Genomic DNA, 72,089 nt, shown 5'->3' with positions numbered 1-72,089 from the left:
TGATAACCGTGGGCACTTGGTAACTAACTTAACGTTTATACCCCCTGAAATTACACTTGGCAAGTGCGTATGTTTACGAAGTATTAAACACTCGTTAAATGCTAGCGCGACTAGCCCGAGTGGGGATGTCAAACCCTATGGATCCATATCTAAGATTCGCGTTCACCGGTTCAAAAACCAATGACTAAACGTTACCGAGCTAAAGGGAATGTTTCTGCCGTTATATAACCCACACATATATAAAGTTTAAGTACTCGTGCCTAGTATATAAAACATAAAATCCGCATGTATTCTCAGTTCCCAAAATAAGTTAAAGTAAAAAGGGAATGCTATAACTCACAATGATAAAGTAGCGGTAAAAGTCGAGTCGGGAAAAGTATGCAAGTAATCGGTCCGAAAGGTCCACGAGTCCTCAACCTAAGTCAAATAGTACTAAGTCAGTAAATCATCCGAATAGGTTTAAAAGTATGTAAATAAGGTCTTAAGGGTCATCATCATTCATCATCAAACAAAAGGCGTAAAGTAAGTTTCGTTTATGAAAGTAGTTTAAAACAAAGACTGACTTTGATCAGTCACCACGGCCTCTACCCTTACTGAATTAAGGTGAGACCAGTGGTTATGGCTCCGTATATGAGTCCTTTAAGTGTGGTAAATTTACAGAAGCAAACTCGTCTTCGTTTGACCGTGGCGACGGTCTAAGTGCGAGTAGGTCAGAAATTTCTGCACAACGTTAAAAGGACATAGTGACGATCGGAGGGCCATAAATCCTAAACCGTAACTCGGATTAAGATGAGTCCTATATGAAAAGTTATCTACTCGAAAAGATCTATATGAAAATCAAGGTCTCAGTAGCCCAGGTCTACTGGTATGTTACAGAAACAGTAGGACAGAGGGCTGTAAACAGAAAACAGGAAGTTAAAAGTGAGTTCCGGTGGTCTTGGTGCTTGATGTTCATCATGGTTCTCATCCTTGATGCATATAGCTTCAAGTGTACAACTCTTTGATGTGTTTACATCATCTTTACCAAGTTTTGACCATCATAACCCAAGTGCAAGTCTAAGACATGAAGCACAACTCACTTAAGTGTTGCAAGTGTTTTGATGAACCAAAGTTTCATCAAAGTCCTAGATTTAGCACATACATGAACTATAAAAGTAATACTAACTAAGTTTTGACAATTATGACACAAGTGTGAGTCTAAGACATGTAGATCAACTCACTTAAGAGTTGTATGAAGTTGATGAACCAAGGTTACATCAAGGTCTTAGATCTAACACTTACATGAACTTTAAAAGTAAAAACAAGTTACAAACTTGAAGTAAACTTATGAAATCAAAATCTTAAGTAGTAGAACATAGTTCTTAGTTAGATCTTGAAGATCCAAGACTCCAAAGCCTAGATCAAGCATAAGTGTACAAAGTTATAGTTAAAGAAAGCTTATCTATGTGTTCTTGAACTTTCAAGTTAACTTTTAGTTCAAGATTAATGAGATCAAGTCTAACTTGTAGTACTTGACCATTTAACTAACAAACATGAAATTAAAGTGCATGATATGATGAGATAACTAAGTAAATAAGTAAAAGGTTCATGGTTGTTCATACTTTTAAAGATTCAACCAAAGTTTGATCTTTAAGTAAAGTAAACTTTAAGTTTACTTCAAGAACTACAAGTATGATTTCAACACATGAACTTACAATCTTTGAAACAATAAAAGTAGAATCATAAACTAGTAAGTTTATGTTCTTGTGTTCTTGATAAGTACAAGATATTATGAAGAATCAAACTAGTAAGTTTGATCTTGTAACTAGTAAAGAACAACTAACAATTACATGTAACAAACTAACAACAACAAGTAATCAAACTACAAGTAACAAAAGATGATGATGATTGTGGGTTGTTGGTTCGGTTTTTTTAACAAGAAAAGAATAAGAGAAAGAGCTTCAAGTTTACTTACAATTTTAGAGAGAAAAAGAGAAAAAGAAAGCTAGTAAGTTTTGTGTTTTGAAAATGAGAGAAACAAGCAAATGAAGTGATGAGAAAATGAAACAAAAATCCCTCCCCATGCCCTATAGGGTCACGGTTCTGCAGCAACAAAAAAGGAAGAGAGTTGTTTAATGGTTACTAGTATGTAAAGATGTTAAAAGGTGGTTAAAAGAGGTGGTTACATGGGAATTAAGAGCAAACAAGATTCCAATTGATCTAACCAACTAGTTACATATTCTAAGTAATACTTACAAGGAAGAGTGGGCTAACTAAGTCCACTAATAATGTAGGGTGGGCTTATAAGCCCAAGGTCATAAGTCCATAACACTAATAAAGCCCAAGTTCACTTAATTAACAAATAAACCCAATTAAAGCCCAAGTAATTAACTAGTAACTTTAGTTAATTAAAATGATTAATAAAATAAATCATGAATGTAAATAATACTTGAAAATATTATTCGTGAAGTTTCGTGTGTCACAAAGATGTTTCGGGCAATTAAAGTTAAGTACGGTGTATCATGGCAACAAGTAAATGTAATAACATACATTCGTTTTATCACAAGTATTAATAATAACAATTATTAATAAATAAACGTTGGAAATTCCAGGATCGTTACATCCAGCAAGTCAACTTCGACGTTTCATTCAAAATAACCCTATTATAACCTTGATATATATGCGTGCTCTTTTATTATTACCGGGAAACCTTTTATATTCCACCATATTACCAGCAGACGTACCAGCAACCTCGCTACTTCATGACTTAAATGTCTCTGATAAATCATTATATTCATTCACTGAAACTCTATCATATACTCATCCACATCTTGTAACAAGAACTGACATACCAATTACCGGGAATCAGCAATCAGTACTTTGAAAACTCACAGCTTATCTACATCAACAGTTATATGTATAACATTCATCTCTTAGAATTATGATCTTTCATTCTGAAATTCTGAAAAGCACTCAGTCTACAAATCAATACTCTGAATGTTGAAAAAGCTGAATGAAGCAGCAGAAACCGTAGACAACCGTAAATGACCTTAATCATCGGAAGTTTGATGATAAAGAATAGTATGTTGGAAAAGCTCAGAAAAGTTGGAACTGGAAAACAGATTGAGCTAACCATGAAGGAGACTAAGGACAAATACAAGGACTATACCCTATATACAAATAATCCAGGTAATTCCGGATCCGTTGAAATCTTTAGCGAATACCTTGCTTCCGAATCTAAACCCTTACGGATAAATCTTCTTCACCATCCATCGATATTAGAAATTCCAAGATATCATCGTATCTTTCATTATAAATATCCTCCATATTTCTGAAGATATTTTCATAACTGTTCTTATCTGAAATCATTAATCTCTTCGTGCTATCAGTGTTACATCAAATAGAAACTGTTAGTTTCTATATTCTGTAAACTTTCGAGCTTAAAATATGAATGTTATTGAAGTAATGTTGAGAACTGATGCATGAGTTAGTATAATATAATGACACTTGATCAACATGATTATATTACAGTAAGTCATGCTGAGTTCTAATGAAACGTGATGATTCACAGACTCTAACGCCATCATGTGCCATGTTACACGACTCTTGTATTCTATTTAAACCTCTAAAATATCAAGAAAATATTCCTTGATGATTCGGTCTTTTCCAGGGTATTCTGGTAATTTAACAAATCAAGATCGTGCCATTACCATTCCCTTCATAGAACATTTCCAGTGTTTATTCTAAAACTTATATCTGCAAATTCTGGACCATTACAAGAGATGCCTAAACGCAAGAAGAAGAAATGAATGGACAAAGCTCCGAAATAGAAATTGGAGTATAAATCGCAGCAAATAGGAGGGGGTATTAACTGTGGATGACAATGATGATAGGAAACAGAAATAGGGACATTGAAAAAATAAGGGGAGATACAAAGCCCGATAACAACGTATAAACTACAAACCGTGGATATTAATAGGAATAGCAATATAAAGACACGGTGGAATTAAGAATAGTATCACCCCAAGGTAATAGTAGGAGTAAACAGATTCTTCTGGTGGAAGAATGAAAAGAAGGAGGACAGAAATGATAATTAAGAAAACATCAAGGATTAGAACGAGATTAAGCATTTCACAATCTTTTGGATGTATGGACTAAGAAAGAAAGTATAGGAATGATGAGAATAATGGAACGGAAGAAGTTCATTTATAGTGGAGATACCAGACAGAGCAATCGAGGCAAATGATCGCATTTAATTATAGAGATCTTAATTTCCATAAATCCCGAAGAATCAGATCTTATAGATTTCCAAGATTTCTTTTAAATCCCTTGAATTCCAGAATTCAAACGTGACCACGTCAAAGGTTAAGACGCACCTTATTTTCTAAATTCAACCATGACTAGTCAAAAGTTATGATGAAACTTGTCTTTCTCATTTCACTCTTTTGGTGATAGCCTCATTCGTACCCTTCGAGTAATCGAATTGTTTTAGCTGTATTACTCAATGATGATAAAACTCTAATTATCAACTCATATTCGTCATGAAAACATTTTTATAGTTATTTATGACGACCTCACTCAAATTTCGGGACGAAACTTCTTTAACGGGTAGGTACTGTGATGATCCGGGAATTTCTGACCAAATTTAAACTTGAATCTTATTTGATTTCGATACGATAACCAAAGTCTGTAATGTTAATGTTTCAAAAACTTTAAACTGTGTTCATGTAATCAATTACCCTTCGACTATTCCCAACGATTCACGAACAACTATATAAATAGATGCATATAGATATTATTGAAATAATATATGATTAAACTGTTAGAATTAAATATGTAAAATAATATGCGATGTAATGAAAACTATATTTATAAATACATAGATATATATAATTATGTATATAAATATTACTTATAAATATATAAAATAATATTAAATCAATTTGTTTAAAAATATATAATATATATTTATGTGATAAAACTTGTTATTTAAAACTGATTATATTTAGAGAGAGAGAGTAAATGGAAAATGAATGATTTCGAGCTTAATTAGTAGACGTCAGTAACACTCGGTTGATGTTTTGTTAGTTTTAAAATAGATATTGTACATGTTCATGAAGGATTGAAATAAAAGTTGGACTGTAAATTGATTACGAAGATTTTAGATTTGTCAAAAATATTTTTACCTTTTTAAGATTTAATATTAGCACTCCGTACATATAAATTGGAACAAAAAATAAATAATTATTGAACCTTTTTGATCAGGTTTCAAACAATTAATGAGTGAAATAATTAAATATATTTAATCTAAAAATTTGGGATTTTTAGGAACACTTTTATACGTAAACTGTTTAGCAATGGACACGAGATAGCCATCCGGGATAAACTGTCGGTAGATTAAAAATAAATTGATGGCTGCTAGTTTTAATTCACACGTTTATTAATTATTATTATATTCTATACCTTCCTTTTCTCTTTTGGACCAACCTATGTCCTTGAATTGATTGGAATTGATTGAAGACAGTATACTGTGACTTACTGTTTCTTTTTGGTTTCTTTTGAGCATCATAATTTAACTATCATTTCTCTAATTCTATATATATACTTTATATACGTGCATTATAATGCATAAACCACAATCAAAAACAACTTGCCAACTTCTTCTTAACTATCACTTTAATATTATTATTATTATTTTTTTTTTTTTTTTGGCCTTCGATCTTTCCTTCGCAGACAAGCATACATAGCCATTTTTCCATTTGCTATTCGGTCAAATTTATTTTACTTATTGCTAGTAACCGGCCACCATCACCCTTCACCAACACCTATGATCATCAACCGGCCACACCATCTTCAACCCATCACCACCTCTCTCTCTACATCTCTCTATCTAAATCTCTCTCTCTCCTATCTCCTGTCTTCATTTTTAACCACCACAACCATCGATCTTCAACCACCATGAACCCACAACTACAATCATCTAATGTTTCTGTTTCGATCACAACAAGACCATCACCATGACTTGAACCACCAACAAAACCCATTTAAAAACACCATCACTTTTTACTCCTGTTTTGGTTCGAATCATCACCACCGATCATCATACCCTCTTCTTGGTTATTAGTCGAGAACAACAACCACGAATCAACCTGCAACCTTCTACTGCTAATCTCCCTTTCTGTTTACTCGTGACCAACTTGCAACAAACCGAAAGCCAACCCAAAAACCATCGACTGTTTCTGTGTTAGGTTCAATCAAACTCACAACCTTCCATCTTTCTTCTCTCTCTTCTACTTCGATAACTAGCATCCTTACTTCCTTGTTCGAACACCATCAATCACCACTAACGAGTCACCATCACCCTATTCTTTCTTCTTGTTTCAGTTTCTGTGACGAGTGAATGATCACCACAACACCACCATGGAGAAAAGCTGCTGCTACTGCAGCTGTATCATTCATTCGACAGCCTTGTCGATACTACCACTGCGTTCTATTCTTTTCATGTTCTAAACAACGAATTGATGATAGTGATGATTTAAGATGTTATATTAAATATTACATGTGAAATGAGTTACAAGTTAGTGGCTGACAAACAATCCCCATATATACAACTTGTGATTTTTTTTCTTTTCCTTAACTGCCGATCGAAGTTACTCCTAGGCTGTAATGCAATTTGGGCCTACAGGCCAACTAACTTGCTAAGTGGGCTTCAAATCTAACCGGACCTTAAACTAAGAGGTGATTAGTGAACTTGTTATATGAGTCTTACTTGTTATTGGATTGCAAATGAGTTGGGCTCAAAAATTGAAATCCCTTTTGTTTTAGTACGATGACAATGATGATTAGAAGTTGTTGATAAAATTTGATGATTATAAATTAATGATGATGATCGTATGATGTGGAAGTAATAATACATGATATGTGATTTAAAGTGAGGATGATGATATGGACCGTGAATAATGGTTATGATAATATTGATGAGATGATAAAAGATATGATCAGGTTAATGACTATGTTGTTAATCGTGATATTGTGAAAATGGTAAACGATGATATATTAGATGATGGGGTTATGATGTATATTATGATGATGAAGTTGTAAATGGGTCTTATTTTTAAGAAGAAATGGAAGTGTAGCGTAATGGTTAAGGATGTTATCGAGTTAGTGGAACGTCGCGGGTTCAAACCCGGACTTGGACAATTTTTTTAGGACCACTTCTTTGAGGTAGTTTACTTATTTCTAATTATTATTATTATTATTATTAATTATTATTATTATTACTATTATTATCATTATTATTATAACAAATAAATATTTTGTAAATAAAAATATACTTATACTATAATTATATTAATATTATCTATAATTATATATTAAAAATATTAACATTTCTATTATATATATACACAAAATAAATAAACATACAGCATAAGATATATAAATATAAATAAAATATATATTAGAATTTAGTACAAATTATAAATAAACTACAACACTAAATATATAAATACTATATAATTAATAGATGGAATTATTTGAATTACGATTATATGTGTTAATATATATAACTGGTATAGGTTCGTGAATCCGAGGCCAACCCTGCATTGTTCAATGACGATATATGTATTTTTACTACAAAATACAGTATTGTGAGTTTCATTTGCCCTTTTTACTCATTACATTTTTGGGACTGAGAATACATGCAAATACTTTATTAAATGTTTTACAATATTTATATGCGTGAGTTTCATTTAATCCCTTTTTACTCATTTCATTTTTGGGCTGAGAATACATGCAAATGCTTTATTAACTGTTTTACGGTATTTATATGCGTGAGTTTCATTTGCCTTTTTACCCTTTATATTTTTGGGCTGAGAATACATGCGCAATTTTTATAAATGTTTTACGAAATGGACACAAGTAATTGAAACTACATTATATGGTTGAATGATCGAAATCGAATATGCCCCTTTTTATTAAGTCTGGTAATCTAAGAATTAGGGAACAGACACCCTAATCGACGCGAATCCTAAAGATAGATCTATCGGGCCCAACAAGCCCCATCCAAAGTACCGGATGCTTTAGTACTTCGAAATTTATATCATGTCCGAAGGAGGATCCCGGAATGATGGGGATATTCTTATATGCATATTGTGAATGTCGGTTACCAGGTGTTCAGTCCATACGAATGATATTTTTGTCTCTATGTATGGGACGTATGTTTATGAGAAATGGAAATATGAAATCTTGTGGTCTATTAAATTTATGAAATGATTATTTATGTTAAACTAATGAACTCACCAACCTTTTGGTTGACACTTTAAAGCATGTTTATTCTCAGGTGTTAAAGAAATCTTCCGCTGTGCATTAGCTCATTCTAGAGATCTTAATTGAAGTCATTCATGGCATATTTCGAAAGACGTTACATTCGAGTCGTCGAGTTCATAAAGATCATTATTAAGTCAATTATAGTTGGATGTATTATGAAATGGTATGCATGTCGTCAACTTTCAATGAAATGAGAGTTTGTCTTTTCAAAATGAATGCAATGTTTGTAAAATGTATCATATAGAGGTCAAGTACCTCACGATGTAATCAACTGTTGTGAATTGTTTATAATCGATATGGACTTCGTCCGGATGGATTAGGACGGGGCGTTTCATCGGAAGTGCATAATCATCACCGAAGTGCTAAGGTGAGTGGAATAATTATATGCGTGCATATATGACGTATTTATTTGTGTAGTTGAGTTGTGAAGTGTCGATGTGTTAAGACACCACTTCTTACGTGGCGAGTGAAGTGTCGAAGTGTTAAGACACCACTTGGGAGTGAAGTATCGATGTGTTAAGATGCCAACTTCGAGAGATGTAACGAGTGAAGTGTCAATATGCTAAGACACCACTCGGGGTGAAGTATCGAAGTGTTAAGGCACCACCCGGGGTGAAGTATCGAGGTGTTAAGATGCCACCCGTGGGGTTAGTGTACGAAGTGTTAAGTGCACTAATGGTTGTTATGAACTCCGACGGTCTTTAAACACCGTTCCCTCGTTCGTTTGGTTAACCATGGTTGTGTGTGTGGATTGTAGCATATTATATTGTTTAAACTATATGCTATTGTTATGCTAGCTTGTATGGTGGAAGGTTTAGTGTTATACTTGTGATGGTATGATTACTTATAATGCTAGCATGTATGTGGTAAATGCGTAAGTGATTGCAAGTAAGTAGGTTGTATATGTAAACGTATAATTGTTGCACTCACTAAGCATTAGCTTACCCCTCTCGTTGTTTATCTTTTTAGATGCAGGCGTGGACAAGGGCAAGGGGGTTGTTGGGCACTAGGTGTCCCTTGATGATGTTATGTTGAAGCTTTTGGAAGTTGACCTACGTTTTGGGTAGTTTAGTCCCAAACCATGCTCAAGGGGTCGTTTGAATTATAAACTATCATTTGTAGTTGGTCAAACTTGTATCACATTCGTTAATGGCCTTTGTGCCTTTTTATAAACATTAAACTCGTAGTATGTTTTTAATGAAACGTGTGGAATGGTTTACATATTTAATTGGCGCGTAAATGTGTATCATTTAAAAAAAAAATTATCGTACGGAGTACGGGTTGGGTTGTTTCAGGTTGACATCACAGTCCAATTATTTATTACACAACGCAGTTTTATTTTGAATGCAATAAACTTTGTACAAAGCATGAGAGACTCCATGCAGGCAACAAGCACATCACAGCGGAAGCAGTCTAAGGACCTGAGAATAAAACATGATAAAAAGGTCAACACGAATGTTGGTGAGTTATAGGTTTAATTGCTCGAGTCATAAATATATAAAGATAGACCACAAGATTTCATCAAAAGTTTATCAATAGATTCTACGTAACAGAGCACCCTGGTAACTAAACTTAACGCTATAAGGATAATTACCCCATTCGTTTTAATACACGCAAACCAACGTGTCATAAACTCAAATAACATACGTCCGTTAAAAGGCTAGCGCTCTAGCTCGGACGGGGATATCAAGCCCTATGGATCCATATACAATTATTCGCGCCCACCAGTCCATATCCTATGTACTGGAAGCTACTAGTTACCAAAGCTAAGGGATTTTCGGTTTAACTCAGTGTAGAATTTAGTATGTACTTGTGTCTTATTGCGTTTAAAATAAATTGCATGTATTCTCAGCCTAAAAATATTTAAAGTATTTAAAAAGGGAGACTATAACTCACGGTTCAATATTGAGACTCAATATTGTAGGCAAATTGCGTAGACGTAATGTTGGTAGACGACTGTATGGTTGACCTTGGATTCAAGAACAATACCCCGAACAATACCCAATATTTCCTTAGTTTAAAACGGTTTGAAACCCGAATTAAAACACCCTCGTATAATACTTTATTATCTCTTTATATTACAATAACAAATAGTGTGTTACTGTAGCAAATAGTGTTTACTGTAGCAAGTCGTTTTCACTGTAGCGCTGTAGGAAAGTACGGTTTCACTGTAGCAAATAGTGTTTAACTGTAACAAATAGTGTTTTACTGTAGCAAGTCATTTTTACTGTAGCAAATAGTATTTTACTGTAGGAAAGTCGTTTTTACTTGTACATATATATATATATATATATATATATACATACATATAATTGTTCATGAATTGTCGAGAGTAGTCAAAGGTAATTGTATATATGAAACAGTTCTAAAATTTTGAGACTCAATCTAACAGACTTTGTTTAACGTGTCAAAATAAAAATCGTATAGAGAATTGGTTTAAATAAGTCGAAATTTTTAGGGTCATCACAATCCATTTCAATTTGTCTTCTTTGCTTCTATTTTTTCTTCATTTTCTCAATCGAGTTTAGAAAACGTTCCCCCGTCGTAACACGAAGGCACCCAACTCGTTAGAACTAAAAGAGATATTATGTAAATTAGTATGTAGTCGAGTAGAAAATTCAGGGTTTATAATTTTGGAATAATGAGGATGAAGGTAAGATGATTAAGTTCAGTGACGAATTCGGGATTAAAATTTAATGAGGTTCTCAAAAAGTTACAAAGCTAATTATAAAAGATACTTTAATACAATAGTTATTTACCTCTAAAAAACCTTTAATTTTAGAAATATATGATGTCATATAGTTAAATTTAATGGTGTCTATAGAATTTAAATTTCTATAAAATGAGGTCCTTGAACCACACTACAATACGCATACAATCGCCCTTGATTAAGCTAAAGGTGAAAATGACGAGTTAAATCAAATAGTTAGAAAAAGCAAAAAGTCATTTAAATAATCTTGCGTGCTAGTATGTGACTGGATTTAACAAAATTCTTTAGCTACTGGTGGTGCCAGGACTATCTCAGTACCATTTGCATACCATGGTAACTATATCCACATAAAAAAACTTAGGGGGCTAAACTAGCAACTTTATGCAAATTATATGGACTATCTCTGTAATTTTGTTAAAAAAAAATGTACTCCATATTAAGGAAGATCAAAAACGTAAGTGGAGTTTAAATGTGTAATTTAATTAACTGTGTGCATGACACATGAAAAACTAAAAAACACGAGGACCGGTGAAATGTCTCGTTCTTATTGATTAAAAACGTTCCATATTAATTGATTTCGTTGCGAGGTTTTGACCTCTATATGAGACGTTTTTCAAAGACTGCATTCATTTTAAAACAAACCATAACCTTTATTTCATCAATAAAGGTTTAAAAAGCTTTACGTAGATTATCAAATAATGATAATCTAAAATATCCTGTTTACACGCGACCATTACATAATGGTTTACAATACAAATATGTTACAACGAAATAATTTTTTTTGAATGCAGTTTTTACACAATATCATACAAGCATGGACTCCAAATCTCGTCCTTATTTTAGTATGTAACAGCGGAAGCTGTTAGTATTCACCTGAGAATAAGCATGCTTTAAACGTCAACAAAAATGTTGGTGAGTTATAGGTTTAACCTATATATATCAAATCGTAACAATAGACCACAAGATTTCATATTTCAATACACATCCCATACATAGAGATAAAAATCATTCATATGGTGAACACCTGGTAATCGACATTAACAAGATGCATATATAAGAATATCCCCATCATTCCGGGACACCCTTCGGATATGATATAAATTTCGAAGTACTAAAGCATCCGGTACTTTGGATGGGGTTTGTTAGGCCCAATAGATCTATCTTTAGGATTCGCGTCAATTAGGGTGTCTGTTCCCTAATTCTTAGATTGTCAGACTTAATAAAAAGGGGCATATTCGATTTCGATAATTCAACCATAGAATGTAGTTTCACGTACTTGTGTCTATTTTGTAAATCATTTATAAAACCTGCATGTATTCTCATCCCAAAAATATTAGATTTTAAAAGTGGGACTATAACTCACTTTCACAGATTTTTACTTCGTCGGGAAGTAAGACTTGGCCACTGGTTGATTCACGAACCTATAACAATATATACATATATATCAAAGTATGTTCAAAATATATTTACAATACTTTTAATATATTTTGATGTTTTAAGTTTATTAAGTCGGCTGTCCTCGTTAGTAACCTACAACTAGTTGTCCACAGTTAGATGTACAGAAATAAATCGATAAATATTATCTTGAATCAATCCACGACCCAGTGTATACGTATCTCAGTATTGATCACAACTCAAACTATATATATTTTGGAATCAACCTCAACCCTGTATAGCTAACTCCAACATTCACATATAGAGTGTCTATGGTTGTTCCAAAATATATATAGATGTGTCGACATGATAGGTCGAAACATTGTATACGTGTCTATGGTATCTCAAGATTACATAATATACAATACAAGTTGATTAAGTTATGGTTGGAATAGATTTGTTACCAATTTTCACGTAGCTAAAATGAGAAAAATTATCCAATCTTGTTTTACCCATAACTTCTTCATTTTAAATCCGTTTTGAGTGAATCAAATTGCTATGGTTTCATATTGAACTCTATTTTATGAATCTAAACAGAAAAAGTATAGGTTTATAGTCGGAAAAATAAGTTACAAGTCGTTTTTGTAAAGGTAGTCATTTCAGTCGAAAGAACGACGTCTAGATGACCATTTTAGAAAACATACTTCCACTTTGAGTTTAACCATAATTTTTGGATATAGTTTCATGTTCATAATAAAAATCATTTTCTCAGAATAACAACTTTTAAATCAAAGTTTATCATAGTTTTTAATTAACTAACCCAAAACAGCCCGCGGTGTTACTACGACGGCGTAAATCCGGTTTTATGGTGTTTTTCGTGTTTCCAGGTTTTAAATCATTAAGTTAGCATATCATATATATATATAGAACATGTGTTTAGTTGATTTTAAAAGTCAAGTTAGAAGGATTAACTTTTATTTGCGAACAAGTTTAGAATTAACTAAACTATGTTCTAGTGATTACAAGTTTAAACCTTCGAATAAGATAGCTTTATATGTATGGATCGAATGATGTTATGAACATCATTACTATCTCAAGTTCCTTGGATAAACCTACTGGAAATGAGAAAAATAGATCTAGCTTCAAAGGATCCTTGGATGGCTTGAAAGTTCTTGAAGCAGAATCATGACACGAAAACAATTTCAAGTAAGATTTCCACTCGAAATAAGATTGTTATAGTTATAGAAATTGAATTAAAGTTTGAATATGATTATTACCTTGTATTAGAAAGATAACCTACTGTAAGTAACAAAGGTTTCTTGATCTTGGATGATTACTTGGAATGGATTTAGAAAACTTGGAAGTAAACTTGCAATCTTGGAAGTATTCTTGATTTTATGAAACTAGAACTTTTGGAATTTATGAAGAACACTTAGAACTTGAAGATAGAAATTGAGAGAGATCAATTAGATGAAGAAAATTGAAGAATGAAAGTGTTTGTAGGTGTTTTTGGTCGTTGGTGTATGGATTAGATATAAAGGATATGTAATTTTGTTTTCATGTAAATAAGTCATGAATGATTACTCATATTTTTGTAATTTTATGAGATATTTCATGCTAGTTGCCAAATGATGGTTCCTACATGTGTTAGGTAACTCACATGGGCTGCTAAGAGCTGATCATTGGAGTGTATATACTAATAGTACATACATCTAAAAGCTGTGTATTGTACGAGTACGAATACGGGTGCATACGAGTAGAATTGTTGATGAAACTGAACGAGGATGTAATTGTAAGCATTTTTGTTAAGTAGAAGTATTTTGATAAGTGTCTTGAAGTCTTTCAAAAGTGTATAAATACATATTAAAACACTACATGTATATACATTTTAACTGAGTCGTTAAGTCATCGTTAGTCGTTACATGTAAATGTTGTTTTGAAACCTTTAGGTTAACGATCTTGTTGAATGTTGTTAACCCATTGTTTATTATAACAAATGAGATGTTAAATTGTTATATTATCATGATATTATGATATATAATATATCTTAGTATGATATATATACAGTTAAATATCGTTACAACGATAATCGTTACATATATGTCTCGTTTCGAAATCATTAAGTTAGTAGTCTTATTTTTACATATGTATTTCATTGTTAATACACTTAATAATATATTTACTTATCATTTAACATAATTAACCAAGTGTATCAATATCTTAATATGATTCATATGTACCTAGTAAGACGTTGTTATAACGATAATCGTTATATATATCGTTTTCGAGTTTCTTAAATTAATAGTCTCATTTTTATGTATATAACTCATTGTTAAAATACCTAATGAGATACATACTTATAATAAAATCATGTTAACTATATATATAACCATATATATGTCATCGTATAGTTTTTACAAGTTTTAACGTTCGTGAATCACCGGTCAACTTGGGTGGTCAATTGTCTATATGAAACCTATTTCAATTAATCAAGTCTTAACAAGTTTGATTGTTTAACATGTTGGAAACACTTAATCATGTAGATAACAATTTCATTTAATATATATATAAACATGGAAAAGTTCGGGTCACTACAACCGGAACCGAGCACACCCAAAGAGTTTCGTTATGGTACATGGTCCTTAATTTTCATATTTTTCGATCTTTGGAACGGGACCGGCCGAACATAAAATAAAGTAAAAACGAACCGGACCAAAATATTTACATTCTATAGATCTAACTTATTCAGTTTATCTTGCACTACTTTAATAATCAATGTGTAGATATTTATGCCTATTAATATTTAACTTAAATAACCAACGAATCTTTTCGTTTATTCTTGTTCATAACTTTTAAATAACCAATGTGTATAATTTTGTTTACATCTCTTTTAAAAGACCCGTTTGTTCGTTTTATAAGCAAAATTTGATTGCATAATTTTCTTGTGTAGTAGCTTATATTAGTGATGTGTACATAAACCATTTCGTCCACAAATGGAGTATGAACTCTCGACCATTTCTCCTGAAGTGGCTTATATAATAATGAACAATATGTCTTTCAATAAACACATAATGTGTATGGAATAATTTATGATAAACCTCGAACCTTTGTTGAAAAAGTGTTTGTTTTCAGAACCATATAAATCCTCATTTATGTCAAGATCTATACAAATAGCCAAGATTAAAGAGAGTACTATGATTATAACTTACACAGAAATTTGAACCACATCACAAAAAATGAGTAAACTTGTACAAAAAACGGATGAAATACACAAGATAACAATCGATCATGCTAACGACTAAGGTAAAAATTAGAAGCTATAGACCTGTTTTAGTTTTTGGAATAATCATCTACCGAGTATATATTATATGACTATGAAACAGGACTATTCATTTTTCAGATCCGAATCTAATTTTCTGGAACCGAACCGATATTATATGGTCCAGTCCTCAGTCTGACTTTTTTCTATAAAATGGGATTGGGGACGGAACGGGACCGAATTAGTTTGGTCCGGTCCCGTACCATGCACAACCCTAAATTTTAATCATAGTAGAAAACACTCGTCACACTTTGTTTACGAGCACATATATGCGGAATTAATTACGTTATGGCTTTTAGCACATATATGATCGAGTTAATTTGTTTGAACATGATTTGATTTTCACTCTAGAGCTCAACTGGTTTTTAACATTCCCTGGAGCATATCTATATCTATATCTATATATAGATTAATAAGGCCATTCAAAAACTCAAATAGCGAAAAAAAATGATACATATTTAGAGCTCAACAGATGGGTGTCTTTTTTAAAATAAATTGTAACATGGAAGAAGTTAAAAATACGGGTGTTCGTTCGGTCAGTTTTTGGTTTAATTGGTTTAAACAGTTTGAGTTAATCGGTTTTTCAAAATAATTTATGAAAACTAATAACCAAACCAAATTTATCCAAACCAAACCAATCCAACCAAGTTCGAAATCGGTTATTTTGGATCGGTTATCCAATTAAACCAAATTATATAATAGTTGATACCAAGAATCTAAAAACACGCGTAGCTAACAATGTGAATTTAGACCAACAATTAAGCTATCAGTTATTTAGCAAAAAAATATATTCATTGTATACGCTGTTACTAGAAAACTTAGAGACAAATATTAAAATAATATCGTAACCAACAAAAACACCAAGTTCTAAACAAGATGGTTTCTGTATATTGTTCCTACTTTAAATAAATATATTAGTTACAAAATATATAACACGTATGTTTCAAATTTAATCGGGTATTCGGTTAGTAACCATGTTTTTTATTTCTAAATCCAAAATCAATCCACAGACCATTTTGTAATTCGGGTTTCAGCCAAAAACCGAACCATATCCGAATTAGCCAAATCCGTTTCACCCAAAAACATTCGGTTTTGTCGGTTATTTGGTTAAAACCATTTAATGAACACCCCTAGTTAAAAAGATACTGCAAACAGATCTTCAAACATGACATTTCAGGTTTAAAAACGTACTTGAACCGATCATAATCCTAAAAAGTATATATGGTAACCAAGTTCAATAGATCAAACTCGATTTATGCTTGCCCGAATCCAAAAAGCAAGTTAAGAATTTAAGTCGAACTTTTTACAAGAACACGACTGGTCATATTGACAACTTGCTATTTCCTTCCAAAATTGATAAAACATAATGTGAAACCAACTTATAGAAATTCAACTAGCTAGTTTGCAGTTTTAACTTACATCATACATACAATGGAATGATTTTAAACAAGATAAAATATTAGAGGTTGATAAGGTATAAAAACTAACAGTTTACTCCATAACACAATAGCAGAACAACAAACTTTGTATACATACCCGTTTAACTCATAATCGGGGTCTCTGTTTGTATGACCGAACCAATATGATTCTAAAGTGACATTTAGGGCCCGTTTGGCTCACGGAATCCAATGGGATTTCGTCAGAATTGGAATTGAATTTAGACATGACGCGTGTCTAAATTCAATTCCAATTCCGCCGTAATCCTATTGGATTCCGTGAGCCAAACAGGGCATTAAGGTTTTGACCCATACTGACTTTAACAGGTCTAAAGCCTTAGTAAACCAACTTGGATCAGGTTTTGGACATTAGGGAATAGGTTTATGAACGACGGAACGTTAACCTATCCAAATGACTAATAATAGTATTAGAATCGTTGACTTTTTACTAGGGGTTTGACTCATTATCAGACTGTTAAAACTCCAGCAACTGTTTCTGTATCTACACAGATAAATATATTTGTTTGTATAGATTAGTAAGCAAACAAGAATCCTCTATGACATAACCTCCAGGGCCTCTCTTGTTTGACCAATTACGTTGAATACAGTTGCGGCTATATGTGATGGAGTCAGCCCGGCGTCGGCTAATTGGTCAGCTGGTGCACCATGGTCAATGTAACGGTCAGGCAGTACCAATGGTCTCCACTGCAAAAACAAACACCAACGTTCATAACTTAAAGTAGGGCTGTAAGAGCCAAACTACTTGTGAGAAGTCGCCAAACTACTTGTGAGAAGTCGAGTTCGGCTCGTTAAAAGCTTGGTTCAAGCCAAGCCCAAACGAGTTCGAGCAGAGCTCGAGCTTAGGGCAGGGCTTGTTTAATAAACGAGCTCGAGCTTTGCTTAACGAGCCAAGCTATTTTATTTTATTTTATTTTTGTTTGATAAATAACGAGCTTATCACGAGCCGAACTCGAGCTTAAGGTAGGGCTCGTTTAATAAAGAGCTCAAGCTTTGCTTAACAAGCCAAGCTAACTTTAAAAAAAAAAAAAAAAAAAAAAAAAAAAAAAAAAAAAACCAGTTTATCACAATCTGAGCTCAAGCTTTTAAGATATATCACAAGCCGAGCTCGAGCTAAAAAACTGAGGCTCGATTCGAGCTCGAGCTTTCTTAAAATCAAATGAGCTGAGCTTGAACACTACCAAGCTCAGGCTCGGCTCGTTACACCCATACTTAAAATTTCATATTTTCTCAAAAACACGATTTTTGATCTATGCGAAACGAAAATGTAAGAGAGATGACAAAAAGCGTACCTTCAAATTTCCGTCAAGAAGACCATCTAACGCCATGAAATGAGAAACGTGAGACCCGAACCCTCCAATTGACCCTTCTTCGACGGTAATCAAGACTTCGTGAGACTTCGCAAGGGCTCTGATAAGAGCATGGTCTAATGGTTTACAGAAACGAGCATCTGCAACCGTTATGTTTAAACCACGTTCTTGTACTAAACCAGCTGCAGCCATGCAACTTTGAACAGCTGAACCGTAGCCTAGGAGAGCTACCCGCTGCCCTTCGATCATTATTCGACCTTTTCCAATCTGATTCTACAAAAAAGCGTTAATACACTACGAAATTTCATGATTGATGTAAAAGGAAAAATTAAAAAAGAAAAGATACATTTACCTCGAGAGGAATTCCTTTATTGCCAGGTGGCAGGGGCACGCCTATCCCGTTTCCTCGTGGATAACGGAAACAACTCGGTCTATCATCAATGGCTGCAGCGGTTGCAACCATATGAAAAAGCTCAGCTTCATCAGAAGGAGCCATGACCACCATGTTCGGTAGACACGCCATGAAAGTGACATCAAACGACCCAGAATGTGTGGGCCCATCTGCACCAACTAAACCCGCTCGATCCATTGCAAATCTCACAGGTAACTTCTGCAAGTCTACATCATGCACCACCTGATCATACCCTCGTTGCAAAAACGACGAGTAAATCGCACAAAATGGTTTAAGCCCTTCGCACGCCAATCCCGCAGCAAACGTAACTGCATGCTGTTCTGCAATCCCGACATCAAAACACCGAGTTGGAAAACGTCGGAGGAATAGATTCATCCCGGTCCCACCACCCATCGCAGCATGAATCCCGACTATCTTCTTGTCCACCTCAGCTTCTGCAATCAACGCCTCTGCAAAATAAGTCGTGTATGATTGAGTCGGTGCACTTGACTTAAATTGTTTCCCAGTTGCCGGATCGAACTTTCCCACACCTATAATGAAACAAGTCAACCAGTAAGTCAATAGATATCATTTCAAAAATTCAATTAAAAATTAAAGATTAAAATTTCTTACCATGGTACTTGTCGGCGGCTTTCTCAGCATACGGGTATCCTCTACCTTTCTCTGTAATAACATGAATTAAAACGGGACCCGTAGTTTTAGTACTTTTGACTTCCTTAAGAATGGCAACAAGATCATCGATACTATGACCATCGACAGGACCAATGTAATACAACCCGAGTTCTTCAAATAGTGTCGACCCGGACCCACTAATCATACCACGAGCGTATTCATCAACCTTAGCAGCAATTTCATGCATTGGGCCACCGATTTGTTTAGTAACTTCCTTGGCAACTTCACGAAGTTCCCTAAGCGGTCGATTAGATTGTAATCTACTAAGCGCACTGCTCAAAGCTCCAACGGGGGGAATAGGACCATCGAGGTTAGCAGTAGGTAACGAGACTTGTTTATTGTCGTTAAGGATCACGATCATATCGGAATCTAGATAACCGGCATTGTTCATCGCTTCGTAAGCTTGACCCGCTGTCATAGCTCCGTCACCGATAATAGCAACGACATCGTTAGTCCCTCCCTTTAAGTCCCTTCCGACAGCCATTCCTGTTCATACAATTCCCAAACAGATTATACATCAGTAATAAATTAATTCACATATGTAGGAAATAGATTAATTAATTCCAAACATCAGTAACAAAAGATTACAATATTTATTTTTCCTCGCGTCCAAGGTTGCAAAAATCGCTACTCAGGGAGTACTCGGTCGAGACTTTTGAGGGAGTAATCAGCAACTCATGGAGTAATCGGATTTGATTTTTTACATACATTTAAATAATAAATTTCAAAATTATTTGTATGTTTTTATATACATGATATCCTTAAACATAAATGTTAACATATTTGTCTAGAAACATATATATAATCTTCATTTGTTCAAAAACTCTAATTCATATTAAGATGTTGACCAATATTTGGTTTTGACTGATTTTGACTGACTATATCCGATTTTGACACATTGACCGCCGTTGATCAATTAAGTACTCGTATTTTGGAAAATCGACTCGGCCGGTTCCTAAAAAGGAGTACTCGGCATTAATCAGGGAGTTTTACAACACTGCTCTCGTAATTATACAACTCTAGCACTAACACTCTAACAGTAGAGGGATTTTGTGAATTTGAATAAAATTATATCAAATCATGCTAACTTGTTGCAGCTAATAAAATGGATGATTAACTCAACTAGTTACATAAGCATAAAATTTAGATAAACAATAACAAAAAGGCAGAACCTGATTACTCAATTATCAGGTCACCATTATCAGGTATATAATCTGTTACATATCACATCAAGAGGACAATTATTTTTTGATGAATTACCTAACCCTGCTGAAATGGTGGTTGAGCTATGACCTGTACCAAAACAATCATGCTCGCTTTCAGAGCGTTTAGTGAACCCGGCCAACCCGTTTGTCTGTCTAATAGTATGCATTTGATCTCTTCTTCCAGTCAAGATTTTATGTGGGTAAGACTACAAAAACACATTAAGAGTTAATTAATTTGAAAATATTCAACCAATTATCATTTTTTTATGTGTAATAATAAATTAATGGTCCTATAATCTCACCTGATGACCAACGTCCCATAGGATTTTATCTTGTGGCGTATTAAATACGTAATGAAGGGCTACTGTGAGCTCTACAACACCAAGACTCGAACCCAAATGACCACCGGTTTTAGAAACATTAAATATAACATCAGATCGAAGCTCATCAGCTAGTTGCTTTAACTCCTACACATAAAACAATAGTAAAAGAAACTGTTTATCATCTCATATCATTCACTCATATACAACTAATGTCAAATAAAAACTCAAAAGGCCAATCTTTAACCGAAACAGTATTCCATTTGAAACTGGTGTATTTGCAGGGGTACAGAAACAAACTTGACTTTTTGGTCAAACCAGAGATTTCTTCAAGTTCAAAAGTACTAACATACATATTTAGTTTTAAATCTTGCTTTTATCCAAGTTTAGCAACACTGTAATGTAATTAAAATATGTGAACGATTAATATTACATAATTCCACCTAAATTAGTGTATTGCAGGGGTACAGAAACAAAGTTGACTTTTTGGTCAAACCAACGATTACATCAAGTTCAAAATTAACACACACATTTTAACTTAAATCTTGTTTTCATGCAAGTGTAGCAACATCATAACCAAATTAAAATATGTGAACGATTGTTATTTACATAATTCCACTTAAATTGGAATTTTTGTACATGAAAACAGATACAGAAATTGACTTTTTTGGTCAGACAGGTCATTATTTTAAAGTCAAAAATCAACAAAAACATATACTCTGCAACATATACTCTTATTACAATACATATATAAAAAAACATTGTTCAATAATTGGAAGATGGGTATGAGAAACTTGCCTTAATTGACAGATTCTTCATATGAATTGGGTAATTGATAGTGTCCAAAAGTGGTGTAGGTGGTCTTTGTGAGTGATACTCACCTCTCTCAGAGAGTGTAGCTTTAATTCCACTTGCTTTTTTAATTACCTGCTTAAATTAAAAATTAATCCAAAACCCAAAACTTTAAAACTCGAAAATTCAAATAAAAATAAAAACTTTGAACAAAATTAAACCTGATTCAAGGGTTTATGTGAAGACTGTGGGTTTTGTAGATCTGTTCCAAAGAAACAATGCTGAATCACGGAATTGTGTGAATTAACCATCCGGGGGTTAATCTGACCCGGGAATGAAAACCCACAAAGCGCCATGGAAGAAAGCTTTGATCTTTATGGAAACCCAGAAATGTAGGAATGTATTGGATACCTAATTGGGAATCAAGAGAAAATGGAGGTGTTTGGATGCTGGAAGAAGTATTTGTGTGTGTGTGTTTTGGTGGCAATGTGTGTGTGTGTTAGTGATTGAAAAAAGTGAGGAACTTGGTGAATTTTTGTAAGAAGACAAGTGTGGAACAAATGAAATCTTAAGGTAGTTTTTATTGGTCCACGTAATTGGAAATCACATTGTATGGATAGCAACGATTTGATGATAAAATGATGCATTAGTGCACCACCCACTTGTTTAGTAAAGATGACCGATAAATGTAAATGGTAAATTATGATTCTATATTTTTTTTTAACAAATAACTTAATAACATTATCTTATCTTAAGATCAACAAATAAAACTGATACAATGAATTCAAAATAAAATGAACTTTAGCCAAATTAAAATAAACCTGAATAGAATGACATCATCAACAAAAACAAACTAAGAACATGCTTAACTAGGAAGTAAAAATAAGGCTAAAAGTATAACATATGCACGTAAAATACCGATTATACTAAAATATAAGCAAATAAACGATGGTGGCCGGGAGAACGTCAACCACCGCAACAAAACGGTCCAACAGCCGCACCCGAGCTGTCACAAAAAGAACCTAAACGTGAAATATACCAAAAACAAACTTCGGGTCTGACTAGATCTCCAACAGAGAGATCGTTGCTTGCACCAAACCAAAGGCTCCACTGAAAAAATAAGGACCCGAGACACAACCACGGTAAAAGATCACCCCAAGCCCGCAAACGAAGTCACACCCAGCACCATCTCCTACATACCCTGTAAATCTCGTACGTAACTCCCACCAACAGGGTGGGTAGTTTACCAAACTTCCACAAAGATCAAACTGAAAACCACCATCTTTCAACCACCGCCAGTGGCAACTACTAACTGAGTAATAGACTACTGGAAGATAGCTCAGCACCTCCCCAACGCCACACAACCACTAATGGCCACCACCAACAGGGTGATGGACCACCACGCGTTGCCAGCAAAAAAGAAGGCAAGAAACAAAATAAAAAGTGCTCTCTTTCTAACCAATAAATCACACTCAATAATTAGTAGTATCAAATATAACTATTAAAAATTAATTATGTAATATTAGACTCTACTATGTACATAATTAAAGTAAAATTTGATGAATTTATCCAATATGAATTTATCAAAATATACTCCTATACTCCATTAAAGAATGGGTTGTGATTCTCACGAAACCAATTTTTCGCCGTACATAACCAAATATGCTTTTTGAGTGTTATACAATACAGCATAGTAAAACATATTTAATTGTAGGTAATGTTCTTGTCCACACTAAGGATTCGCAAAGGATAGATGATGAGGTGTTGTTTAAGTTAGATAATATTATCTCATGTGTCCATGTGAGCGAAAATAACAACATTCCTGCACAGCTAGAGGTGGAGGTTAGTTGTGAAGCAGAATGCTCTGTCGAACAGGAGAATGACGAAGATGACTTTATTGAAGATACCTATATGGATGACGATGAAGACTGGTCAGACTGTTATGAATCAGATGAGGAAGTGTTTGATTTCAATCGTACCAATGTGCAGAACGTGGATAGAGAGCCTCCGGTGACGGACGGAGAAAAAATAGATCATCGAAAAAAAACAATGGTGGAGGAAGACGAATCAGATTGCCTGGGAATTAGGAATCTCTTTGGGCCCATCAATAATGATGCATGCAATAATATCGAATCTCCTGTTACCGAAAAATCAGGCGCATGCATTAATTCCCACTCGCCTAATTCCGAAAAATCCGACGCATGCAATAAAATAAATTATCCTGTTACCGAAAAATTCCCCACTATGTCACAAAAATCAACAACGGCTAAGGAACCATCTAATCCAAGCCCAATACAATCGGAGAATTTTCAGGTACCAATTTCAATCGAAAAATTCCCACGGTTGAAAACGAAGGGTGTTTTGGAACAAAAAGTCTTTTTGGAAAAAGTAATGAAGATGTTTGCCTTAATGGAAAAAGTAATGATGGAGAAAGCAATGGTGGAGAAAGTAATGATAATGCTTGTAACGTGCATGAAGCATTTAATCCCAATATCTCTAATTCAAATCAAAAAGATTCTTTTCCAAATGGAGAAAATCAATTGGACTCTGTTAATATGTTGGGTAAAAACGAAGACCATGTGCCAACGATAAAACCTGATGATATTTCGGCCCAATCAGTTGGGCCAGTCTCAATTAATAAAAGCCCAACTAAAGAAGGGATAAATGATTGTGGGATTGGAATGGACAAGAAAAATATGGCTGCCACAACTACTACGAGCAAAAAAGCAGCTAGCCTAGATCGTATTAACAACAGAGAAAAGAGAAAATTCGCTGGTCCAACTGATAGAAATAAAACACGCAATGTTTCGAAGGGTCCAATTGATAGCAATAAAACAAACAAAGATCCAATTGGAAAAACGATTGGTACAGAGATGAAGAAAAAGAACTGATGTTGATCCAACATAAGGAGATGGAAGTCATCCTCAAGAATGATAAACATCAAAGGTTGTGCTAGGGTGCACAAGACAAGTAACCAACCATTGCGTTCGAATTGTACAGAGTGCAAGCAAAACAATTTTGTTACGGCTCCAATCCCTAACCAATCAGGCAGTAAGCAACACTCAGGCCCAATTCAATCACAGGAAGTTAATGATTATGGCCAGAAATTGGGGCTCAAATGGAAGCGAAAGACTTCTGCTCAGTAAGTCCTCTCTCTGTAGTATCGTATACTCTTATTTTTTAATGAAGATCATTGCATTTAATATTCGGGGGTTCTGTTTGGGGACAAAAGAAGATAAATCGGGCTATTTAAAAAGTTTACTTAGAAAAGAGAAACCTTCTGTAAGCAAGAGACCAAGTTAAAGACTGTGGATTTTAATTGGGTTAGTAAGATATGGGGTTCGGTTGATTGCGAGTTTATTCAGAAAGAGATGATAGGAAAATCGGGTGGGCAACTTCTAATGTGGGATAATACCCAATTCGCGGCAGAATCAGTTATCCGGGGTGATTATGTTATCGGGATTAAAGGGAAGTGGGTAATGTCGGGTTTAGCTTGTAACATTGTTAATGTATACGGTCCACATGATGACAATGGGAAACAAAAACTATGGTCAGATTTATCGCGTTTGATTGTTTCGGATATAGATGTAGCATGGGTAATATGTGGAGATTTCAACGAGGTAAGGAACAAGGCTGAAAGATTTAATTGCGACTTTATCGAATATAGGGCAAAGCGTTTCAATGAATTCATTACGGATAATTGCCTAATTGAAATACCAATGTCGGGTCGTATCTTCACTCGGGTTAGTGGTGATGGGTTAAAATATAGTAAACTTGATCGTTTCCTTGTGACGGAAAAATTTCTTCATCCTTGGCGTGACTTGACAGCGAGTGTTATGGACCGACACCTTTCGGATCATTGTGCCATTATTTTAAAAGATGAAGAAAGGAACTTTGTGAAATGTCCCGTTCTTATTGATTAAAAACGTTCCATATTAATTGATTTCGTTGCGAGGTTTTGACCTCTATATGAGACGTTTTTCAAAGACTGCATTCATTTTTAAAACAAACCATAACCTTTATTTCATAAATAAAGGTTTAAAAAGCTTTACGTAGATTATCAAATAATGATAATCTAAAATATCCTGTTTACACACGACCATTACATAATGGTTTACAATACAAATATGTTACAACAAAATAAGTTTCTTGAATGCAGTTTTTACACAATATCATACAAGCATGGACTCCAAATCTCGTCCTTATTTAAGTATGTGACAGCGGAAGCTCTTAATAATCACCTGAGAATAAACATGCTTAAAACGTCAACAAAAATGTTGGTGAGTTATAGGTTTAACCTATATATATCAAATCATAATAATAGACCACAAGATTTCATATTTCAATACACATCCCATACATAGAGATAAAAATCATTCATATGGTGAACACCTGGTAACCGACATTAACAAGATGCATATATAAGAATATCCTCATCATTCCGGGACACCCTTCGGATATGATATAAATTTCGAAGTACTAAAGCATCCGGTACTTTGGATGGGGTTTGTTAGGCCCAATAGATCTATCTTTAGGATTCGCGTCAATTAGGGTGTCTGTTCCCTAATTCTCAGATTACCAGACTTAATAAAAAGGGGCATATTCGATTTCGATAATTCAACCATAGAATGTAGTTTCGCGTACTTGTGTCTATTTTGTAAATCATTTATAAAACCTGCATGTATTCTCATCCCAAAAATATTAGATTTTAAAAGTGGGACTATAACTCACTTTCACAGATTTTTACTTCGTCGGGAAGTAAGACTTGGCCACTGGTTGATTCACGAATCTATAACAATATATACATATATATCAAAGTATGTTCAAAATATATTTACAACACTTTTAATATATTTTGATGTTTTAAGTTTATTAAGTCAGCTGTCCTCGTTAGTAACCTACAACTAGTTGTCCACAGTTAGATGTACAGAAATAAATCGATAAATATTATCTTGAATCAGTCCACGACCCAGTGTATACGTATCTCAGTATTGATCACAACTCAAACTATATATATTTTGGAATCAACCTCAACCCTGTATAGCTAACTCCAACATTCACATATAGAGTGTCTATGGTTGTTCCGAAATATATATAGATGTGTCGACATGATAGGTCGAAACATTGTATACGTGTCTATGGTATCTCAAGATTACATAATATACAATACAAGTTGATTAAGTTATGGTTGGAATAGATTTGTTACCAATTTTCACGTAGCTAAAATGAGAAAAATTATCCAATCTTGTTTTACCCATAACTTCTTCATTTTAAATCCGTTTTGAGTGAATCAAATTGCTATGGTTTTATATTGAACTCTATTTTATGAATCTAAACAGAAAAAGTATAGATTTATAGTCGAAAAAATAAGTTACAAGTCGTTTTTGTAAAGGTAGTCATTTCAGTCGAAAGAACGACGTCTAGATGACCATTTTAGAAAACATACTTCCACTTTGAGTTTAACCATAATTTTTGGATATAGTTTCATGTTCATAATAAAAATAATTTTCTCAGAATAACAACTTTTAAATCAAAGTTTATCATAGTTTTTAATTAACTAACCCAAAACAGCCCGTGGTGTTACTACGACGGCGTAAATCCGGTTTTACGGTGTTTTTCGTGTTTCCAGGTTTTAAATCATTAAGTTAGCATATCATATAGATATAGAACATGTGTTTAGTTAATTTTAAAAGTCAAGTTAGAAGGATTAACTTTTGTTTGCGAACAAGTTTAGAATTAACTAAACTTTGTTCTAGTGATTACGAGTTTAAACCTTCGAATAAGATAGTTTTATATATATATGAATCGAATGATGTTATGAACATCATTACTACCTCAAGTTTAGTAGGTAAACCTACTGGAAGTGACAAGAAATGATCTAGCTTCAAAGGATCTTGGATGGCTTGAAAGTTCTTGAAGTAGGATCATGACACAAAAACAAGTTCAAGTAAGATTTTTTACTCGAATTAAAATAGTTTATAGTTATAGAAATTGAATCAAAGTTTGAATATGAATATTACCTTGAATAAGAAAGATAACCTACTGTATATAACAAAGGTTTCTTGATCTTAGATGATTACTTGGAATGGATTAGAAAGCTTGGAAGTAAATTAGTAAACTTGAAGGGATTTTTGAAGTGTTCTTGAAGTGTTCTTCCTATGATGATTATAGCTTGATTCTTGAAGTGATTTTTGATGAAGATGATGATTAACTACTGGAAAAATACGTTCATAATAGTGTGTGTGTGTTGAGAGAGAATTAGAAAGAGAATTGGAAGTGAAATGGAGTGAATGATGAGTGGTAATTGGTGAGTGGTGAGTGGGGTTAAAAGGAGTTCTAGTTAGTTGACTAGCTCATGGTAGAAGTTAAAATTGATTAGTCATACATGACATAATCAAGAGTGGAATCCCATGCTAGTTCCTATTGGTATATACCCATAGTAAGTATGTTTTGAAGCTGTGTATAATACGGGTAAGAATACGACTAGAATTCTTGATGAAAGAAAAGAATGGGAAAGTAACTGTAACCATTTTTGTTAAGTATGAGTGTTTTGATATATGTCTTGAAGTCTTCCAAAAGTATTTTAATACATCTAAATACACTACATGTATATACATTTTAACTGAGTCGTTCAGTCATCGTTAGTCGTTACATGTAAGTGTTGTTTTGAAACCTTTAAGTTAACGATCTCAATTAATGTTGTTAACCTATTGTTTATTATATCTAATGAGATGTTAAATTATTATATTATCATGATATTATGATATATTAATATATCTTAATATGATATATATACATTTAAATGTCGTTACAACGATAATCGTTACATATATGTCTCGTTTCGAAATCCTTAAGTTAGTAGTCTTGTTTATATGTATATAACTCAATGTTAATATACTTATGGAGATACTTACTTATCATAATCTCATTTTAACCATATGTATATCCATATATATATCGTCATGTCGTTTTTACAAGTTTTAACGTTCGTGAATCGCCGGTCAACTTGGGTGGTCAATTGTCTATGTGAAACATATTTCAATTAATCAAGTCTTAACAAGTTTGATTGCTTAACATGTTGGAAACATTTAATCATGTAAATATCAATCTCAATTAATATATATAAACATGGAAAAGTTCGGGTCACTACAGTACCTACCCGTTAAATAAATTTCGTCCCGAAATTTTAAGCTGTTGAAGGTGTTGACGAATCTTCTGGAAATAGATGCGGGTATTTTTTCTTCATCTGATCTTCACGCTCCCAGGTGAACTCGGGTCCTCTACGAGCATTCCATCGAACCTTAACAATTGGTATCTTGTTTTGCTTAAGTCTTTTAACCTCACGATCCATTATTTCGACGGGTTCTTCGATGAATTGAAGTTTTTCGTTGATTTGGATTTCATCTAACGGAATAGTGAGATCTTTTTTAGCAAAACATTTCTTCAAATTCGAGACGTGGAAAGTGTTATGTACAGCCGCGATTTGTTGAGGTAACTCAAGTCGGTAAGCTACTGGTCCGACACGATCAATAATCTTGAATGGTCCAATATACCTTGGATTTAATTTCCCTCGTTTACCAAATCGAACAACGCCTTTCCAAGGTGCAACTTTAAGCATGACCATCTCTCCAATTTCAAATTCTATATCTTTTCTTTTAATGTCAGCGTAGCTCTTTTGTCGACTTTGGGCGGTTTTCAACCGTTGTTGAATTTGGATGATCTTCTCGGTAGTTTCTTGTATAATCTCCGGACCCGTAATCTGTCTATCCCCCACTTCACTCCAACAAATCGGAGACCTGCACTTTCTACCATAAAGTGCTTCAAACGGCGCCATCTCAATGCTTGAATGGTAGCTGTTGTTGTAGAAAAATTCTGCTAACGGTAGATGTCGATCCCAACTGTTTCCGAAATCAAGAACACATGCTCGTAGCATGTCTTCAAGCGTTTGTATCGTCCTTTCGCTCTGCCCATCAGTTTGTGGATGATAGGCAGTACTCATGTCTAGACGAGTTCCTAATGCTTGCTGTAATGTCTGCCAGAATCTTGAAATAAATCTGCCATCCCTATCAGAGATAATAGAGATTGGTATTCCATGTCTGGAGATGACTTCCTTCAAATACAGTCGTGCTAACTTCTCCATCTTGTCATCTTCTCTTATTGGCAGGAAGTGTGCTGATTTGGTGAGACGATCAACTATTACCCAAATAGTATCAAAACCACTTGCAGTCCTTGGCAATTTAGTGATGAAATCCATGGTAATGTTTTCCCATTTCCATTCTGGGATTTCGGGTTGTTGAAGTATACCTGATGGTTTCTGATGCTCAGCTTTGACCTTAGAACACGTCAAACATTCTCCTACGTATTTAGCAACATCGGCTTTCATACCCGGCCACCAAAAATGTTTCTTAAGATCCTTGTACATCTTCCCCGTTCCAGGATGTATTGAGTATCTGGTTTTATGAGCTTCTCTAAGTACCATATCTCTCATATCTCCAAATTTTGGTACCCAAATCCTTTCAGCCCTATACCGGGTTCCGTCTTCCCGAATATTAAGATGCTTCTCCAATCCTTTGGGTATTTCATCCTTTAAATTTCCTTCTTTTAAAACTCCTTGTTGCGCCTCCTTTATTTGAGTAGTAAGGTTATTATGAATCATTATATTCATAGATTTTACTCGAATGGGTTCTCTGTCCTTCCTGCTCAAGGCATCGGCTACCACATTTGCCTTCCCCGGGTGGTAACGAATCTCAAAGTCGTAATCATTCAACAATTCAATCCACCTACGCTGCCTCATATTCAGTTGTTTCTGATTAAATATGTGTTGAAGACTTTTGTGGTCGGTATATATAATACTTTTGACCCCATATAAGTAGTGCCTCCAAGTCTTTAATGCAAAAACAACCGCGCCTAATTCCAAATCATGCGTCGTATAATTTTGCTCGTGAATCTTCAATTGTCTAGACGCATAAGCAATCACCTTCGTTCGTTGCATTAATACACAACCGAGACCTTGCTTTGATGCGTCACAATAAATCACAAAATCATCATTCCCTTCAGGCAATGACAATATAGGTGCCGTAGTTAGCTTTTTCTTCAATAACTGAAACGCTTTCTCTTGTTCATCCTTCCATTCAAATTTCTTCCCTTTATGCGTTAATGCAGTCAAGGGTTTTGCTATTCTGGAAAAGTCTTGGATGAACCTTCTGTAGTAACCAGCTAGTCCTAAAAACTGGCGTATGTGTTTCGGAGTTTTCGGGGTTTCCCACTTTTCAACAGTTTCTATCTTTGCCGGATCCACCTTAATACCTTCTTTGTTCACTATGTGATCGAGGAATTGAACTTCTTCCAACCAAAATGCACACTTTGAAAACTTAGCGTACAATTCTTCCTTCCTCAATACTTCTAACACTTTTCTAAAATGTTCACCGTGTTCTTGGTCATTCTTTGAGTAAATAAGTATGTCATCAATGAAAACAATGACAAACTTGTCAAGGTATGGTCCACACACTCGGTTCATAAGGTCCATGAACACAGCTGGTGCGTTAGTTAAACCAAACGGCATGACCATAAACTCGTAATGACCGTAACGTGTTCTGAAAGCAGTCTTTGGAATATCATCTTCTTTCACCCGCATTTGATGATACCCGGAACGTAAGTCAATCTTTGAATAAACAGACGAGCCTTGTAGTTGATCAAATAAGTCGTCGATTCTCGGTAGTGGGTAGCGGTTCTTGATGGTAAGTTTGTTCAACTCTCGGTAGTCGATACACAACCTGAATGTACCATCTTTCTTCTTGACAAACAAAACAGGAGCTCCCCACGGTGATGTGCTTGGTCGAATGAAACCACGCTCTAAAAGTTCTTGTAATTGGCTTTGCAGTTCTTTCATCTCGCTGTTTGCGAGTCTGTAAGGGGCACGAGCTATTGGTGCAGCTCCTGGTACAAGATCTATTTGAAATTCAACGGATCGATGTGGGGGTAATCCCGGTAATTCTTTAGGAAATACATCGGGAAATTCTTTTGCAATGGGAACATCATTGATGCTCTTTTCTTCAGTTTGTACTTTCTCGACGTGTGCTAGAACAGCATAGCAACCTTTTCTTATTAGTTTTTGTGCCTTCAAATTACTAATAAGATGTAGCTTCGTGTTGTCCTTTTCTCCGTACACCATTAAGGGTTTTCCTTTTTCTCGTATAATGCGAATTGCATTTTTGTAACAAACGATCTCTGCTTTCACTTCTTTCAACCAGTCCATACCGATTATCACATCAAAACTCCCTAACTCTACTGGTATCAAATCAATCTTAAATGTTTCGCTAACCAGTTTAATTTCTCGATTCCGACATATATTATCTGCTGAAATTAATTTACCATTTGCTAATTCGAGTAAAAATTTACTATCCAAAGGCGTCAATGGACAACTTAATTTAGCACAAAAATCTCTACTCATATAGCTTATATCCGCACCCGAATCAAATAAAACGTAAGCAGATTTATTGTCAATAAGAAACATACCCGTAACAAGCTCCGGGTCTTCCTGTGCCTCTGCCGCATTAATATTGAAAACTCTTCCGCGGCCTTGTCCATTCGTGTTCTCCTGGTTCGGGCAATTTCTAATAATGTGGCCCGGTTTTCCACATTTATAACAAACTACATTGGCATAACTTGCTCCGACACTACTTGCTCCGCCATTACTCGTTCCGACACCATTTGTTCCTTTCGTTCTATTAACCCCTGGTCCGTAGACCTCACACTTCGCCGCGCTATAACCATTTCTTTTACACTTGTTGCAAAATTTGGTGCAGAACCCCGAGTGATACTTTTCACACCTTTGGCATAGCTGCTTCTGATTGTTGTTGTTGTTGCGGTTATTATTGTTGTTGGGGTGATTGTTGTAGTTGGTGTTGTTGTTGTTGTTGTTGTTGTTGTTGGGCCGTTTGTTGTAGTTGCGATTGATGTTGCGATTGTTGGGATAATTGTTGCGATTATTGTTGTAATTGCTGTTGTTGTTGTATTGGTGATTCTTATCACCGTTTTCCTCCCACTTTCTTTTGACTTGCTTCACATTGGCCTCTTCAGCAGTCTGTTCTTTAATTCTTTCTTTAATCTGGTTCACTAGTTTGTGAGCCATTCTACATGCCTCTTGTATGGAGGCGGGCTCGTGTGAACTTTTATCTTCTTGGATTCTTTCCGGTAATCCTTTCACAAACGCGTCGATCTTCTCTTCCTCATCTTCGAATGCTCCCGGACACAATAGGCACAATTCTGTGAATCGTCTTTCATACGTGGTAATATCAAATCCTTGGGTTCGTAACCCTCTAAGTTCTGTCTTGAGTTTATTGACCTCGGTTCTGGGACGGTACTTCTCGTTCATCAAGTGCTTGAATACTGACCACGGTAGTGCGTATGCATCGTCTTGTCCCACTTGCTCTAGATAGGTATTCCACCATGTTAACGCATAACCTGTGAAGGTATGCATAGCGTACTTCACTTTGTCCTCTTCAGTACTCTTACTTATGGCAAACACCGATTCGACCTTCTCGGTCCACCGTTTCAATCCGATCGGTCCTTCGGTTCCATCAAATTCCAAAGGTTTGCAGGCAGTGAATTCTTTGTAGGTGCATCCTACACGATTTCCTGTACTGCTAGATCCAAGGTTATTGTTGGTATGTAGCGCAGCCTGTACTGCGGCTATGTTTGAAGCTAGAAAAGTACGGAATTCCTCTTCATTCATATTCACGGTGTGTCGAGTAGTCGGTGCCATTTCCTTCAAAATAGTCAAATGGAACAAGTTAATCATACAGAATATTAAGAGTAGTTAATAGTATTTCGTAGCATAATATGAACTCATTTATAAAAGCTTTTTCTTCATATTAGCGTTTTATAAGTTTAAATTCGGGTAGTACCTACCCGTTAAGTTCATACTTAGTAGCTAATATACAATTCAACTACTACAATTCTATATGAAAAACTGATTATAATAATATTTCGCGTTCAAACTTTTACACAATATTTTACAAACTTACAATACCGCTTATTTTACATATAGCATGAAATATAGCACACAATAAATTTGATACAAGATGGTTGTGAAGATAATTCTAGCTAGTACACAAGTCGTTCAGCAAAGGCAATAAAGACACGTAATTCATACGTCCAGAAACAAGTCATGCATTCTGGTTTTACTAGGATTACTTCCCATCCTTGGTCTTGTGGAACATAACCGTTATGGCCGTTGATAAGACAGCGTGTTGTAACGTCGTCAAAGGGACGAGGGTTACGTAATGTCCAACAGTCCCGTAACAATCTAAAAACCTCATTTCTTACCCCAATTACCGACTCCGTCACTTGTGGGAACGTTTTGTTTAATAGTTGTAGGCCGATGTTCTTGTTCTCACTTTGGTGAGAAGCGAACATTACTAATCCGTAAGCATAACATGCTTCTTTATGTTGCATGTTAGCCACTTTTTCTAAATCACGAAGTCCAATATTCGGATATATTGAGTCAAAATAATTTCTTAACCCATTGCGTAAAATAGCATTTGGGTTCCCCGCAATATATGCGTCAAAGTAAACACATCGTAACTTATGGATTTCCCAATGTGATATCCCCCATCTTTCGAACGAAAGCCTTTTATAAACCAAGGCATTCTTGGAACGTTCTTCGAATGTCTTACAAACTGATCTCGCCTTAAATAGTTGTGCCGAAGAATTCTTACCGACTCTAGACAAGATTTCATCAATCATGTCTCCGGGTAGGTCTCTTAAAATATTGGGTTGTCTATCCATTTTGTGTTTTTATACTGTAAAATAGACAAGAGTTAGATTCATAAAAAAAAAAAATACTTATTAATACAAGCAATTTTTACATATATCATAAAGCATAAGCACACTATATTACATATATTACACCACACGAATACAACTATCTTATTCCGACTCGCTTGTTTCTTCTTCTTCGGTTTTGGTTCATTTTGCCAAGTTTCTAGGGATATATGATGTTCCCCTAATACGAGCCGTCGTTATCCACATTGGTTTAGAAAAACCTGGTGGTTTAGAGGTTCCCGTTCTTATTGATTAAAAACGTTCCATATTAATTGATTTCGTTGCGAGGTTTTGACCTCTATATGAGACGTTTTTCAAAGACTGCATTCATTTTTAAAACAAACCATAACCTTTATTTCATAAATAAAGGTTTAAAAAGCTTTACGTAGATTATCAAATAATGATAATCTAAAATATCCTGTTTACACACGACCATTACATAATGGTTTACAATACAAATATGTTACAACAAAATAAGTTTCTTGAATGCAGTTTTTACACAATATCATACAAGCATGGACTCCAAATCTCGTCCTTATTTAAGTATGCGACAGCGGAAGCTCTTAATAATCACCTGAGAATAAACATGCTTAAAACGTCAACAAAAATATTGGTGAGTTATAGGTTTAACCTATATATATCAAATCATAATAATAGACCACAAGATTTCATATTTCAATACACATCCCATACATAGAGATAAAAATCATTCATATGGTGAACACCTGGTAACCGACATTAACAAGATGCATATATAAGAATATCCCCATCATTCCGGGACACCCTTCGGATATGATATAAATTTCGAAGTACTAAAGCATCCGGTACTTTGGATGGGGTTTGTTAGGCCCAATAGATCTATCTTTAGGATTCGCGTCAATTAGGGTGTCTGTTCCCTAATTCTCAGATTACCAGACTTAATAAAAAGGGGCATATTCGATTTCGATAATTCAACCATAGAATGTAGTTTCACGTACTTGTGTCTATTTTGTAAATCATTTATAAAACCTGCATGTATTCTCATCCCAAAAATATTAGATTTTAAAAGTGGGACTATAACTCACTTTCACAGATTTTTACTTTGTCGGGAAGTAAGACTTGGCCACTGGTTGATTCACGAACCTATAACAATATATACATATATATCAAAGTATGTTCAAAATATATTTACAACACTTTTAATATATTTTGATGTTTTAAGTTTATTAAGTCAGCTGTCCTCGTTAGTAACCTACAACTAGTTGTCCACAGTTAGATGTACAGAAATAAATCGATAAATATTATCTTGAATCAATCCACGACCCAGTGTATACGTATCTCAGTATTGATCACAACTCAAACTATATATATTTTGGAATCAACCTCAACCCTGTATAGCTAACTCCAACATTCACATATAGAGTGTCTATGGTTGTTCCGAAATATATATAGATGTGTCGACATGATAGGTCGAAACATTGTATACGTGTCTATGGTATCTCAAGATTACATAATATACAATACAAGTTGATTAAGTTATGGTTGGAATAGATTTGTTACCAATTTTCACGTAGCTAAAATGAGAAAAATTATCCAATCTTGTTTTACCCATAACTTCTTCATTTTAAATCCGTTTTGAGTGAATCAAATTGCTATGGTTTCATATTGAACTCTATTTTATGAATCTAAACAGAAAAAGTATAGATTTATAGTCGGAAAAATAAGTTACAAGTCGTTTTTGTAAAGGTAGTCATTTCAGTCGAAAGAACGACGTCTAGATGACCATTTTAGAAAACATACTTCCACTTTGAGTTTAACCATAATTTTTGGATATAGTTTCATGTTCATAATAAAAATAATTTTCTCAGAATAACAACTTTTAAATCAAAGTTTATCATAGTTTTTAATTAACTAACCCAAAACAGCCCGCGGTGTTACTACGACGGCGTAAATCCGGCGTTTTTCGTGTTTCCAGGTTTTAAATCATTAAGTTAGCATATCATATAGATATAGAACATGTGTTTAGTTAATTTTAAAAGTCAAGTTAGATGGATTAACTTTTGTTTGCGAACAAGTTTAGAATTAACTAAACTATGTTCTAGTGATTACGAGTTTAAACCTTCGAATAAGATAGTTTTATATATATGAATCGAATGATGTTATGAACATCATTACTACCTCAAGTTTAGTAGGTAAACCTACTGGAAATGACAAGAAATGATCTCGCTTCAAAGTGTAGCGACCCAACAAAATCGTCATTGACGGCGCCGTCTACTTAGGTCCCGTTACGTGGTCATAAGTCTTTAAAACAACGTTTGACCAAAAGATATGTCGCATTCATTTCAAATGTAAAGATTGTTCAAAGTTTACGAGAATAGTTCCACCACAAGTTACGTTACAAAGTTATAAGTACAAATGAAACTTATGCGACACAATTTAAAAGTAGCCAAAAGACGCTCCATGTATGCATATATACTCGTCATCCAATGCAAGTATCAAAATAATGAGCGGAAGCATGTATCATGTATCGTTCAAGGACCTGAGAAAAATATAGAAATCTGTCAACGAAAATGTTGGTGAAATCATAGGTTTAAGTAAGTAAGTACAAGTGAACCATAAGATTTGCATCAATGAAATAATAGTAATACATTCCAAAAGTTTGTTTCACGAGCACCCAATTATCAATGCTTAACATTCCTTCCATAGAACCCCATCACTTAGTGCTAGAACATACACTGTTTCTCGAAAATATATTTCATTCGTAAACGGTAGCGAACCGTTTGAATGAGGGTTTGTCAAACCCATATGGATCCATACAACATAAGTTCTCGCTTACACCCGGCAAGTGTAACTAATGATAATCGAATTGAGGATTTTGTTCTAAACTCGTATGTAGAATGTTTGTTTTCCTGTACTTGTGTTCACTTAGTAAAGAAATGTTTATGTTTTCTCATCCCAAATGTAAGTTCAAAAAGAGTAAAAGTGGGACTATGATCTCACCTTGAGCACGAGTAGTAAAGTACTTCAACAAGTAAACGTGTGCAAAGAACAATGCTAGTCTTGACCTAAACAATAGGTTGTATCAATAACGGTAAACACGATAGGTCAAAGATGTTCAATTAGTCCTATGGCTCGTTAAGACTCGATCATAATAGCATGTGAATCAAATTGTCATGTTTCATGCAAGGTACAAGTATAAAAACATGTTAGAACGATTGCACAATTACTTGGTTAAGTTTGATTAAAAGTCAACTTGGTCGGGTCAAAGTCAACGAAAAAGTCAACGGGGTCGGGTTGGGTATCCGACAATTTTTCTAAGTTATATAATCATATATGAGCATGTTGGCCAAGTTTCATGTTAATCGGAGGTCCGTAGCATAGCAAACATTTTTATGTCAAATGACCAAAGCAAACAGCCAGTTTTAGTGTATCAGGACGGTGTCCCAAAATCAGGACGGTGTCCCAGTATGAAGAGTGGGACGGCGTCCCAAAATCAGGACGGTGTCCTGATATGAAGAGTGGGACGGCGTCCAAGAGGGTGGGACGGCGTCCCAAATGGCTTACAGGTCCTGTTTGCTGAATTACACAAGTGCACGACCCAAACTTCAAATAATCATAACTTATGATCCGCAAACAATTAGAACATGTATTTTATATCACCGGAAAGCTCTTTCGACAAGGAACACAACTAGATACATTAACTAAATCAAATTTATCATTTAAGACAACAATAACCTCGTCGAATGTTCGTTAAACGTCCAAAATCAAAGTTTCAAGTTCATCAAGATGCATTTCAAGTTCCGGGAATCCAATTTACATGTATGATATGCCGTTTTGAAGGTAATGAAACATGTAATACAACTAAACACTTATCAATAACATTAACAAGCATTCAACGCATCAAAAGTTCGTTTTAAAGCTATCAAACCCTAACCAAAAGTTCACAAAATCAATAATCGCGTTTATGAAGTTTCTTTAATCAATCTATACATCAAAATGAAGCTAATGATACTAGTAACACTTTTAAAACATGCACATTAACAATCTAATAACATTTGATCATCCAAAATCAAGGATTTTGCAAGTAATTTTCATAATGAACTAGTTACACCAAAAACAACAAATCGAGCATACAAATTACATACACGACATCACAATGAGCCATAGACACTAATTAACATACTTTTAAGTCAAGAACACAAATTTAAAGAAAACTAGTGTTTTAGAAATGTTACCCAAACGAGATGAAGTTGGTACCAAAATGAAGAGGATGAAGAGAGGATCACGAATATGTAATTTATTTTGTTGTAAGCCTCCTAGGTCGAATTTAGATGATGATTGAATGAATTTGGTAAATGTGTGTGTGTTCTTGCTAGAGAGAAAGAGAGAGAGAGGGAGATGGTTGAATGGTGGTGATTGGGGTGGACTAGTTGACCTAGTCAACTAGTTTGCCCCGTGTCAATTTTAGTCCCTCGAGTTTGTAGTCGGGTGCGGAAAATACCTAAATGGAATATTTTAAAACGCGTATTAACGGGAGATGTTATAAACATATAACGGAGTTTAAATTAGTATAACGGAAAAGTAAATGGAAAAAGGCGGGATGTTACATTACCTACTCCTTAAAAGAAATTTCGTCCCGAAATTTAAGTAGGCGTAGTAGTCGTTGTTTCTTCCTCGAGATCTTGCGTTTCCGAATTCACGAATAGATGAGGATACTTCCTTTGCATTTGATCTTGTCTTTCCCAAGTAAACTCGGGTCCCCTTTTGGCGTTCCAACGGACTTTAACAATCGGGATTCGGCTTTGTTTCAATGTCTTGACGGAGGTGTCCACAATTTCAACCGGTTCCTCCACAAAATGAAGTTTGTCATCAATAGTAAGTTCCTCGAGAGGGATGATGATATCGGGTTCGGCAAGACACTTTTTCAAGTTAGATACATGGAAGGTAGGATGAACGGAACTCAGTTGAGGCGGAAGATCTAAACGATAAGCAACGGTTCCAATACGCTCCAAGATTTCGAAAGGACCAATATACCGCGGATTTAGCTTCCCGCATTTCCCAAAACGGATTACACCCTTTCAAGGTGCGACTTTTAACATTACTCGGTCACCGACTTGAAATTCAAGATCGTTGCGTCGTTTGTCGGTATAGCTCTTTTGACGACTTCGGGCCGTCCTAAGCCTATCTCGGATTTGAATGATTTTCTCGGTGGTTTCGTGAATGAGTTCGGGTCCGGTGATTTGCACGTCGCCTACCTCGGCCCAACAAAGAGGTGAACGACATTTGCGGCCATATAGCGCTTCAAAAGGTGCGGCTTTAATACTCGCGTGATAACTATTGTTATAAGAGAACTCGGCGAGAGGTAAGTGCTTGTCCCAAGCTTTTCCGAAATCAACCACGCAAGCTCGTAACATGTCTTCCAAAGTTTGAATTGTGCGTTCGCTTTGTCCGTCGGTTTGTAGATGATATGCGGTGCTCATGTCTGAATGCGTTCCCAACGCTTCTTGCAATGTACGCCAAAATCTAGAAACGAAACGGCCATCTCGGTCGGAGAAAATCGATAAAGGTACACCGTGTCGGGCTACGATCTCCTTAATGTAAAGTTGTGCAAGTTTCTCCATTTTGTCCGTTTCTTTCATGGCAAGGAAGTGTGCAGATTTGGTGAGACGGTCAACAATAACCCAAATGGTATCATAACCGCCCATCGTTTTTGGTAGTTTGGTGATAAAATCCATCGTTATTCTTTCCCACTTCCATTGCGGGATCTCGGGTTGTTGAAGTAGTCCGGACGGTCTTTGGTGTTCGGCTTTGACTTTGGAACATGTCAAACACTTGGAAACATAAGTAGCTACGTCCCTTTTGATGTTCGGCCACCAATATAGTTGTTTAAGGTCGTGGTACATCTTATTGGCACCGGGGTGAATCGAGTATCGTGACTTATGGGCTTCATCTAAAATAAGGCTTCGTAGGTCCCCATAACTAGGCACCCAAATCCTTTCAGCGTAATATCGGAGTCCGGTCTCCCTAATTTCGAATCGAGAGACGAGAATGTTCAAGAGCTCGTGTGAAAGGTTTTCATCCTTGAGGGCCTCATCTTGGGCTACACGAATTTGACTATTGAGGTTGGTGTGAATGGTGATGTTTAAAGCTCGGACACGAAGAGGCACCGCTCTTTCTTTTCGACTTAAGGCATCGGCTACTACGTTTGCCTTCCCGGGATGGTAACGAAGCTCGCAATCGTAATCGTTCAAAGTTTCAATCCACCGTCGTTGTCTCATGTTTAGTTGCTTTTGATCGAAAATGTGTTGGAGACTTTTGTGGTCGGTAAAGATAGTACTCTTGGTTCCATAAAGATAGTGTCTCCACATTTTAAGTGCAAAGACAACGGCTCCGAGTTCGAGATCATGCGTCGTGTAGTTTCGTTCATGAATTTTGAGTTGTCGAGAAGCATAAGCAATGACTTTCGTTCATTGCATCAATACACACCCAAAACCATGTTTCGAGGCATCGCAATATACAACAAAGTCATCATTGCCTTCGGGAAGTGACAAGATAGGAGCGGTGGTTAGCTTCGTTTTCAAGATTTGAAACGCGGATTCTTGCTCGGTCGCCCAAATGAATTTCTTTCCCTTGTGAGTTAATGCGGTTAGAGGACGTGCAACCAAAGAGAAGTTTTCGATGAATCTACGATAGTACCCGGCGAGACCCAAGAATTGACGAATGTGAGTAGGAGTAGTAGGAGTCTCCCATTTACTAATGGCTTCGATCTTCGTGGGATCGACTTTAATGCCTTGATCACTTACAACATGACCAAGAAATTGAACTTCCTTCAACCAAAATTCACACTTGGAGAATTTGGCATAAAGTCGTTCTTGTCTCAAGAGTTCAAGCACAAGTCGGAGATGTTGTTCGTGCTCTTCTTCATTTTTAGAATAGATCAATATATCATCGATGAACACAATAACGAATTTATCGAGATACGGTTTGCACACGCGGTTCATAAGATCCATGAACACCGCCGGTGCGTTAGTGAGACCAAATGGCATGACGAGGAATTCATAACTACCATAACGAGTCCGGAAAGCGGTTTTGGAGACATCTTCCCCCTTAACCCTTAATTGATGATAACCCGAGCGGAGATCGATTTTCGAATATACACAAGACCCTTGTAGTTGATCAAAGAGGTCATCGATGCGAGGAAGAGGATATCGGTTCTTAACCGTCAGTTTATTTAGTTCACGATAATCAATGCACATTTGTAGGGATCCGTCTTTCTTTTTAACAAACAAAATCGGAGCGCCCCAAGGTGAATGGCTAGGTTGGATAAAACCACGGTCAAGTAGTTCTTGGATTTGACTTTGAAATTCTTGCATTTCGGATGGAGCAAGTCTATACGGTGCACGTGCTACGGGTGCGGCTCCCGGAATAAGATCGATTTGGAATTCAACCGGTCGATGAGGTGGAAGACCCGGCAGTTCGTCGGGAAATACATCGGAAAAGTCACTAACAATTGGCACATCATCGATATGCTTCTCATCGGACTCGACTTTCTTAACGTGGGCAAGGATCGCAAAACAACCCTTACGGAGTAGTTTTCTAACTTTAAGGCACGAAACGAGGTTGAGTCTGGTGCAACTCTTATCGCCATAAACAATCAAAGGTTCACCATTCTCGATAGGAATTCAGATTGCGTTAAGATCACAAAGGATGTGAGATTTCGTTTTGACTAACCAATTCATACCGATTATTACATCAAAGCTTCCTAGTTCCATGGGTATCAAGTCAATTTCAAATTCCTTACCCAAAATGTTTAACGTACACCCCCGGTAATATGTGTCGGCACTTAATAGTTTCCCGTTAGCCACTTCAATGGTATAAGTGGTATCTAATGGAAGAGGTGGAGTGCTAAAAGAATGAGTCAAAGTCTTGGATACAAAGCATTTATCGGCACCCGAATCGAATAAGCAAGAGACATAAGAATTGTTGAGAAGAAACGTACCCGTGACTAGTTCAGTGTCATCCCGGGCTTTCTCGGTGTTGATGTTGAAAGCTCGGCCGCGCGTATTGGGGTTATCTTTCCTCTTCGGGCATGCATTTCTATAATGGCCCATTTGGCCACATTCGTAACAAGTGCCCGTCTTTGGTGCATTGGGCCACTTTCGAGCGACGGGAGTGGCACTTTTACAATCGTTGGCCTTATGACCAATTCCTTGGCACTGATGGCAAATTAGCTTACTACATTCGCCAAAGTGATGTTTGTTGCATTTGTTGCAAAGAGGTAGAATTCCGGCATAACCCTTCTTACCGTCGGAGGTGAAAGATTTCTTGGCAAAGTTGTTGTTGCTTGATTGGGGAGCTTCCCATTTTCTTTTGTTGTTACCCGACTTGTCCTCGGCTTTAGGTGCCGGTACTACGATTTCGTCCACTGTCTCTATCAATTTGCGGGCCATGTTCAAAGCTTCTTGATGATTAGGGGGTTTGGATGACATTACTCCGTGTTTGATGCTCTTTGGAAGACCATCCATGTAAAGTTCAACCCTTAAAGCTTCGGGGTTCACAAGATTTGGGCACATCAAGGCTAGTTCGGAAAATCGTTGATTATAAGCCTTGAGATCATTTCCGATTGCCTTTAAAGTTCTTAGCTCTTGTTCGAGCCTTCGGGTTTCTTCACGAGGGAAATATTCGACAATCATCTTTTCCCTCAAGTCGGCCCAAGAGAGAGCGTGAGCTTCATCGGTACCCACCGATTGTACATAAGTATTCCACCATGTAAGAGCGACACCGGCGAAGGTGTGAGTGGAGTATTTGACCTTGTCTTGGTCCCGACAACCGCTTATGCTAAAGACGGCTTCCGTTTGCTCAAACCATCGGGTGAGCATGACCGGTCCCCCGGTTCCATCAAAAGTGTGAGGTTTGCACCCCATGAAAGCTTTATAGGAGCATCCTTCGTTTGAGTTACCGGCTCCATTGTTGTTGTTGTTGTTGTTATTGTGGTTGTTATTATTATTGTTGTTGGATGAGTGACCGGCCATGGCCGCATCTACGGCGGTAGCTATCATCCGTTCGAGAGCTTGTTCGGGAGTTTCATTGCGGCGTACACGACGAGGAGCCATTGTTCCTTCAAGACACAAGAATATCATTGATTAGTATTCTCAATAATACTAACCGTGATATAGAATAAAGATAAAGAGAAGTTTTTCCTCGACTCGCCTTAAATTCTTTATGTCATAATGTCGGAACGTTCATATGAGTCACCGTAATATAATCCCGGAAATTATATTACCCTGATTCATATGTGCATTCGACATCATTTCATATAGTCAAGGTGGCGTGTCAATCAAATTAAACAACGTGAGATTAAGATGAACTAAGAGTAGATATGAGTAGAAGCGTTCGAGTATAAATGCACAAGTAGTCAAGTAATTCCTACTTCAAGTCTATATGCCGGTTGTAGTCTAGACTCACCAATGTACCCTATGACTCGGGGTCGACACCAATGAACTCTAAATCCCTACAACCAACGCTCTGATACCATCTGTAGCGACCCGACAAAATCGTCATTGACGGCGCCGTCTACTTAGGTCCCGTTACGTGGTCATAAGTCTTTAAAACAACGTTTGACCAAAAGATATGTCGCATTCATTTCAAATGTAAAGATTGTTCAAAGTTTACGAGAATAGTTCCACCACAAGTTACGTTACAAAGTTATAAGTACAAATGAAACTTATGCGACACAATTTAAAAGTAGCCAAAAGACGCTCCATGTATGCATATATACTCGTCATCCAATGCAAGTATCAAAATAATGAGCGGAAGCATGTATCATGTATCGTTCAAGGACCTGAGAAAAACATAGAAATCTGTCAACGAAAACGTTGGTGAAATCATAGGTTTAAGTAAGTAAGTACAAGTGAACCACAAGATTTGCATCAATGAAATAATAGTAATACATTTCAAAAGTTTGTTTCACGAGCACCCAATTATCAATGCTTAACATTCCTTCCATAGAACCCCATCACTTAGTGCTAGAACATACACTGTTTCTCAAAAATATATTTCATTCGTAAACGGTAGCGAACCGTTTGAATGAGGGTTTGTCAAACCCATATGGATCCATACAACATAAGTTCTCGCTTACACCCGGCAAGTGTAACTAATGATAATCGAATTGAGGATTTTGTTCTAAACTCGTATGTAGAATGTTTGTTTTCCTGTACTTGTGTTCACTTAGTAAAGAAATGTTTATGTTTTCTCATCCCAAATGTAAGTTGAAAAAGAGTAAAAGTGGGACTATGATCTCACCTTGAGTGCACGAGTAGTAAAGTACTTCAACAAGTAAACGTGTGCAAAGAACAATGCTAGTCTTGACCTAAACAATAGGTTGTATCAATAACGGTAAACACGATAGGTCAAAGATGTTCAATTAGTCCTATGGCTCGTTAAGACTCGATCATAATAGCATGTGAATCAAATTGTCATGTTTCATGCAAGGTACAAGTATAAAAACATGTTAGAACGATTGCACAATTATTTGGTTAAGTTTGATTAAAAGTCAACTTGGTCGGGTCAAAGTCAACGGAAAAGTCAACGGGGTCGGGTTGGGTATCCGACAATTTTTCTAAGTTATATAATCATATATGAGCATGTTGACCAAGTTTCATGTTAATCGGAGGTCCGTAGCATAGCAAACATTTTTATGTCAAATGACCAAAGCAAACAGCCAGTTTTAGTGTATCAGGACGGTGTCCCAAAATCAGGACGGTGTCCCAGTATGAAGAGTGGGACGGCGTCCCAAAATCAGGACGGTGTCCTGATATGAAGAGTGGGACGGCGTCCAAGAGGGTGGGACGGCGTCCCAAATGGCTTACAGGTCCTGTTTGCTGAATTACACAAGTGCACGACCCAAACCTCAAATAATCATAACTTATGATCCGCAAACAATTAGAACATGTATTTTATATCACCGGAAAGCTCTTTCGACAAGGAACACAACTAGATACATTAACTAAATCAAATTTATCATTTAAGACAACAATAACCTCGTTGAATGTTCGTTAAACGTCCAAAATCAAAGTTTCAAGTTCATCAAGATGCATTTCAAGTTCCGGGAATCCAATTTACATGTATGATATGCCGTTTTGAAGGTAATGAAACATGTAATACAACTAAACACTTATCAATAACATTAACAAGCATTCAACGCATCAAAAGTTCGTTTTAAAGCTATCAAACCCTAACCAAAAGTTCACAAAATCAATAATCGCGTTTATGAAGTTTCTTTAATCAATCTATACATCAAAATGAAGCTAATGATACTAGTAACACTTTTAAAACATGCACATTAACAATCTAATAACATTTGATCATCCAAAATCAAGGATTTAGCAAGTAATTTTCATAATGAACTAGTTACACCAAAAACAACAAATCGAGCATACAAATTACATACACGACATCACAATGAGCCATAGACACTAATTAACATACTTTTAAGTCAAGAACACAAATTTAAAGAAAACTAGTGTTTTAGAAATGTTACCCAAACGAGATGAAGTTGGTACCAAAATGAAGAGGATGAAGAGAGGATCACGAATATTTAATTTATTTTGTTGTAAGCCTCCTAGGTCGAATTTAGATGATGATTGAATGAATTTGGTAAATGTGTGCGTGTTCTTGCTAGAGAGAAAGAGAGAGAGAGGGAGATGGTTGAATGGTGGTGATTGGGGTGGACTAGTTGACCTAGTCAACTAGTTTGCCCCGTGTCAATTTTAGTCCCTCGAGTTTGTAGTCGGGTGCGGAAAATACCTAAACGGAATATTTTAAAACGCATATTAACGGGAGATGTTATAAACATATAACGGAGTTTAAATTAGTATAACGTAAAAGTAAATGAAAAAAGGCGGGATGTTACACAAAGGATCTTGGATGGCTTGAAAGTTCTTGAAGTAGGATCATGACACAAAAACAAGTTCAAGTAAGATTTTTTACTCGAATTAAAATAGTTTATAGTTATAGAAATTGAATCAAAGTTTGAATATGAATATTACCTTGAATAAGAAAGATAACCTACTGTATATAACAAAGGTTTCTTGATCTTAGATGATTACTTGGAATGGATTAGAAAGCTTGGAAGTAAATTAGTAAACTTGAAGGGATTTTTGAAGTGTTCTTGAAGTGTTCTTCCTATGATGATTATAGCTTGATTCTTGAAGTGATTTTTGATGAAGATGATGATTAACTACTGGAAAAATACATTCATAATAGTGTGTGTGTGTTGAGAGAGAATTAGAAAGAGAATTGGAAGTGAAATGGAGTGAATGATGAGTGGTAATTGGTGAGTGGTGAGTGGGGTTAAAAGGAGTTCTAGTTAGTTGAATAGCTCATGGTAGAAGTTAAAATTGATTAGTCATACATGACATAATCAAGAGTGGAATTCCATGCTAGTTCCTATTTGTATATACCCATAGTAAGTACGTTTTGAAGCTGTGTATAATACGGGTAAGAATACGACTAGAATTCTTGATGAAAGAAAAGAATGGGAAAGTAACTGTAACCATTTTCATTAAGTATGAGTGTTTTGATATATGTCTTGAAGTCTTCCAAAAGTATTTTAATACATCTAAATACACTACATGTATATACATTTTAACTGAGTCGTTAAGTCATCGTTAGTCGTTACATGTAAGTGTTGTTTTGAAACCTTTAAGTTAACGATCTCAATTAATGTTGTTAACCCATTGTTTATTATATCTAATGAGATGTTAAATTATTATATTATCATGATATTATGATATATTAATATATCTTAATATGATATATATACATTTAAATGTCGTTACAACGATAATCGTTACATATATGTCTCGTTTCGAAATCCTTAAGTTAGTAGTCTTGTTTATATGTATATAACTCATTGTTAATATACTTATGGAGATAATTACTTATCATAATCTCATGTTAACCATATGTATATCCATATATATATCGTTATGTCGTTTTTACAAGTTTTAACGTTCGTGAATCGCCGGTCAACTTGGGTGGTCAATTGTCTATATGAAACATATTTCAATTAATCAAGTCTTAACAAGTTTGATTGCTTAACATGTTGGAAACATTTAATCATGTAAATATCAATCTCAATTAATATATATAAACATGGAAAAGTTCGGGTCACTACACTTTGGTCCAAAACCGTTTAAAGTTTTTGATGCCTGGTTGGACCAAATTGATATTGAGGAGGTTATTCAAAGTGCATGGGACACTGAGGTGCCTGTAATCAACAAGAAAGATTGTATGTTTAGAAATAGGCTTAAAAATGTTAAAAACGCGATTAAGGAATGGAGTATAAATAAAGTTGATAATCTTGAAGGTGAAATTGAAGTGCATAGATCGGTTGCCCAGAACCTAGAGTTGAAGGCTGAACATTCGGTGTTAGATGAATCTGAGTTGGAGAGTTGGAGAAACTCAAGGAAACTTTGGTTCGAAAAGGAGAAGATTAAGTCGAGCATTCTAAAACAAAAGGCGCGCATTAAGTGGGTATTGGAAGGGGATGAAAATAGTAAATTCTTCCATTCGATGGTACGTATGTGAAACAATAAAAATATGATTCGTGGCCTATTAGTTGATGGTAGTTGGAAAGATAATCCGGAAGACATAAAAAATGAAGCTGTTTCGCATTTTTCTAATCGATTCAAAGAACCTGACATTGAAAGGCTGAGCCTGGAAGACCTTGAGTACCCGGTTCTTACATCTTCAGAGGCTAGTAAATTAGAAGAAAGATTGGAGGAAAAAGAAATTCGCGATGCTATCTTCGACTGTGATAGTACTAAAGCACCAGGTCCAGGCGGTTTTAATTTAAAATTTTTTAAAAAATACTGGGAAATTATCAAGGTTGATCTCATTGACGCAATTACCTAGTTCTGGGACAAGGGTGAAATATCAAAGGGGTGCAATGCGTCGTTTGTTACACTAATTCCGAAAGTAAATGACCCGCAGGTTCTAAACGATTTCCATCCCATCAGTCTAATTAGTAGTTATTATAAAATAATTGCTAAAATACTCTCCAATCGTCTTCGAAAAGTCATTCCCTCTCTTGTGGGCCCAGAACAAAGTGCATTTCTAAAAGGAAGGTTCATTTTAGATGCTGCACTAATTGTTAATGAATGTATTGACTTTCTTAGATCGAGTAGGAAAAAAGGCATTATCTTCAAAGTTGATTTTGAGAAGGCCTTTGATTGCATTATTTGGGAATTTTTATTGGAAGTTATGAGATGTATGGGATTTGGGTATAAATGATGTAAGTGGATTCGATCTTGTTTAACCACGGCCTCAATTTCCATTCTTGTAAACGACTCTCCAACAAAAGAATTTTCGATTGAACGGGGTGTTAGGCAAGGTGACCCACTCTCGCCTTTTTTATTTATTCTCGCGGCGGAAGGGCTTTATTCTTGCTAAAAGTGCTTTAGATAAGGGACTTTTTAAGGGTATTGAAGTCGGGGTTGATAAAGTCCTTGTATCTCATTTACAATATGCGGATGATACAATTTTTATGGGTGAGTGTAGTAGGGCGAATGCGCGTAGTCTCCAAAATTTGCTCAAGTGTTTTGAACTGGAATCCGGTTTAAAGGTGAACTTTCATAAAAGTTATGTGTACGGTATTGGGGTTAGTAATGACGAATTGCTTGTGATTGCCAACCAATTTGGATGTCAAGTGGGTTCATTTCCGTTCACTTATCTTGGTCTCCCGATTGGTTGTAAGATGACAAAATTGAAAGATTGGTATCCGGTAATTGATAAAGTAAAAAATCGCCTCTCGAATTGGAAAATGAGAACGATGTCATATGGAGGAAGATTAGTTCTTATCAAATCGGTTCTTTCGAGTCCTCCGTTGTACTTCTTTTCGCTCTATCGTGCCCCGAATTGTGTGATAAAATTACTTGAGAGTGTGAGACGCAAGTTTTTTTAGGGCGGGTCGGACTCGGGTTCAAAAATTTCATGGGTCAAATGGGATACAATTTTAAATTCATACGGGAACGGGGGGTTAAACATCGGGTCTCTTAAGGGTAAAAATTTGGCTTTACTTGCAAAGTGGTGGTGGAGGTTTAAAACCAAAGCCAACTCACTTTAGGTTGGAGTCATTCGTAGCATCTATGGTTCGTGTGGTGGCCTAAGGTCGGGTGGTGACATTGGTTATCGCCTTGCCTTGGGTACGTGGCATAATATCATTGTTGCAGGTAACACTCTGGAAGACATAGGGATCGGGTTCAAGAACTCTTTCATTAAATCAATTGGAAATGGATCGGATACATCCTTTTGGAATGACGTGTGGGTTGGCAACAGCAAACTAAGTGACTTATTCCCTCGGCTATACCGATTAGAAACAGAGAAAAATGTTGTTGTTAACATGCGACTTCAGCAAGGATGCAGGTTCAATTGGGCCTGGGCCCGTCAACCTTTGGGCCGAGGTCTAGGGGAGCTTGATGCTATGCTACTGATGCTGTCGGATGTTCAAATAGGTGACAAGAAGGATACATGGGAATGGGCATTGGATGGTGGAAAACCCTTGACAATCAAAAAACTATCGGGATTATGCGACGAGAATATCCTTGCTTCGGCTAGTAATGCAACAAATACCTTGCGTAACAACTTAGTACCAAAAAAGATTGAAATTTTTGTGTGGCGTTTAATGAAGAAAAGATTACCGGTAAGGATTGAATTGGACAAAAGGGGTATTGATCTTCATAGTGTTAGATGCCCTCTTTGTGACAATGACTTGGAAACAACGGATCATACCTTGGTTTTTTGCTCGTACGCACAAGACATTTGGAATCGGGTTTTTCAATGGTGGGGGCTGGGTGCATTTGTGAATCTTAGCTTTAGCGAGATACTTAGAGGCAATTCCGGCGTCTCGATGTCTACGTTCGGGAAGAAAATTTGGCAAGCTATTGAATGGATAAGTGCATACTACATTTGGAAGAACCGTAACAACAAAATTTTTCGTGGAACTTCATGGAGTGCCTCGGTTTCTCTAAACGAAATCCAAGTCAAGTCCTTTGAATGGATTTCTCTCCGATCAAAGGGAAAAAAATTCGATTGGCTTGCTTGGTTAAGCAACCCGCACTCCTTCTTCTCGAGCTAGTTTAATAAATTTTTTATTGGTTGCTTACTTCGCAACCTTAATTTTTGCGTTGTAAATTCGTTTCGTGTTGTATTTTTGAGCACTGTACTTTTCTGGTGTGTTTAATAAATTTCCTTGCTTTTCAAAAAAAAAAAAATACATATTTAATTGTGTACGACTATAATTTGACTGTCTACAGATATCACCCTTAAAAAATAAGTATGACCAAAAGGAATCCAAAGAACATAGTACTAAACACATTATAGAATTGACTTTAACATGTTCATTTTATTTCCTTTTAAAAATCTACTCACTCCGTCTCAATTTGATAGTCCATCTTTTCTTTTCGAGTTGTCTCATATTAATAGTTCACTTTCATAAATATAGAAGAATAATTGGTTAAAGATCTTTTATACCCTTACTTTATTTAATTAGGACAAAAATGTAGGTAAAACTAAAAAATAGACAAAAAGTACATGTAACAGTCATTTTTTTAAACTGTGTATTTTTTGTCTATATAATATTAAGTTGAGACAAATGAAGTACTATGCAATAAACTACGACAAATTTGACCGATTTTACGGCTTTACTGACTTTCTAGCTTTTTCAAATTTTGACAGACTTTAACCTGATTTTTTGAACTTTGACCCGAACTTTGACCGTTGATTGTCATATTAGACGGTTTTTTTCGAGACGAGACGGGCTAGTCACTAAACCGTCTCAACGGGTGTCGCAACGGCTCGAGACGGAGTGTTTTACAAGAGTGATACTAACACATCCAACCACGTCATGTTTCACAAGATATATTCTCATTCTCATCACTATCACTATTAATATTAATATAAACCATAAATAAGTACATACATAAATTCAAGTGGCAATAAAATAATATATCCGTAAACATCATGGGTGCGTTCACGTCGGAACCAATTAAGTTCCCACTCACGTGTACCATTTGATTGCACGCAAATGTTTATCGACAATGAAAACGGTTATATCTCTTTGAATAACCTGTTTATAGAATTATTATACGTAGTAACATTAACAGTTGATATCTAACACTTAACATATATATATATATATATATATATATATATATATATATACTCAAGCAAAGAATGAAGTGAACACTACTTTTCTGGTGACGTTAGCATGACGCCAACTATTTCATTCTCATCATATTTTTCTAATTTTTTCCTTTAAATTAATAAATTATTACGTCTTGCCGCAAAGCTCCTAACTAAACTCATTAATATCATTATTAATATATAATATGTCTCAAACTATGTCTCTTTCAATACTTCTTTTTATATTTGTTTAGTTTAAAGGATTTAAATACTGATAACTCCGATTATTATATCGTATAGTTCTATACATTCAATTGTAATGAATCTAATGACAAATCATGTATTTTCACTTACTTAACCTAATAACTGTAATGACAAATAATGCATTTTAAGGGTGAATAACTGTAATGACAAATCATGTATTTTAAGGGTAAAGGAACGCGATGACCATTCATAGTTTGGTGGTAGGCAGGGAAGAAGAACACAACGACTATCCATGTTTTAGTGATAGGCGTCAGAGTAGAGAAGCATAAAAAATTGTGTGAACCATAATGTTCGGACACCATGTAAAATAATGTAAACTCGTAAATTACTGTATATTTTATTGATATAATATTTATAGAGTACATTTGTTAACAATTAGAGCTTCATACATTGACGGAACTTGAACATCGATATTAGGAGGGCCAAATTTTGTGATGTTTAAATTAATATATATATTTGTATGTACATACTCTCACATACACACACACACACACATATATAGTTATAGTTAAGCAAAACTGTAACAAAAGGTATAGTTTGTTGGAAACATAGTGTTGAAAATGTGTTTTCATCAATATTTAGACACAATTTAATATATGATAAAGTGTTATATATTAATAATGATACGCATATCCGAAGGACTATGCGGATTGCACATCCAAAGCCCCAAAAACGCACGCGAGTTGCCATCATTTGACGCGGGTATAGCCGCACCTCGTGCGCCTGTACCATCTGATGCGAGTTTCGTATACTTGCATAAGGGTCCAGTACATTCTAGAAGAATATACGGTATAATCAATTCGGATTCTTTTCCTTAAATAACGAAAGTTAGTTGGGATAAGATTGCATTTAATTAGGGAAGAGATTATACCGAAACCCTAATTCGTGAGCCTATAAATACATAGCTCATAAACCCTAAAAATATATACATTCATTCGTTTACTCATACGTAAACCACAGCATACAAATCTTCATCGTACGAACAAAGCTTCATACGATCTCTAAGACTTTCAGGTATATCTCAAACTATAAAACCTTCATGTCTTTGAGCCACTCAACCTCGTATGCTAGGTTGTTGGTGGACTCTCAAATCGGCCACCCTGTCGGAATCGAAACGATACCGATGCGGGTTATCCACGACTAAGTGTCGGCAATCCGAATGTTGTTAGTCCTTAAACCCTATTATGCACTCAAGCGTTCACCTTGACCTCGTGAAAATATGCTTGATCATTTGGCGCCATCCGTGGGACCGGTTATATGAAACAAACAAGATAGGAATTTATGTTGTGTATAGTTTATACGTATCTTTTTTTCCGTAAAACTTCTTTGTTTAATCAATCGGTCACTTTCAGGTTTTAAATTGTCAGCAAGAATGGGTGGAGGAAGTAAGAGTGCTAAAAATCAAGGGCGATCGGACTCTCCAGTAAGCGTAGGGTTTCAAACACCTACGGCGACTGTTACGAATACACTGTCGACGCCACCAGCACCAACCAAAGGCGCATCAAAGCCTCCATCGACATCGAATGTTGGAACAGGGCCGGTTACATCAGAAACTGTCATGAATGAATCATCTAAGGGTTGGTGGCACTCTCCCGATGGAAGTTTACTGGAAACAGGAACTAGCTTCAAACCATTCGAGGATCTGCCGCCAAAAATTCTGAGCTTCGGTTCTCCAAGCGAAACCGTTCCACCAGGTTTCAAAGTCAAAACTACCTGTGTGGGCACCATACCGATTATTACCTCGATTGAACCCGAAACTCCGATTGAAAGGGTTACTACCGAGAAGGCTCGGGAAAGAATCAGGCAGATGGGTATGAGAAATCCAGATGGTTCATATATCATGCTGACACCATAACAAGGATCAACGGCGTATGCGTCTTCGCAATCAGCCCATACTGTTGTATGCAACCAATATAGCGGGGCGCACTATGTCGCGACTCAATCAAACAGCTTCATATCTTAATTGCAGCAAGTCACGCCACCACACTTGGCACCAGCTTTCAATGAGCCAGCACGGGTACAAGAATTTATGAACAACTGGTTCGCGATGATGCAAGGGCAAAAAGCTAAGCAAAGCCTTGAATTAGCTCCCACAACTGAAAATTTTGTGCCACATATTACCAATCATCCCTTCACAGTTGCACCTGTGTTGCCTCTAACACTCGGAAGTTATGATGGGTTATCAGATCCAGATGACTTTTTGCAAAAATTTGAAGGAACTGCAAGAACACACAGCTGGGGTGATGCAGTAGCATGCCATATGCTACTAATAGTGCTGCAAGGAGTAGCAAGGGAATGGTTCAATAATTTGCCAGCCCAAAGCGTTATAGGTTTTGCGGATTTGCGCTCAAGATTTTTATTAAACTTCCACAACTTGCGCGCACACAAAAGAACACATGTCGAATGCCACGACATTAAGCAGAAGTCGAAAGAAAGCTTAGGAGAGATAATAGACAGATACACCAAGGAGGTGGCCAAAATACAAGACTTTCCAGAAAGCCAGAAGGTGTCCGACTTTATACATTGTATAAATACCGACAGATACCTATCTTTATGGCAGCGGTTACGTAGAAGAGTGCCAGAAACTTTCGCAGAAGCTGTAAAAGAAACGCATGATTACATGCGGGCGCAAGAAGACATAAAATAGAATCGCGGAAACACCTCTTCAAATATGGACATCGACGATAATTATTATCAAGTGCAGGGAAGAGGATCAGAGTCTGGCAGGCGTTATGGTGGTAATGGGCAACCCAGGAGTGGTAACTATCATAATGATAAGTATCGCAAATTGAACAACAACAAAGGGGGAGGAAGTCAAGGGTTTAAAAACAGCCACACCGAGAATGTTGCGTTAATAAAAGATCTAACAAAAACACCAAAAGAAATCTTGGCTATAGAGGTAGTATGCAAAAGCTTCGACCCCCCAGTGCCTTTGTCAAAGTATGGGAATAGAGACAAAAGCAAATTTTGTGATTTTCATGATGATTACGGTAATGAAACCAACGAATGTCGGCATTTAATCGAAAAGGTAGTTGCGGAACTCAAAAGAGGAAGATTGCAACACCTGAAGAAAAATGCAAGAGCACCAACCGATAAGCCAAAAGGAGAAAAAGAATACCCGTGGCAAACGAAGAATGAGGGAAAGGAAACGGATAAAACCATAAATATGGTAACCAGCGGACGAGCAAATCAGAGATGCAAGTTGGAAGTATCTGAAGAATGGGAAAACACTCCCATCATGTTCCCGGCCATAGCGCAGGAACCCTCGGATGCGCCCATCACAATAAAGGGACATGTTAAAAGCTGCGGGTACATCATCAACCGACTGTACATTGACACCGGTGTGCGGTGTTGATATAATGTACGAACATTATTTTTGCTTGCTGTCAGGGGCTGTGCGAGCCAATCTAGAGGCCCCTAACACCGCATTATCAGGATTCTCTGGGGAGTCCGCATGGCCAATCGGTATCATTGAATTAGAACTAGAGCTGGTAGATGATGATAATAAGGAGTTAATAAGGAGTACAACAGTAGAATTTACTGTCGTAAGGTCTTACTTAAAATATAATGCGCTTTTAGGACGCACAACTTTGCAAAAATTTGCAGCTATCCCCTCAACAGTGCATGGCCTTGTCAAGTTCCCAACACCATTAGAAATTGCAACGATAAGATCAAAAAAACAAGATGCAAGCGTCACGGCTGTGGAACAAGCAGAAAAACAGCCAAGTGAGGCAGAGCAGCTTCGAAGCTGCATGATCATCGCAAATCCGCGACATCCAGAACAAAAAATTAAAATAGGCGGAGGATTGTCCGATGAGACAAAATTTAAGCTTCGTAATATATTAGCTTCTAATACGGATGTCTTTGCATGGAAAGAAGCGGACATGACGGGTGTGCCAAGAGAAATTGCTGAGCATAAACTCAATGCAAATCCAAGTTTGATGCCAGTGCGACAAAAGAAACGTGGCATGGCACCAGAAAAAAGCGAATGGTTGAAGGCAGAAGTCAATAAGTTAGTCAAAGCAAACATATTACGAGAAGTAAGGTACCTGATAGTGCTCTAAATAAACATATATTTAGGCACAATATCCTTCCAATATGTAAAGCTTTTATTTACTATTGTTCTATTTTCAAGTAATATTCGTTTAAATAAATAAGTGCGAAGATAAAAGAAGAAAACGACGATTTGAAGACGCAAATGACCAAAAAGCTCAAAAGTACAAAGTACAATCCAAGTGGTTCAATTTATTGATGAGAAACGCCTAAAAATGACAAGAGTACAAGCCGCGAAACGTAAAGTACAAGATATCTACGCGTACGAAAGGACGTTCGAAAATCCGGAACCGAGACATAAACAGGGCGTAAACGTACGAGACAACGGAGCTAAAATTACAAGTTAACTATGCACATGAATATAATATATATATATATATATATATATATATATATATATATATATATATATATATAATTATATAAAATTATATATATTATATTATATTATTAAATAAAACGTCGGCAAACTAGAAAACAAACTGATGGGAGCATGCCAGGCTGGCCATGCAATCGCATGGGAATAACACTGAAAAGCCATGCGATCGCATCTATAAAAGCCAGCGAATTTTGCTCGAATGATACACCATTTTTTCTTTCTTCCTCTGTAAACTTAATATATATATATATATATATATATATATATATATATATATATATATATATATATATACATATATATATATATTATAATTTAAGTTAATTTTAATAATAAAGTTATGGTTTAGTTGAGTTATTGTAAGAAATGTTTTACGGGTTTTAAAGTCGGAACTCTGTCCGGGTAACGCTACGCGATAAATAATCACTGTAAACTATGTTCTTCCTTTTTTAATTAATGCCTCGTAACTAAGTTATTATTATGCTTATTTGAGCCGAAGTAATCGTGATGTTCTGCTAAATATCAAGATGGGGTTATTGGATTTTGTACCATAATTCGGGTTTGGACAAAAGACCGACACTTGTGAACATTGGACTATTGACTATCAATAGGTGGGGGGTATTGTCTAATTGAATGACAACTCATTGGAACCTGTCGAACCTATCTTCAAATTAGTTAATCTAATAATTATTAAATTGATTACGAATGTCCTATTTAGTGGCGTTTATACAACATCGTTTACAATCATTTAATTAATCAATTGGATTGGGTAACTGATTATTCATTATGGCCAAGTGAATAAATTAATGTATCATGGACTAATTAAAACAGGGGTGGAATACATACAACGATAATTGGTGTAATTGTTAACAAAGTATTAAGACCTTGGATTACATGCAGTCGATAACCTGGTGTAATTATTAACAAAGTATTAAAACCTTGTTACAGTTCGAATCCCTAATTAGTTGGAATATTTGACTTCGGGAATAAGGTTAATTTGACGGGCATTTTATAATTATGACCGATGGACTATTATGGACAAAAACCAAATAGGTATCAAATAATCCAGGACAAAGGACAATTAGCCCAGGGTAATAAATTAAAATCAAAACGTCAAATATCATGATTACGAAAGTTTAAATAAGCATAATACTTTTATTTCATACTTCATCGTACTTTTATTTACTGTCATTTTAATTATCGCACTTTAATTATTATCATTTATCTTTATGCTTAAAAATATAAAATCGACAAACCGGTCATTAAACGGTAAAATCTCCCTTTTATATATTATTACTACTTATATATTTATATATATTTTATACAAATATAGTTGTTAAAAATATAGTACGTATCACTAGCTCCCTGTGGAATGAACCGGACTTACTAAAAACTACACTACTCTACGATTAGGTACACTGCCTATAGTATTGTAGCAAGGTTTAGGTATATCTCATCCGTAAATTAATAAAACTTGTGTAATATTTCGTCGTATTTCGTAGTAAACAATAATAGTATTTCGTATACACCGCTGCACACATCAGTACCAAACATGGGTAGCAAACCATGTACTGGTAAAAAAGCCTGACGGGTCTTGGCGCATGTGTGTTGACTTCACGGATATCAATAAAGAATGTCCCAAAGACAATTATCCTCTACCAGAAATAGATTGGAAAGTTGAGTCGCTAGCTGGCTTCCGATACAAATATTTTTTGGATGCGTACAAAGGGTACCATCAGATACATATGGCAGCAGAAGATGAGGATAAAACCGCTTTTCGTACAAGTAAGGGCATATACTGCTATACCAAGATGCCATTTGGTTTAAAAAATGCCAGAGCAACATACCAACGGGTAATAGATGAAGCTTTTAAAGGTTAGATTGGCAGAAATTTAGAAGCATACGTTGATGACTTAGTCATAAAGAGCACAACAGAGTAAGGTCTGTTGGAAGACATATTAGAAATGTTTGCACCGTTAAGAAAGATTAATATGAAGCTCAACCCGTCGAAGTGCAGTTTTGGAGAAGAAGAAGGAAAGTTTCTTGGTCATATAATAACTGAGCGCGGGATACGTGCAAACCCAAAGAAAATAGAGGCAACTGAGAATATGTCGTCACCTAGAAATAAAAAGGAGGTGCAAAGTTTAACGGGTAAGTTGGCGGCATTAACAAGGTTTTTATCAAAATCCGCAGAGAGATCACTCCCCTTTTTCGGGACACTGAAGAATTGCTTAAAGAAAACAGATTTCAAGTGGACGGAGGAAGCAGAAGCGGCATTTCAGGAAATGAAAAAGTTGTTGAAAGAGTTGCCAACAATAACTGCGTCGATTGCGGGAGAAACGTTGATACTATACTTAGCAGCATCAAAAGAAGCAATAAGTTCAGTATTGATAGCGAACAGGGGACAGGTACGTACTATAGAATTAAAAATAACTAATTTTCAATCAATAGGCATTTAAAATTATATAATTATGTTGTGCGAACAGGTGCAAATGCCTGTATATTTTGTTAGCAAAGCTTTAACAGGGAGCGAATTAAACTATCCTGCAATTGAAAAACTGGTTTATGCACTCGTGCATACTGCTAGACGTTTAAGGAGATATTTCCAAGCGCATCCAATAATGGTCCTAACAGATCAGCCAATAAAGCAAGTATGACAAACAACAATGCGTTGTCAACAAACATAAAATTGCTTGATAAATTCTAGCAAATTTACAGTCGCTGATACTTGTTGAGCAGGTGCTATATAAACCAGAAAATTCTAGTCGCATGGCTAAATGGGCTATTGAATTGGGAGAGCATGAGATAAGCTTCTCACCAAGAATTGTGGTAAAAGGACAAGTCCTAGCAGATTATCTGGCTAAAACAGCAGGAGATATCGAAGTCTCGCATGAATCAAAAGAAATACCACCTCCGCTCGAACAATTGTGTGAGATGCACACAGACGGGGCTTGTGGTCCAGAAGGCGCAGGGGCAGGCATAGTCCTAAAAAGTCCAGAGGGAGAAGAATATACCTTTGCACTGCAATTTAGCTTCCCCGTCATAAACAATGAAGCTGAGTATGAAGCGTTGTTATCTGGAATGCGAGTAGCAATATATCTGGAGATAAAAGAACTGTCAGTATATGTTGATTCGTAGTTAGTTGCAAACCAATTCAACGAAATATTTGAGGCACATGATGAATCGATGAAAAAATATCTAAAACTTGTGCAAGAACTTTCGGTAGACTTTGACTTATTCCAGGTCACTCAGGTTTCAAGAACGTTGAACAAAAAGGCGAACGCACTCAGTAAGTTAGCTACCTTAACATTCAGCCATTTTAGGAAATAAATTTAGGTTGAGGAAGCTAAAGTAAAATATATTGAGGCAGACAGTGTATCCGCCGCAGTTGAAGAAGAGGAGCAGAGTTGGATGACACCAATAGTAGAATTTTTAAACAAAGGTACATTACCGATAGATTCAGTTGAAGCAAGAAAGATTAAGATGAAAGCACCAATGTATTTGTTAGACAGGGAATTCTATACAGAAAGTCTTTTCTGGGACCCCATTTGCGGTGTCTTAATCCAACTCAAGCAGGGTCAATCATACGGGAAGTGCACGAGGGAATGTGTGCTTTGCACTCAGGACACAAAATAGTTGCGTCCAAAATAATGCGGCTCGGATACTACTGGCCATCAATGTACAAAGATGCTGTAAAAGTGATACGCAAATGTCAGTCGTGTCAGCTTCACCCACTGGTAAGCAAGGCTCCGCGACATCCAATGATACCGGTCGCATCTCCATGGCCATTCTGCAAATGGGCAATTGACATAGTGGGGCCATTCCCCGCAGGACCTGGGGGTGTAAAGTTTCTGGTAGTGGCCATTGATTATTTTACGAAGTGGGTAGAAGCCAAACCGCTGAAAACAATCTCAGGCAAGCAAATCCGAAATTTCATATGGGAAAACATCGTCTGTCGGTTTGGAATACCAAATGAAATAGTAAGCGACAATGGTACTCAGTTTGAAGGTAATCCATTCAGTGACTGGTGCCAAGAATTGAATATAAAGCAAACATTTACATCAGTCGCACACCCTCAGGCGAATGGTCAATGTGAAGTCACAAATCGGGACATTGTGTTAGGAATCAAAGCAAGGCTTGGATTGTGTCGAAGGGGTTGGATAGATGAGCTGCCTAACGTATTGTGGGCACACCGCACAACCCCAAAAGGCGCAACTAATTAAACACCTTTTAGCTTGGTGTACGGGTCCGAGGCTTTAATACCCGCCGAAATAAATGTGCCAACTATGCGCATAGCTTCCTTCGATGAAAGTAGCAATAGCGAAGAACTGCTTGAAAATCTAAACTTAGTAGAAGAACGCAGAGAAATGGTGGCCATAAAAGAAGCAATCAACAAATAAAGAATCGCAAGCTACTATAATAAGCGCGTACAACCATTATCTTTCCAACTGGATGACTTGGTGTGGCGAAAAAATGAAGCAAGCAGAGCAGAAGATACGGGTAAACTTGGACCTAAATGGGAAGGACCTTACAAGGTTATTGGCATAAGTGATACAGGGGCGTATCGGCTATCATGTTTAGATGAAAAAGCAATAAAACGCACCTGGCATGCACAAACACTGAAACGGTGCTACATATGAAAATCTGCAGATGGATTGATCACCCCAAATAACTGTTTTAAGTTTTTATTATGTAAAGTTTTTATTTTCCATTGTAAACATGACAACTAAGTGTTGGTCAAGTGATATATTTGAAATAAATTGAGTCATGCAATTTAAGCCAATAACTTGTGCATTTTTTTAAAAAAATTTGTTGATTGCATGCCCCTTAAGCTGCACAGGAACACACTCCGAGTCTCAAGTGGCATAGTTTAGTTTGGTTACTAATACTATTTTTAATGGTGACAGTAGTAAAACATTGGTTTGTTTCAAACGCTTGTACACCGCGCAAGACGGAGACTTGCACAGTCTAGACTATAAAACACAAGTTTGGTTTACTTGTTTAAATAACCCGGACATTGGCGTGGCCGAAAGACTCTTGAGTATAGACATTGGTTTGTCTATAGTACGGGTAATTTACATTGGATTGTATACGCGTAAGTACTTATAATTTTTTTTATAAAAGTCTTGAGTATAAACTTATAAGCATTGGTTTGCTTACTGGTGTGTACAACATTGGATTGTTGGCGCAAGAATAAAAAGATCATGAAACGATTGAAGGTTCGATCCCGTCATGAAGTCATGGCATTTATTCTACATAAGAGTTATTGAATGCATAATATTGTAACAAATCATTATAACCGCCGTAGTGATTTCGTAAAAATAATAAATGCACTTTAACCAAAAAAGATGTCGAATTATATTCAATCAAAAGCTAACAAATTACAGTTAGAAGATATAACGTCAACCGCTTAGCATAAAAGCAGGACACGTACCAAAATTTGACCTAACACCAGCTAATAAAAAAGGGGGTGGCATTGGCTGGAACGTTTGCCCTACACTAAGGGGAGTATGCTATCCTCGCACGCAGCGATCAGACGCATACTCCGCTATCAACAGAAAATAAAAATATAATATAGGAATGTGAAACCTCCAAGACTGCAAGGCCCATCCCTCATTGGCAAAAAACATGCCACCCATGGATAGCTTAACAAACTCAAACTAGTTTGTCGGTAATTATCTCCTGCGCGGAGATGGTAGGATCGTTAATGAGAAATTGAAGACGGGGGATTGAGATTTGTTGAAGTTGGCAACAAGCTTGCTTACATTTTTCCTTGGCTCCATCAACGAGCAACTCAGCAATATTGGGGGGAATCACGGGGGGCACATACAGTTCCTGGCGAATAACATTCCAGAACAGGGTTCGCTCATACGCACATGCATCAACAATAGCTGCACCAAATTGTTGCTTGACGGCTTTGCAGTCGAGAGCATGCTGGACAAGGTTCGGTAAACCCTTGCGGAGAATGTCGTACTCCGCCTTTACAGCGTCATGTTTCGTGCCCCATGACTCATGTGACGCAATCCAGTTACTAAAGCTTTCGTTTAAAAAGATGACATGGTTCTCTCACTCTTTAAGCTTTGCAGACAACGATGTAATCTCCGACTCCATAAACCTTTTCTCGGCAACATGCCGATCCTCCTCCTGTTGCCTTTTAAACATCATAACATTGATTCGCTCTTCTGCCTGCTTATGCGCGGTTACCACAACCGCAAGCTGAGCAGTTAGTTTTGCATTTTCCTACTGCAAGGAAGTCTCCGTGGATGACGGCGGTGGTGGATGAGCGAGCGTAGCAGATTTGAGTTGCAAACGATTGAGGTCCTTGGCAAAGTTGAACAGCGTCGATTGCATGTCCATGTACAGTTCCTCGGTAGGTAAAAGTGCGGATAACTTTTGAACCAATTGCTGAGGGGCGCAGGATTGTAGAAAAGAAAATTGTTGAGAAAATACTGAAAGAGGAACCTTCATGAATTCATTGGCATTCGGAATAAGTAGAGACAAATCTTCTGGATTTGGACATGCACGTTTGGAATGATGAACTACACCACTTGGACCTGCAAAAACAATAAACATAGCGTGTAAAAATCTTAACATCGAAATTCAACTAAAAGGCAGTCGGATGAAATTAATACCATCGTCATGTAACCTTTTGTGGTTACCTAGCCCTCTAGTACCGGGAGTTTGGTATAATGAAGGTAGTGTATCTGAATGACTAGCCGGTGAACTCGAATGGTTACCGGAATCGGTGGTCGAATTGGGTGCGTAAGATTCCAACTTCATCTACAATGACAAAAATTAGAACAACAAATGAGTGATACATAACAATTGTAACTAGGGTTACATAGTGTAAATACAAAGTATAAGAGTACGAGAAATACCTTTTTTTTAGGTTTTTGCAGAGAAGATGAAAAAGGTTTGAATGATTTAAAAAAGAAAAGATTTTGAGAAACGAAAAAGCCAAAAGGCTATTTATAGAAGAAAATACGGGAGTCAAAAGTGACAAGGGGTTATTGGTAGCCATACACGTGTATCCATCTTAAGCTAAAATACTTTGTTAAGAGGTCCGGTGCACGTTAGCATCAACAGGCGGTTGTATAATTACAATCATTACCTTTTCAGTATACAGTAACAGTTGTCATCTCGGGTGCAGGAAATGCAGTCGAAAAGACAGTTTGGTGACTGAACGCATACATTGCATTTAATGCTAATACAGTATCCGGTTATGCATATATATTTAAATAACCTCATGCACTGTCCGGTTACATTTGAAATCCAACTAGGATTTATATTGGAACTGTTAAGCATGCTAATTTGGTCCCAAGGTGTTGTTAAGGTTCATTATGTGTACATTTTTTCTTACTAGTTCGACGTCATACACTAATTTTCATTGTATATAACATCGAACTGGGGGGACTTAATGATACGCATATCCGCAGGACTATGCGGATTGCACATCCAAAGCCCCAAAAACGCACGCGAGTTGCCATCATTTGACGCGGGTATAGCCGCACCTCGTGTGCCTATACCATCTGATGCGAGTTTCGTATACTTGCATAAGGGTCCAGTACATTCTAGAAGAATGTACGGTATAATCAATTCGGATTCTTTTCCTTAAATAACGAAAGTTAGTTGGGATAAGATTGCATTTAATTAGGGAAGAGATTCTACCGAAACCCTAATTCGTGAGCCTATAAATACATAGCTCATAAACCCTAAAAATATATACATTCATTCGTTTACTCATACGTAAACCACAGCATACAAATCTTCATCATACGAACAAAGCTTCATACTATCTCTAAGACTTTCAGGTATGTCTCAAACTATAAAACCTTCATGTCTTTGGGCCACTCAACCTCGTATGCTAGGTTGTTGGTGGACTCTCAAATAGGCTACCCTGTCGGAATCGAAACGATACCGATGCGGGTTATCCACGACTAAGTGTCGGATATCCGAATGTTGTTAGTCCTTAAACCCTATTATGCACTCAAGCGTAAGTTCACCTTGACCTCGTGAAAATATGCTTGATCAATTAATGACTAGTTATTGGGTTTTGTAGCCTCTAATGAGTACTTCACAACGAGTCTAAGTATGTCCAAAACGGATTAAATGTGAATGAGATATCGAATCTCAAAGTTGATAGTTTGGTGCAAAAATCTAGATGGGTTGTGGCACTTGTCCCACATCGAAAGTGAGAGCAAACCTAAGGTATTGATTTCCACTATAAATAGAGCCCTTAGGTTTGTTGAAAAAACACAACAAAAATCGTATAAGCATTCTTAACGTTCTGAGTTTTTCTCTCAGCCAAAATAAGGTCTTTCTATTCTGGTTACCTTTCAGGCAAGTGTTCAAGTGCAGCAGTACGCTACTTCGGACCGCGTATCCTAGGAATAGACGAAAAATCTGTTTAAGAGAATTGTGTCAAACACAAGCCCGGTTCAACCTTCAATTCGGTTAGATCGTTCTATCTTTTTGTTCGTATTATGATTATTTATTATACATATTTTCTATCTGATTATTACGTTTATGATAATATGTATAATTGTTTCAGTTTCGTATACTATTTTTCTACATAGCTTTCCAAGAATTAATGCTACTAAAATGAATCAACAAAAGAAAGTAAAGAAATATATTAAGGAATAAGTGACTAACCCAACAAAAAATACACAGTCGGTAGTCAATACGTAGTAATTATTTAGAAAAAAATCAAAAGAACTAATTTTTCATTTTGTACGGATATATAAATATAAATTTATGTGAGAGGGCATGTGAATACAAAGCATTAAAACTAACCTCAACTACCACACTATTTACACTATTACCCAAAATTCAAGGGTGGCCAACACTCTCTTTTGTCCCTTCAATGTTCTGCCCTTGAATAAGAGGTTAGCGATCACCTGCTTTCAGGTGATCAAGACACCCAGGTCCCCACTCCTCCCATGGGCCAGGAAAATCTGGCTGATTCTGGTGCCTCCTCCAAGAGGAAGAAGTGCAAGGGGCGCTGACAAGGGGGAAGAGAAGTCCCGCAAAAAGAAGAAGATGAAGACTGATAAGCATTTTTACACCTCGTGATACCTCACAAGTCTATCTCTTATCTTTTATTATAAGATTTCTAACTCATGTACTTGTTTGCTTTTATGGTGTCAGATTGCGATGCTCGCGCGCCTCCAGAGATTGTTCTGGAGTTTAACCGTTTGTCGGAGTATTTGGACGCGCTCATGGGTGCTGCTATGACGCAGCTGAAGTTTATTACTGAGTCCATTCCTGCTGGCGCATTGGCTTATTTAAAAAAACAGAAGCCGATTTGTGCATGGATGTTCAGACATCATTTTTTAATTTTCTGCGCGACTGATGTGCGAAAAGTGTGCGTGTGCTTAATTTTCTTTTCAACTTTTAAATTTCTATAACCTTTTTATTAAATTACTTTTAACACCCTAACGAGCAACAAAATCTGATCAAGGTAGTATTTTAGGTTATCGTCCTAAGAGAGCATAGAAACGAATAAAAGTTGTTATTTAGTTATCTTTAGTCTAATTCTTAGAAAAGAATTAGAAGTAATTAAATAAATATTTTAATTAAGTAAATTAACGAAACGAACAGATAGAAAAGATAGGAAATGAATATTAAAAGGAGGTGATTATGAGGACTAGCAACATTTAAAGGAATTTATTATATAGTTTCATACTTACATTGATAAGTAGCACATATCAATCATAAATCAATCAATATTCCTAAAAGGCTAAGATACAAATCACATAAAACATGTAAAGTATGATCTAAAGCATATGTTAACTAAGTGGGTGTTCAAAGTTAACATCTTAATTCATAGCATTTGAATAATCACACGATACATATATGTTGGGGGAGAATGCGAGTTAACATAGGATTATGCTTAATGACTATACTAATCTTAACCCATAACAATAAGTGTTTTGATGATGACATATGCACATAGCTAAAGGTGATAGTAGACATCTTGACATAAATAAATAAGTTTACTAATCCACAATTTCTCTAGCAAAAGACCAAAATCAAAAGAAAGCTTAAAATGAAAAACATGGTACACTGCTTAACCACAGTCGACCGCGGGTCAGACCGTTGAGACTTGCACTCAGATTTATGAAACTTGAGATGCACTGTCGACTCCACGGCTGACCGTGGATCGACTGCAGAAACCTACTATCCGTGTTTTGATCGAAAAATGTTTGACCAATTCCGGGCATCTATAATTCATGAAACATGTTGAAACATGCTTAGGATAGTTGCCTCCTTCATTCCCAAAGGAGTTTTGGTCACTAGAACACTAATCTTGGTTAATCACGCTTAATGACACCTTAATGACGATTAATGTAATAACCCGCCTTTTTCCGTTAAATTTATTTTAACGCCGTCTTTTAAAAAAAAATATCTTTCGTTATCTGAATTCGTATCTTTCGTTGATTAGCTTTTTAATATTCCCGTTATTTAATTATAACATCTCTCGCTTACACTAGCGTATTTAAAATAATTCGTTCGGTTAATTCACGCACACGCTTTTAAACTCGAGGGACTATGTTGGCAAGTGGGCAAACTAGTGACTAGATCAGCTAGTAAACCCACTCTTCCACCCACCTCCCACTTACTTCCCTTTTCCCTCTCATTCAGGATTTATCTTTTTCTTTTTCTTTTTCTTTCATTTCTTACTAGCAACAAGACTCCATTTTCTCCATCAACATTAAATCATCATCAAAATTATTTCAAGGAAGCTTACAACAAAACAAATTGTACTTTTAGAATCTTCTCTTCATCCTCTACATTTTGATACTAACTTCATCTCTTTTGGGTAACTTTTCTAAAACTCTAGATTTCTCTAAATTCGTTTTATAGACTTGAAATGGTGTTAGATAGTGTCTATGACTCAAGTCTAACATGAAAATGTAATTTGTATGCTCGATCTTGTTATTTGGTGTAACTAGCATGAACACTTGAAATGGGTTAGTTAACTCTTTGATTTTGGATGATGAAATGTGTTAGATGTTAATTTTTGCGTGTTCAAAGTGTTAGTTACTTCATATGCTTCAATTTGGTATGTTGGATGACTTAGAAAAACTTCATTAACATGATTATTGAATTTGTGATTCTTGGTTAGGGTTTAGTAGCTTTGAATATGAATTTTGATGCATTAAATGCTATGAGATGTTTTTGGTAAGTGTTTAGTTGCAATGTATATTTAATTACCTTTGAAACGGCATATCGTATGTGTAAAGTGGATGCCCGAATCATCTTATGCGTTTATGGACTTGAAACATTAAATGATAAGCATTAAATGATCATTCGACAAGAATTTGGTTACTGTAAATGATGAACTTGATTGATGAAATGTATTTAGTTGTATTCCTCGTTAAATTACCTTTCCAACGATATGAGATACGTGTTTTGAATGTTTACAGTTCATTAGTTATGTTTGTTTGAAGTTTGATTCGTGCATTAAGTGTTCAAAACTGCCCAAATTGCTGATCAGACACCCTGAGTGCTGCTCAAGGCCCCTGGAGCATCGCTCAAGGCCCCCATATGCCTATTTGAGCGCCGGTTGGAGCTCGGCTCCGATTCCTGCTGAACAAAATCACTTTGCGTTTTCATGTTTAATTCTAACTATGCTACGCACCTCCGATTAACATGAAACTTGGCCAACATGCTTATATATGACTTCTTATCATGGAATAAAAGTCGAATACCCAACCCGACCCCGTTGACTTTGACTTTTACCAAGTTTGACTTTTAGTCAAACTTAACCAAACACTTATGCAATCGTTCTAACGTGCTTTTATACTTTTATCTTGCATGAAACTTGACAACTTGATTCACATGCTATATTAATCAAGTTGTAACGAGCCATAGGACTAATTGAACACATTTTGCCCGACCTTGTGTCGCAACTGGTAATTGATACAACTTATTTTTTTGGGTCAAGGCTAAGCAACTTTCATTGCACAACGTTTAATTACAAGTACTTTGGCATGCAACTACGGTGAGATCATAGTCCCACCTTTTCAACAACTTTTACGCTTTAAATCATGGGATGAGAAACATATACTTTTATACTTTGAACACAAGTACGAAAACAAACGTTCCACGTACGAGTTAGAACAAAAATTCTCAATTCAATTATCATTAGTTACACTTGTAGGGTGTAAGCGAGAACTTATGTTGTGTGGCCATACGGGTTTGACTAACCCTCATTCGGACGGTTCGCTATCATTAGCGGATGAAATATATTTTCGGTATAGTATAGTTCTAACACTATGATGCAGAGGTAATTATTCAGTTAAGCCTTGATAATTGGGTGCTCGACAAACAACATTTTTGGAATGCCAACGATTTGGATAATCGATTATATACTAAATCTTGTGGTTCAAAACATACGTTCACAAATACACCTATGATTTCACCAACGTTTTTCGTTGACAGTTTTCTATATGTTTCTCAGATTCATACTTGGCTACTTGAAACATGCTTCCGCACACTTTGATTAATTGCTTGGGTTCAAGCATACGTGCATACGCTAGTGATATCACCTTTGGATTCAAACTCATTGTTTACATGCATACGCTATTGATAGCATTCGTGATTTTCAACTTATATTATGTCGCAGGTTATTTCATTATACTTTACAACTTTTGTAAACTTAAACTTGTTGTCGAACCATTTGGTAACTTAAAACTTTCCAATTCATGCACGTTTCAAATGAATGCGACATAATTTTGGTCAAACACGTCTCATTTAGGGACTATGACCACGTAACGGGACCTAAGTTGACGGCGCCGTCAATGACGATTTTGTCGGGTCATCACATGTGGTATCAGAGCGTTGGTTGTAGGGAACTAGGATATGTATTAGTGTGTCTGACAGAGTTGTTAGGACGCATTAGTGAGTCTAGACTACAACCCGATAGTTAGCCATTGCATTCTGACATACATTTGTTATAGATAGCACTTACTTGACTACTTGTACATTTATACTTGAACCTTATTTAGGCAAACTTCTTAATTTTACCTAACTCTCATCATGCGAACCCGTACTCCGCCACTTTCTGGTAACACACGTAAATTTAAAATTCATACGCGTAAGGATGACGCGACTTCATTTGCTACACTCGTTTGGAAATTCTGTCTTCCCATGTTTTTCACCGCCGTCCCGGCTTACTACCTACCAGTGTGGTAAAACTTTCAAAACTATTAAGGTCGCTACTCACTACTCACTACTGATATTACACTAGTGCTCCTCACTATATATCACTATTCGTTACTACTGCCACTACTATTGATGAGTATCGTCATCACTACCTATCACTACTATTGCGTACTACTCATTACCACGATCCATTACTCTCTTTATACTTGGGATACCACTAATCGACCTTGAACGTTTTGACGTGAACAATCAGTTATACATTTCCTGCGAGAAACACATTTCAGAGATTGCACTAACTCTTTCGATTAAATACGAGTCTTTTTAAAGATGCCGTTACACTTTGTTCATTTGCAATCTTCACGATTACACAAAATTAACCATATGGAGAGGTGTTGGAATGGAGGTATGAACTAGCGAAATATAACGACACTTGATCGACGTGGTTATATTACGGTAAGTCATACCAAAGTCCCAATGGCTCAAAATGATGGTGGGTAAGGAATTCAAAATCTATTTAATACCTCTGGACCTAGAAAACTTTGATGAAATTTTGGTATGGATTGGTTAGTCAAGACAAAATCCAACATTCCTTGCAATCTCGAGACCATTCGTATCCCCATCGAGGACGATGAACCCTTGATCGTTTGTAGCAAAAAGAGTTGCACCGGGCTTAATCTCATTTCGTACCTCAACGTTGAAATATACCTTTGTATGGGTTGTTTTGCGATCCTAGCCCATGTTAAGAAAGTCGAGACCGATGAGAAGCATATCGATGATGCGCTAATTGTCAATGAATTTTCCGATGTATTTTCGGAAGAATTGCCGGGTCTATCACCTCATCGACCGGTTGAATTCCAAATCGATCTTATCCCGGGAGCCGTACCCGTAGCACGTGTACCATATAGACTTACTTCATCCGAAATGCAAGAATTACAAAGTCAACTCCAAGAACTACTTGACCATGGTTTTATCCGACCTAGCCATCCACCATAGGGAGCTCCAATCCTATTCGTTAAGAAGAAAAAAAATGGTTCCCTAAGAATGTGTATCGATTATCGTGAACTAAATAAATTACCGGTTGAGAACTGATATCCTCTTCCCCGTATCGATAACCTCTTAATCAATTACAAGGCACTCGTCTGTATTTCAAAATCGACCTCCATTCCATTTATCATCAATTGAGGGTTAAGGGAGAAGATGTCTCCAAAACCGTTTTCCGAACTCGCTATGGTAGTTACGAATTTCTTGTAATGCCTTTCAGTGTAACTAATGCCCCGGCCATGTTCATGGATCTTATGAATCGCGTATGCAAGCCTTATCTAGACAAATTCGTTATCGTATTCATAGATGACATCTTAATTTACTCCAAAAGTGAAAAGAACACGAACAACATCTTCGACTTATGCTCGAACTCTTGAGAAAAGAACAACTCCATGCCGAGCCCTCCAAGTGTGAAATTTTTTAGTTAAATGAATTCCAATTTCTAGGCCATGTTGTTAATGGTCAAAACGTTAAGTTATAATGACCCGTCATAATCCATCTGGACGAATACATTACAATTGAATACATCGCGAGGTACTTGACCTCTATATTATAACGGTCCGTTCCTAATCCATTCGGACAACGTCCATATTGATTACAAACGAATTATAATAGTTGATAACATCGCGAGGTATTTGACCTCTATATGATACATTTTACAAACGTTGCATTTATTCTTAAAAAGACAATCTATCATTACATCAAAATTGATATGTTCGTCTAACATTTCACAATATCCAAATGACTTAATATTAGCCCTTAATGATCTTCAATGACTCGAATGCAACGTTCTTGTATCATGGCTTAAATGGTCCCAACTAGTATCCTTAATATGAGCTAATGCACAGCGGAAGTCTTAATTCGTACCTGAGAATAAACATGCTTTAAAGTGTCAACCAAAAGGTTGGTGAGTTCATAGGTTTAACATAACAACAGTTATCAGAAATTTCAATAGACCACAAGATTTCATAGTTATAAATATCTGTACACTCGCGAGTGTATAAAAGCATTCTAAGTGGTTGAGCACTTGGTAACCATACTTAACATTTAATCACGTCGCATATTCCCTTTAATATGAAATCTCACTACACTGTACCGAGTGTAGTCACAAAACGAACTACTGTGCAACCGTTGAATACTGGTCGTCCAGCCCGGTTGGGGTTGTCAGGCCCGATAGATCTATCAACAGGATTCGCGTTTACAATACCGCTGTAAATATTAGTTACCAAGCTACAGGGAAGTATGCCAGTGGTACAACTCAACGTAGAATGTATTTTAAGTACTTGTGTCTATTTCGTAAACATTTATAAAAGCATCGC

General features: G+C 36.2%; 2 protein-coding genes across 3 annotated transcripts; one reads left to right on the top strand and one right to left on the bottom strand.

The window, feature by feature from the left end:
- Nucleotides 1-16,990: 16,990 nt before the first annotated feature.
- On the bottom strand, nt 16,991-22,374 carry LOC139894385 (probable 1-deoxy-D-xylulose-5-phosphate synthase, chloroplastic). 2 transcript variants are annotated; one of them, XM_071877637.1, is made up of 8 exons: nt 22,097-22,374; nt 21,882-22,010; nt 21,066-21,230; nt 20,819-20,969; nt 19,499-20,044; nt 18,827-19,416; nt 18,457-18,747; nt 16,991-17,851 (listed from the first exon to the last, which is right to left on the bottom strand). In XM_071877637.1, exons 1-8 carry the CDS (start codon nt 22,229-22,231, stop codon nt 17,702-17,704), a joined length of 2,157 nt encoding a protein of 718 aa, XP_071733738.1. In that variant the 5' UTR covers nt 22,232-22,374; the 3' UTR covers nt 16,991-17,701. The 2 variants fall into 2 exon arrangements, with proteins under 2 accessions (XP_071733738.1, XP_071733739.1); XM_071877638.1 differs by having other exon boundaries at nt 16,999-17,851; nt 18,457-18,741.
- A 2,431-nt stretch (nt 22,375-24,805) lies between these two features.
- LOC139888225 (uncharacterized) lies at nt 24,806-48,269 on the top strand. Its single transcript, XM_071871249.1, has 3 exons — nt 24,806-25,017; nt 25,204-25,618; nt 47,919-48,269. The coding sequence occupies exons 1-3, from the start codon at nt 24,806-24,808 to the stop codon at nt 48,267-48,269; spliced, it is 978 nt and encodes a 325-aa protein (XP_071727350.1).
- The last annotated feature ends 23,820 nt before the right edge of the window (nt 48,270-72,089 follow it).

The sequence above is a fragment of the Rutidosis leptorrhynchoides genome, chromosome 2 (assembly GCF_046630445.1).
Source record: "Rutidosis leptorrhynchoides isolate AG116_Rl617_1_P2 chromosome 2, CSIRO_AGI_Rlap_v1, whole genome shotgun sequence".
In the NCBI taxonomy this organism is placed as follows: Eukaryota; Viridiplantae; Streptophyta; class Magnoliopsida; order Asterales; family Asteraceae; genus Rutidosis; species Rutidosis leptorrhynchoides.
Note: the sequence above shows the minus strand (reverse complement) of the source record. Positions and strands in the feature narration are given on the sequence as shown.

Bases quoted from the DNA above. Each gene is read 5' to 3' on its own strand.
- LOC139888225 (XM_071871249.1), top strand. From the start codon at position 24,806: ATGATAAACATCAAAGGTTGTGCTAGGGTGCACAAGACAAGTAACCAA. The intron at 25,018-25,203 runs GTAAGTCCTCTC...TAATTGGGTTAG, and splicing joins AAGCGAAAGACTTCTGCTCA to TAAGATATGGGGTTCGGTTG. The intron at 25,619-47,918 runs GTTAGTGGTGAT...GATATTGAGGAG, and splicing joins CGGGTCGTATCTTCACTCGG to GTTATTCAAAGTGCATGGGA.
- LOC139894385 (XM_071877637.1), bottom strand. From the start codon at position 22,231: ATGGCGCTTTGTGGGTTTTCATTCCCGGGTCAGATTAACCCCCGGATG. The intron at 20,045-20,818 runs GTAATTCATCAA...TTGTATGAACAG, and splicing joins CACCATTTCAGCAGGGTTAG to GAATGGCTGTCGGAAGGGAC. The intron at 18,748-18,826 runs GTAAATGTATCT...GCTTTTTTGTAG, and splicing joins ATAAAGGAATTCCTCTCGAG to AATCAGATTGGAAAAGGTCG.